This window comes from Bombus huntii, chromosome 6 (assembly GCF_024542735.1).
Source record: "Bombus huntii isolate Logan2020A chromosome 6, iyBomHunt1.1, whole genome shotgun sequence".
NCBI lineage: Eukaryota > Metazoa > Arthropoda > Insecta > Hymenoptera > Apidae > Bombus > Bombus huntii.
The window spans coordinates 5,305,593-5,377,681 of NC_066243.1; the positions used below are offsets into that span (position 1 = coordinate 5,305,593).

At 47.2% G+C, this 72,089-nt stretch overlaps 1 protein-coding gene across 1 annotated transcript; it reads left to right on the plus strand.

Annotated features, from left to right (window-relative positions):
- Window positions 1–30,708: 30,708 nt before the first annotated feature.
- On the plus strand, window positions 30,709–33,994 carry LOC126866750 (uncharacterized). Its single transcript, XM_050620685.1, has 3 exons — window positions 30,709–30,844; window positions 31,814–33,906; window positions 33,989–33,994. The coding sequence occupies exons 1-3, from the start codon at window positions 30,709–30,711 to the stop codon at window positions 33,992–33,994; spliced, it is 2,235 nt and encodes a 744-aa protein (XP_050476642.1).
- Window positions 33,995–72,089: the final 38,095 nt, after the last annotated feature.

Genomic DNA, 72,089 nt, shown 5'->3' on the forward strand with positions numbered 1-72,089 from the left:
CTCGTCAAGCGGGAAAAAACGTGAATGAACGCGAATGAACGCGAATGAACGCGAATGAAACGCGAATGAACGCGAATGAACGCGAAAGAACGCGAAGGAACGTGAAAAACGTTAGAAAGGCGCGCGCGCGCGAGCGCGCACGGCGCGTCGCGCCCCTCAGCGTACCTTAGGAGAGTCATAGTTACTCCCGCCGTTTACCCGCTGAATTTGACGTGCGCGCGCAGCGGCGTATTGCTTTTTACTCGTACGCGACCGACATAAACCATTATTCCCGACGTATTTTATCGAGGTACGTCGATTTATGCAAAGATATTCCTACCTTGTAACGATTTTTAGCGGGTTATTTCGATGGGAACATCCGGTCTCTTCGTAGCGGGGCGACAAAATTCCAAGTTCCAACCTCACGGTCATTTTGGTCCGGCGGACGAAATTTCTCAAAAAAATAAAGTGAAATCGTTACTTTCGACCAGATTACGTCGTAACATAGCGATTTCACGCAAAATTTCGATACGTTATAACGCTTTTCAGCGAGTTATTTCTACTCGAACGTTCGAACAGAGGCGGATATTTCAAAGTCCATGCGATGCAACGATACGCTCTTACGCGTTGCTCGCTCGCTCCGCTCGCTCGAAAAAAAAAATAGCCCAACCCAAAACCAATCCCTTTTGCGTTCGTTCTTCGATTTCATCGAAATCTTCGTTAGAACGCGCGGGATCGGTTTTGGGTTGGGCTAGATTAGTCCGAGCGAGCGCAGCGAGCGAGCATTTATCGCGACCTTTCTCCTCGTTTTCGTCTCTCTCGTCAAGCGGGAAAAAAACGTGAATGAACGCGAATGAACGCGAATGAACGCGAATGAACGCGAATGAACGCGAATGAACGCGAAAGAACGCGAAGGAACGTGAAAAACGTTTAGAAAGGCGCGCGCGCGCGAGCGCGCACGGCGCGTCGCGCCCCTCAGCGTACCTTAGGAGAGTCATAGTTACTCCCGCCGTTTACCCGCTGAATTTGACGTGCGCGCGCAGCGGCGTATTGCTTTTTACTCGTACGCGACCGACATAAACCATTATTCCCGACGTATTTTATCGAGGTACGTCGATTTATGCAAAGATATTCCTACCTTGTAACGATTTTTAGCGGGTTATTTCGATGGGAACATCCGGTCTCTTCGTAGCGGGGCGACAAAATTCCAAGTTCCAACCTCACGGTCATTTTGGTCCGGCGGACGAAATTTCTCAAAAAAATAAAGTGAAATCGTTACTTTCGACCAGATTACGTCGTAACATAGCGATTTCACGCAAAATTTCGATACGTTATAACGCTTTTCAGCGAGTTATTTCTACTCGAACGTTCGAACAGAGGCGGATATTTCAAAGTCCATGCGATGCAACGATACGCTCTTACGCGTTGCTCGCTCGCTCCGCTCGCTCGAAAAAAAAAAATAGCCCAACCCAAAACCAATCCCTTTTGCGTTCGTTCTTCGATTTCATCGAAATCTTCGTTAGAACGCGCGGGATCGGTTTTGGGTTGGGCTAGATTAGTCCGAGCGAGCGCAGCGAGCGAGCATTTATCGCGACCTTTCTCCTCGTTTTCGTCTCTCTCGTCAAGCGGGAAAAAACGTGAATGAACGCGAATGAACGCGAATGAACGCGAATGAACGCGAATGAACGCGAATGAACGCGAAAGAACGCGAAGGAACGTGAAAAACGTTAGAAAGGCGCGCGCGCGCGAGCGCGCACGGCGCGTCGCGCCCCTCAGCGTACCTTAGGAGAGTCATAGTTACTCCCGCCGTTTACCCGCTGAATTTGACGTGCGCGCGCAGCGGCGTATTGCTTTTTACTCGTACGCGACCGACATAAACCATTATTCCCGACGTATTTTATCGAGGTACGTCGATTTATGCAAAGATATTCTACCTTGTAACGATTTTTAGCGGGTTATTTCGATGGGAACATCCGGTCTCTTCGTAGCGGGGCGACAAAATTCCAAGTTCCAACCTCACGGTCATTTTGGTCCGGCGGACGAAATTTCTCAAAAAAATAAAGTGAAATCGTTACTTTCGACCAGATTACGTCGTAACATAGCGATTTCACGCAAAATTTCGATACGTTATAACGCTTTTCAGCGAGTTATTTCTACTCGAACGTTCGAACAGAGGCGGATATTTCAAAGTCCATGCGATGCAACGATACGCTCTTACGCGTTGCTCGCTCGCTCCGCTCGCTCGAAAAAAAAAATAGCCCAACCCAAAACCAATCCCTTTTGCGTTCGTTCTTCGATTTCATCGAAATCTTCGTTAGAACGCGCGGGATCGGTTTTGGGGTTGGGCTAGATTAGTCCGAGCGAGCGCAGCGAGCGAGCATTTATCGCGACCTTTCTCCTCGTTTTCGTCTCTCTCGTCAAGCGGGAAAAAAACGTGAATGAACGCGAAATGAACGCGAATGAACGCGAATGAACGCGAATGAACGCGAATGAACGCGAAAGAACGCGAAGGAACGTGAAAAACGTTAGAAAGGCGCGCGCGCGCGAGCGCGCACGGCGCGTCGCGCCCTCAGCGTACCTTAGGAGAGTCATAGTTACTCCCGCCGTTTTACCCGCTGAATTTGACGTGCGCGCGCAGCGGCGTATTGCTTTTTACTCGTACGCGACCGACATAACCATTATTCCCGACGTATTTTATCGAGGTACGTCGATTTATGCAAAGATATTCCTACCTTGTAACGATTTTTAGCGGGTTATTTCGATGGGAACATCCGGTCTCTTCGTAGCGGGGCGACAAAATTCCAAGTTCCAACCTCACGGTCATTTTGGTCCGGCGGACGAAATTTCTCAAAAAAATAAAGTGAAATCGTTACTTTCGACCAGATTACGTCGTAACATAGCGATTTCACGCAAAATTTCGATACGTTATAACGCTTTTCAGCGAGTTATTTCTACTCGAACGTTCGAACAGAGGCGGATATTTCAAAGTCCATGCGATGCAACGATACGCTCTTACGCGTTGCTCGCTCGCTCCGCTCGCTCGAAAAAAAAAAATAGCCCAACCCAAAACCAATCCCTTTTGCGTTCGTTCTTCGATTTCATCGAAATCTTCGTTAGAACGCGCGGGATCGGTTTTGGGTTGGGCTAGATTAGTCCGAGCGAGCGCAGCGAGCGAGCATTTATCGCGACCTTTCTCCTCGTTTTCGTCTCTCTCGTCAAGCGGGAAAAAACGTGAATGAACGCGAATGAACGCGAATGAACGCGAATGAACGCGAATGAACGCGAATGAACGCGAAAGAACGCGAAGGAACGTGAAAAACGTTAGAAAGGCGCGCGCGCGCGAGCGCGCACGGCGCGTCGCGCCCCCTCAGCGTACCTTAGGAGAGTCATAGTTACTCCCGCCGTTTACCCGCTGAATTTGACGTGCGCGCGCAGCGGCGTATTGCTTTTTACTCGTACGCGACCGACATAAACCATTATTCCCGACGTATTTTATCGAGGTACGTCGATTTATGCAAAGATATTCCTACCTTGTAACGATTTTTAGCGGGTTATTTCGATGGGAACATCCGGTCTCTTCGTAGCGGGGCGACAAATTCCAAGTTCCAACCTCACGGTCATTTTGGTCCGGCGGACGAAATTTCTCAAAAAAATAAAGTGAAATCGTTACTTTCGACCAGATTACGTCGTAACATAGCGATTTCACGCAAAATTTCGATACGTTATAACGCTTTTCAGCGAGTTATTTCTACTCGAACGTTCGAACAGAGGCGGATATTTCAAAGTCCATGCGATGCAACGATACGCTCTTACGCGTTGCTCGCTCGCTCCCGCTCGCTCGAAAAAAAAAATAGCCCAACCCAAAACCAATCCCTTTTGCGTTCGTTCTTCGATTTCATCGAAATCTTCGTTAGAACGCGCGGGATCGGTTTTGGGTTGGGCTAGATTAGTCCGAGCGAGCGCAGCGAGCGAGCATTTATCGCGACCTTTCTCCTCGTTTTCGTCTCTCTCGTCAAGCGGGAAAAAACGTGAATGAACGCGAATGAACGCGAATGAACGCGAATGAACGCGAATGAACGCGAATGAACGCGAAAGAACGCGAAGGAACGTGAAAAACGTTAGAAAGGCGCGCGCGCGCGAGCGCGCACGGCGCGTCGCGCCCCTCAGCGTACCTTAGGAGAGTCATAGTTACTCCCGCCGTTTACCCGCTGAATTTGACGTGCGCGCGCAGCGGCGTATTGCTTTTTACTCGTACGCGACCGACATAAACCATTATTCCCGACGTATTTTATCGAGGGTACGTCGATTTATGCCAAAGATATTCCTACCTTGTAACGATTTTTAGCGGGTTATTTCGATGGGAACATCCGGTCTCTTCGTAGCGGGGCGACAAAATTCCAAGTGGTCATTTTGGTCCGGCGGACGAAATTTCTCAAAAAAATAAAGTGAAATCGTTACTTTCGACCAGATTACGTCGTAACATAGCGATTTCACGCAAAATTTCGATACGTTATAACGCTTTTCAGCGAGTTATTTCTACTCGAACGTTCGAACAGAGGCGGATATTTCAAAGTCCATGCGATGCAACGATACGCTCTTACGCGTTGCTCGCTCGCTCCGCTCGCTCGAAAAAAAAAATAGCCCAACCCAAAACCAATCCCTTTTGCGTTCGTTCTTCGATTTCATCGAAATCGTCGTTAGAACGCGCGGGATCGGTTTTGGGTTGGGCTAGATTAGTCCGAGCGAGCGCAGCGAGCGAGCATTTATCGCGACCTTTCTCCTCGTTTTCGTCTCTCTCGTCAAGCGGGAAAAAACGTGAATGAACGCGAATGAACGCGAATGAACGCGAATGAACGCGAATGAACGCGAATGAACGCGAAAGAACGCGAAGGAACGTGAAAAACGTTAGAAAGGCGCGCGCGCGCGAGCGCGCACGGCGCGTCGCGCCCCTCAGCGTACCTTAGGAGAGTCATAGTTACTCCCGCCGTTTACCCGCTGAATTTGACGTGCGCGCGCAGCGGCGTATTGCTTTTTACTCGTACGCGACCGACATAAACCATTATTCCCGACGTATTTTATCGAGGTACGTCGATTTATGCAAAGATATTCCTACCTTGTAACGATTTTTAGCGGGTTATTTCGATGGGAACATCCGGTCTCTTCGTAGCGGGGCGACAAAATTCCAAGTTCCAACCTCACGGTCATTTTGGTCCGGCGGACGAAATTTCTCAAAAAAATAAAGTGAAATCGTTACTTTCGACCAGATTACGTCGTAACATAGCGATTTCACGCAAAATTTCGATACGTTATAACGCTTTTCAGCGAGTTATTTCTACTCGAACGTTCGAACAGAGGCGGATATTTCAAAGTCCATGCGATGCAACGATACGCTCTTACGCGTTGCTCGCTCGCTCCGCTCGCTCGAAAAAAAAAATAGCCCAACCCAAAACCAATCCCTTTTGCGTTCGTTCTTCGATTTCATCGAAATCTTCGTTAGAACGCGCGGGATCGGTTTTGGGTTGGGCTAGATTAGTCCGAGCGAGCGCAGCGAGCGAGCATTTATCGCGACCTTTCTCCTCGTTTTCGTCTCTCTCGTCAAGCGGGAAAAAACGTGAATGAACGCGAATGAACGCGAATGAACGCGAATGAACGCGAATGAACGCGAATGAACGCGAAAGAACGCGAAGGAACGTGAAAAACGTTAGAAAGGCGCGCGCGCGCGAGCGCGCACGGCGCGTCGCGCCCCTCAGCGTACCTTAGGAGAGTCATAGTTACTCCCGCCGTTTACCCGCTGAATTTGACGTGCGCGCGCAGCGGCGTATTGCTTTTTACTCGTACGCGACCGACATAAACCATTATTCCCGACGTATTTTATCGAGGTACGTCGATTTATGCAAAGATATTCCTACCTTGTAACGATTTTTAGCGGGTTATTTCGATGGGAACATCCGGTCTCTTCGTAGCGGGGCGACAAAATTCCAAGTTCCAACCTCACGGTCATTTTGGTCCGGCGGACGAAATTTCTCAAAAAAATAAAGTGAAATCGTTACTTTCGACCAGATTACGTCGTAACATAGCGATTTCACGCAAAATTTCGATACGTTATAACGCTTTTCAGCGAGTTATTTCTACTCGAACGTTCGAACAGAGGCGGATATTTCAAAGTCCATGCGATGCAACGATACGCTCTTACGCGTTGCTCGCTCGCTCCGCTCGCTCGAAAAAAAAAATAGCCCAACCCAAAACCAATCCCTTTTGCGTTCGTTCTTCGATTTCATCGAAATCTTCGTTAGAACGCGCGGGATCGGTTTTGGGTTGGGCTAGATTAGTCCGAGCGAGCGCAGCGAGCGAGCATTTATCGCGACCTTTCTCCTCGTTTTCGTCTCTCTCGTCAAGCGGGAAAAAACGTGAATGAACGCGAATGAACGCGAATGAACGCGAATGAACGCGAATGAACGCGAATGAACGCGAAAGAACGCGAAGGAACGTGAAAAACGTTAGAAAGGCGCGCGCGCGCGAGCGCGCACGGCGCGTCGCGCCCCTCAGCGTACCTTAGGAGAGTCATAGTTACTCCCGCCGTTTACCCGCTGAATTTGACGTGCGCGCGCAGCGGCGTATTGCTTTTTACTCGTACGCGACCGACATAAACCATTATTCCCGACGTATTTTATCGAGGTACGTCGATTTATGCAAAGATATTCCTACCTTGTAACGATTTTTAGCGGGTTATTTCGATGGGAACATCCGGTCTCTTCGTAGCGGGGCGACAAAATTCCAAGTTCCAACCTCACGGTCATTTTGGTCCGGCGGACGAAATTTCTCAAAAAAATAAAGTGAAATCGTTACTTTCGACCAGATTACGTCGTAACATAGCGATTTCACGCAAAATTTCGATACGTTATAACGCTTTTCAGCGAGTTATTTCTACTCGAACGTTCGAACAGAGGCGGATATTTCAAAGTCCATGCGATGCAACGATACGCTCTTACGCGTTGCTCGCTCGCTCCGCTCGCTCGAAAAAAAAAATAGCCCAACCCAAAACCAATCCCTTTTGCGTTCGTTCTTCGATTTCATCGAAATCTTCGTTAGAACGCGCGGGATCGGTTTTGGGTTGGGCTAGATTAGTCCGAGCGAGCGCAGCGAGCGAGCATTTATCGCGACCTTTCTCCTCGTTTTCGTCTCTCTCGTCAAGCGGGAAAAAACGTGAATGAACGCGAATGAACGCGAATGAACGCGAATGAACGCGAATGAACGCGAATGAACGCGAAAGAACGCGAAGGAACGTGAAAAACGTTAGAAAGGCGCGCGCGCGCGAGCGCGCACGGCGCGTCGCGCCCCTCAGCGTACCTTAGGAGAGTCATAGTTACTCCCGCCGTTTACCCGCTGAATTTGACGTGCGCGCGCAGCGGCGTATTGCTTTTTACTCGTACGCGACCGACATAAACCATTATTCCCGACGTATTTTATCGAGGTACGTCGATTTATGCAAAGATATTCCTACCTTGTAACGATTTTTAGCGGGTTATTTCGATGGGAACATCCGGTCTCTTCGTAGCGGGGCGACAAAATTCCAAGTTCCAACCTCACGGTCATTTTGGTCCGGCGGACGAAATTTCTCAAAAAAATAAAGTGAAATCGTTACTTTCGACCAGATTACGTCGTAACATAGCGATTTCACGCAAAATTTCGATACGTTATAACGCTTTTCAGCGAGTTATTTCTACTCGAACGTTCGAACAGAGGCGGATATTTCAAAGTCCATGCGATGCAACGATACGCTCTTACGCGTTGCTCGCTCGCTCCGCTCGCTCGAAAAAAAAAATAGCCCAACCCAAAACCAATCCCTTTTGCGTTCGTTCTTCGATTTCATCGAAATCTTCGTTAGAACGCGCGGGATCGGTTTTGGGTTGGGCTAGATTAGTCCGAGCGAGCGCAGCGAGCGAGCATTTATCGCGACCTTTCTCCTCGTTTTCGTCTCTCTCGTCAAGCGGGAAAAAACGTGAATGAACGCGAATGAACGCGAATGAACGCGAATGAACGCGAATGAACGCGAATGAACGCGAAAGAACGCGAAGGAACGTGAAAAACGTTAGAAAGGCGCGCGCGCGCGAGCGCGCACGGCGCGTCGCGCCCCTCAGCGTACCTTAGGAGAGTCATAGTTACTCCCGCCGTTTACCCGCTGAATTTGACGTGCGCGCGCAGCGGCGTATTGCTTTTTACTCGTACGCGACCGACATAAACCATTATTCCCGACGTATTTTATCGAGGTACGTCGATTTATGCAAAGATATTCCTACCTTGTAACGATTTTTAGCGGGTTATTTCGATGGGAACATCCGGTCTCTTCGTAGCGGGGCGACAAAATTCCAAGTTCCAACCTCACGGTCATTTTGGTCCGGCGGACGAAATTTCTCAAAAAAATAAAGTGAAATCGTTACTTTCGACCAGATTACGTCGTAACATAGCGATTTCACGCAAAATTTCGATACGTTATAACGCTTTTCAGCGAGTTATTTCTACTCGAACGTTCGAACAGAGGCGGATATTTCAAAGTCCATGCGATGCAACGATACGCTCTTACGCGTTGCTCGCTCGCTCCGCTCGCTCGAAAAAAAAAATAGCCCAACCCAAAACCAATCCCTTTTGCGTTCGTTCTTCGATTTCATCGAAATCTTCGTTAGAACGCGCGGGATCGGTTTTGGGTTGGGCTAGATTAGTCCGAGCGAGCGCAGCGAGCGAGCATTTATCGCGACCTTTCTCCTCGTTTTCGTCTCTCTCGTCAAGCGGGAAAAAACGTGAATGAACGCGAATGAACGCGAATGAACGCGAATGAACGCGAATGAACGCGAATGAACGCGAAAGAACGCGAAGGAACGTGAAAAACGTTAGAAAGGCGCGCGCGCGCGAGCGCGCACGGCGCGTCGCGCCCCTCAGCGTACCTTAGGAGAGTCATAGTTACTCCCGCCGTTTACCCGCTGAATTTGACGTGCGCGCGCAGCGGCGTATTGCTTTTTACTCGTACGCGACCGACATAAACCATTATTCCCGACGTATTTTATCGAGGTACGTCGATTTATGCAAAGATATTCCTACCTTGTAACGATTTTTAGCGGGTTATTTCGATGGGAACATCCGGTCTCTTCGTAGCGGGGCGACAAAATTCCAAGTTCCAACCTCACGGTCATTTTGGTCCGGCGGACGAAATTTCTCAAAAAAATAAAGTGAAATCGTTACTTTCGACCAGATTACGTCGTAACATAGCGATTTCACGCAAAATTTCGATACGTTATAACGCTTTTCAGCGAGTTATTTCTACTCGAACGTTCGAACAGAGGCGGATATTTCAAAGTCCATGCGATGCAACGATACGCTCTTACGCGTTGCTCGCTCGCTCCGCTCGCTCGAAAAAAAAAATAGCCCAACCCAAAACCAATCCCTTTTGCGTTCGTTCTTCGATTTCATCGAAATCGTCGTTAGAACGCGCGGGATCGGTTTTGGGTTGGGCTAGATTAGTCCGAGCGAGCGCAGCGAGCGAGCATTTATCGCGACCTTTCTCCTCGTTTTCGTCTCTCTCGTCAAGCGGGAAAAAACGTGAATGAACGCGAATGAACGCGAATGAACGCGAATGAACGCGAATGAACGCGAAAGAACGCGAAGGAACGTGAAAAACGTTAGAAAGGCGCGCGCGCGCGAGCGCGCACGGCGCGTCGCGCACCTCAGCGTACCTTAGGAGAGTCATAGTTACTCCCGCCGTTTACCCGCTGAATTTGACGTGCGCGCGCAGCGGCGTATTGCTTTTTACTCGTACGCGACCGACATAAACCATTATTCCCGACGTATTTTATCGAGGTACGTCGATTTATGCAAAGATATTCCTACCTTGTAACGATTTTTAGCGGGTTATTTCGATGGGAACATCCGGTCTCTTCGTAGCGGGGCGACAAAATTCCAAGTTCCAACCTCACGGTCATTTTGGTCCGGCGGACGAAATTTCTCAAAAAAATAAAGTGAAATCGTTACTTTCGACCAGATTACGTCGTAACATAGCGATTTCACGCAAAATTTCGATACGTTATAACGCTTTTCAGCGAGTTATTTCTACTCGAACGTTCGAACAGAGGCGGATATTTCAAAGTCCATGCGATGCAACGATACGCTCTTACGCGTTGCTCGCTCGCTCCGCTCGCTCGAAAAAAAAAATAGCCCAACCCAAAACCAATCCCTTTTGCGTTCGTTCTTCGATTTCATCGAAATCTTCGTTAGAACGCGCGGGATCGGTTTTGGGTTGGGCTAGATTAGTCCGAGCGAGCGCAGCGAGCGAGCATTTATCGCGACCTTTCTCCTCGTTTTCGTCTCTCTCGTCAAGCGGGAAAAAACGTGAATGAACGCGAATGAACGCGAATGAACGCGAATGAACGCGAATGAACGCGAATGAACGCGAAAGAACGCGAAGGAACGTGAAAAACGTTAGAAAGGCGCGCGCGCGCGAGCGCGCACGGCGCGTCGCGCCCCTCAGCGTACCTTAGGAGAGTCATAGTTACTCCCGCCGTTTACCCGCTGAATTTGACGTGCGCGCGCAGCGGCGTATTGCTTTTTACTCGTACGCGACCGACATAAACCATTATTCCCGACGTATTTTATCGAGGTACGTCGATTTATGCAAAGATATTCCTACCTTGTAACGATTTTTAGCGGGTTATTTCGATGGGAACATCCGGTCTCTTCGTAGCGGGGCGACAAAATTCCAAGTTCCAACCTCACGGTCATTTTGGTCCGGCGGACGAAATTTCTCAAAAAAATAAAGTGAAATCGTTACTTTCGACCAGATTACGTCGTAACATAGCGATTTCACGCAAAATTTCGATACGTTATAACGCTTTTCAGCGAGTTATTTCTACTCGAACGTTCGAACAGAGGCGGATATTTCAAAGTCCATGCGATGCAACGATACGCTCTTACGCGTTGCTCGCTCGCTCCGCTCGCTCGAAAAAAAAAATAGCCCAACCCAAAACCAATCCCTTTTGCGTTCGTTCTTCGATTTCATCGAAATCTTCGTTAGAACGCGCGGGATCGGTTTTGGGTTGGGCTAGATTAGTCCGAGCGAGCGCAGCGAGCGAGCATTTATCGCGACCTTTCTCCTCGTTTTCGTCTCTCTCGTCAAGCGGGAAAAAACGTGAATGAACGCGAATGAACGCGAATGAACGCGAATGAACGCGAATGAACGCGAATGAACGCGAAAGAACGCGAAGGAACGTGAAAAACGTTAGAAAGGCGCGCGCGCGCGAGCGCGCACGGCGCGTCGCGCCCCTCAGCGTACCTTAGGAGAGTCATAGTTACTCCCGCCGTTTACCCGCTGAATTTGACGTGCGCGCGCAGCGGCGTATTGCTTTTTACTCGTACGCGACCGACATAAACCATTATTCCCGACGTATTTTATCGAGGTACGTCGATTTATGCAAAGATATTCCTACCTTGTAACGATTTTTAGCGGGTTATTTCGATGGGAACATCCGGTCTCTTCGTAGCGGGGCGACAAAATTCCAAGTTCCAACCTCACGGTCATTTTGGTCCGGCGGACGAAATTTCTCAAAAAAATAAAGTGAAATCGTTACTTTCGACCAGATTACGTCGTAACATAGCGATTTCACGCAAAATTTCGATACGTTATAACGCTTTTCAGCGAGTTATTTCTACTCGAACGTTCGAACAGAGGCGGATATTTCAAAGTCCATGCGATGCAACGATACGCTCTTACGCGTTGCTCGCTCGCTCCGCTCGCTCGAAAAAAAAAATAGCCCAACCCAAAACCAATCCCTTTTGCGTTCGTTCTTCGATTTCATCGAAATCTTCGTTAGAACGCGCGGGATCGGTTTTGGGTTGGGCTAGATTAGTCCGAGCGAGCGCAGCGAGCGAGCATTTATCGCGACCTTTCTCCTCGTTTTCGTCTCTCTCGTCAAGCGGGAAAAAACGTGAATGAACGCGAATGAACGCGAATGAACGCGAATGAACGCGAATGAACGCGAATGAACGCGAAAGAACGCGAAGGAACGTGAAAAACGTTAGAAAGGCGCGCGCGCGCGAGCGCGCACGGCGCGTCGCGCCCCTCAGCGTACCTTAGGAGAGTCATAGTTACTCCCGCCGTTTACCCGCTGAATTTGACGTGCGCGCGCAGCGGCGTATTGCTTTTTACTCGTACGCGACCGACATAAACCATTATTCCCGACGTATTTTATCGAGGTACGTCGATTTATGCAAAGATATTCCTACCTTGTAACGATTTTTAGCGGGTTATTTCGATGGGAACATCCGGTCTCTTCGTAGCGGGGCGACAAAATTCCAAGTTCCAACCTCACGGTCATTTTGGTCCGGCGGACGAAATTTCTCAAAAAAATAAAGTGAAATCGTTACTTTCGACCAGATTACGTCGTAACATAGCGATTTCACGCAAAATTTCGATACGTTATAACGCTTTTCAGCGAGTTATTTCTACTCGAACGTTCGAACAGAGGCGGATATTTCAAAGTCCATGCGATGCAACGATACGCTCTTACGCGTTGCTCGCTCGCTCCGCTCGCTCGAAAAAAAAAATAGCCCAACCCAAAACCAATCCCTTTTGCGTTCGTTCTTCGATTTCATCGAAATCTTCGTTAGAACGCGCGGGATCGGTTTTGGGTTGGGCTAGATTAGTCCGAGCGAGCGCAGCGAGCGAGCATTTATCGCGACCTTTCTCCTCGTTTTCGTCTCTCTCGTCAAGCGGGAAAAAACGTGAATGAACGCGAATGAACGCGAATGAACGCGAATGAACGCGAATGAACGCGAATGAACGCGAAAGAACGCGAAGGAACGTGAAAAACGTTAGAAAGGCGCGCGCGCGCGAGCGCGCACGGCGCGTCGCGCCCCTCAGCGTACCTTAGGAGAGTCATAGTTACTCCCGCCGTTTACCCGCTGAATTTGACGTGCGCGCGCAGCGGCGTATTGCTTTTTACTCGTACGCGACCGACATAAACCATTATTCCCGACGTATTTTATCGAGGTACGTCGATTTATGCAAAGATATTCCTACCTTGTAACGATTTTTAGCGGGTTATTTCGATGGGAACATCCGGTCTCTTCGTAGCGGGGCGACAAAATTCCAAGTTCCAACCTCACGGTCATTTTGGTCCGGCGGACGAAATTTCTCAAAAAAATAAAGTGAAATCGTTACTTTCGACCAGATTACGTCGTAACATAGCGATTTCACGCAAAATTTCGATACGTTATAACGCTTTTCAGCGAGTTATTTCTACTCGAACGTTCGAACAGAGGCGGATATTTCAAAGTCCATGCGATGCAACGATACGCTCTTACGCGTTGCTCGCTCGCTCCGCTCGCTCGAAAAAAAAAATAGCCCAACCCAAAACCAATCCCTTTTGCGTTCGTTCTTCGATTTCATCGAAATCTTCGTTAGAACGCGCGGGATCGGTTTTGGGTTGGGCTAGATTAGTCCGAGCGAGCGCAGCGAGCGAGCATTTATCGCGACCTTTCTCCTCGTTTTCGTCTCTCTCGTCAAGCGGGAAAAAACGTGAATGAACGCGAATGAACGCGAATGAACGCGAATGAACGCGAATGAACGCGAATGAACGCGAAAGAACGCGAAGGAACGTGAAAAACGTTAGAAAGGCGCGCGCGCGCGAGCGCGCACGGCGCGTCGCGCCCCTCAGCGTACCTTAGGAGAGTCATAGTTACTCCCGCCGTTTACCCGCTGAATTTGACGTGCGCGCGCAGCGGCGTATTGCTTTTTACTCGTACGCGACCGACATAAACCATTATTCCCGACGTATTTTATCGAGGTACGTCGATTTATGCAAAGATATTCCTACCTTGTAACGATTTTTAGCGGGTTATTTCGATGGGAACATCCGGTCTCTTCGTAGCGGGGCGACAAAATTCCAAGTTCCAACCTCACGGTCATTTTGGTCCGGCGGACGAAATTTCTCAAAAAAATAAAGTGAAATCGTTACTTTCGACCAGATTACGTCGTAACATAGCGATTTCACGCAAAATTTCGATACGTTATAACGCTTTTCAGCGAGTTATTTCTACTCGAACGTTCGAACAGAGGCGGATATTTCAAAGTCCATGCGATGCAACGATACGCTCTTACGCGTTGCTCGCTCGCTCCGCTCGCTCGAAAAAAAAAATAGCCCAACCCAAAACCAATCCCTTTTGCGTTCGTTCTTCGATTTCATCGAAATCTTCGTTAGAACGCGCGGGATCGGTTTTGGGTTGGGCTAGATTAGTCCGAGCGAGCGCAGCGAGCGAGCATTTATCGCGACCTTTCTCCTCGTTTTCGTCTCTCTCGTCAAGCGGGAAAAAACGTGAATGAACGCGAATGAACGCGAATGAACGCGAATGAACGCGAATGAACGCGAATGAACGCGAAAGAACGCGAAGGAACGTGAAAAACGTTAGAAAGGCGCGCGCGCGCGAGCGCGCACGGCGCGTCGCGCCCCTCAGCGTACCTTAGGAGAGTCATAGTTACTCCCGCCGTTTACCCGCTGAATTTGACGTGCGCGCGCAGCGGCGTATTGCTTTTTACTCGTACGCGACCGACATAAACCATTATTCCCGACGTATTTTATCGAGGTACGTCGATTTATGCAAAGATATTCCTACCTTGTAACGATTTTTAGCGGGTTATTTCGATGGGAACATCCGGTCTCTTCGTAGCGGGGCGACAAAATTCCAAGTTCCAACCTCACGGTCATTTTGGTCCGGCGGACGAAATTTCTCAAAAAAATAAAGTGAAATCGTTACTTTCGACCAGATTACGTCGTAACATAGCGATTTCACGCAAAATTTCGATACGTTATAACGCTTTTCAGCGAGTTATTTCTACTCGAACGTTCGAACAGAGGCGGATATTTCAAAGTCCATGCGATGCAACGATACGCTCTTACGCGTTGCTCGCTCGCTCCGCTCGCTCGAAAAAAAAAATAGCCCAACCCAAAACCAATCCCTTTTGCGTTCGTTCTTCGATTTCATCGAAATCTTCGTTAGAACGCGCGGGATCGGTTTTGGGTTGGGCTAGATTAGTCCGAGCGAGCGCAGCGAGCGAGCATTTATCGCGACCTTTCTCCTCGTTTTCGTCTCTCTCGTCAAGCGGGAAAAAACGTGAATGAACGCGAATGAACGCGAATGAACGCGAATGAACGCGAATGAACGCGAATGAACGCGAAAGAACGCGAAGGAACGTGAAAAACGTTAGAAAGGCGCGCGCGCGCGAGCGCGCACGGCGCGTCGCGCCCCTCAGCGTACCTTAGGAGAGTCATAGTTACTCCCGCCGTTTACCCGCTGAATTTGACGTGCGCGCGCAGCGGCGTATTGCTTTTTACTCGTACGCGACCGACATAAACCATTATTCCCGACGTATTTTATCGAGGTACGTCGATTTATGCAAAGATATTCCTACCTTGTAACGATTTTTAGCGGGTTATTTCGATGGGAACATCCGGTCTCTTCGTAGCGGGGCGACAAAATTCCAAGTTCCAACCTCACGGTCATTTTGGTCCGGCGGACGAAATTTCTCAAAAAAATAAAGTGAAATCGTTACTTTCGACCAGATTACGTCGTAACATAGCGATTTCACGCAAAATTTCGATACGTTATAACGCTTTTCAGCGAGTTATTTCTACTCGAACGTTCGAACAGAGGCGGATATTTCAAAGTCCATGCGATGCAACGATACGCTCTTACGCGTTGCTCGCTCGCTCCGCTCGCTCGAAAAAAAAAATAGCCCAACCCAAAACCAATCCCTTTTGCGTTCGTTCTTCGATTTCATCGAAATCTTCGTTAGAACGCGCGGGATCGGTTTTGGGTTGGGCTAGATTAGTACGAGCGAGCGCAGCGAGCGAGCATTTATCGCGACCTTTCTCCTCGTTTTCGTCTCTCTCGTCAAGCGGGAAAAAACGTGAATGAACGCGAATGAACGCGAATGAACGCGAATGAACGCGAATGAACGCGAATGAACGCGAAAGAACGCGAAGGAACGTGAAAAACGTTAGAAAGGCGCGCGCGCGCGAGCGCGCACGGCGCGTCGCGCCCCTCAGCGTACCTTAGGAGAGTCATAGTTACTCCCGCCGTTTACCCGCTGAATTTGACGTGCGCGCGCAGCGGCGTATTGCTTTTTACTCGTACGCGACCGACATAAACCATTATTCCCGACGTATTTTATCGAGGTACGTCGATTTATGCAAAGATATTCCTACCTTGTAACGATTTTTAGCGGGTTATTTCGATGGGAACATCCGGTCTCTTCGTAGCGGGGCGACAAAATTCCAAGTTCCAACCTCACGGTCATTTTGGTCCGGCGGACGAAATTTCTCAAAAAAATAAAGTGAAATCGTTACTTTCGACCAGATTACGTCGTAACATAGCGATTTCACGCAAAATTTCGATACGTTATAACGCTTTTCAGCGAGTTATTTCTACTCGAACGTTCGAACAGAGGCGGATATTTCAAAGTCCATGCGATGCAACGATACGCTCTTACGCGTTGCTCGCTCGCTCCGCTCGCTCGAAAAAAAAAATAGCCCAACCCAAAACCAATCCCTTTTGCGTTCGTTCTTCGATTTCATCGAAATCTTCGTTAGAACGCGCGGGATCGGTTTTGGGTTGGGCTAGATTAGTCCGAGCGAGCGCAGCGAGCGAGCATTTATCGCGACCTTTCTCCTCGTTTTCGTCTCTCTCGTCAAGCGGGAAAAAACGTGAATGAACGCGAATGAACGCGAATGAACGCGAATGAACGCGAATGAACGCGAATGAACGCGAAAGAACGCGAAGGAACGTGAAAAACGTTAGAAAGGCGCGCGCGCGCGAGCGCGCACGGCGCGTCGCGCCCCTCAGCGTACCTTAGGAGAGTCATAGTTACTCCCGCCGTTTACCCGCTGAATTTGACGTGCGCGCGCAGCGGCGTATTGCTTTTTACTCGTACGCGACCGACATAAACCATTATTCCCGACGTATTTTATCGAGGTACGTCGATTTATGCAAAGATATTCCTACCTTGTAACGATTTTTAGCGGGTTATTTCGATGGGAACATCCGGTCTCTTCGTAGCGGGGCGACAAAATTCCAAGTTCCAACCTCACGGTCATTTTGGTCCGGCGGACGAAATTTCTCAAAAAAATAAAGTGAAATCGTTACTTTCGACCAGATTACGTCGTAACATAGCGATTTCACGCAAAATTTCGATACGTTATAACGCTTTTCAGCGAGTTATTTCTACTCGAACGTTCGAACAGAGGCGGATATTTCAAAGTCCATGCGATGCAACGATACGCTCTTACGCGTTGCTCGCTCGCTCCGCTCGCTCGAAAAAAAAAATAGCCCAACCCAAAACCAATCCCTTTTGCGTTCGTTCTTCGATTTCATCGAAATCTTCGTTAGAACGCGCGGGATCGGTTTTGGGTTGGGCTAGATTAGTCCGAGCGAGCGCAGCGAGCGAGCATTTATCGCGACCTTTCTCCTCGTTTTCGTCTCTCTCGTCAAGCGGGAAAAAACGTGAATGAACGCGAATGAACGCGAATGAACGCGAATGAACGCGAATGAACGCGAATGAACGCGAAAGAACGCGAAGGAACGTGAAAAACGTTAGAAAGGCGCGCGCGCGCGAGCGCGCACGGCGCGTCGCGCCCCTCAGCGTACCTTAGGAGAGTCATAGTTACTCCCGCCGTTTACCCGCTGAATTTGACGTGCGCGCGCAGCGGCGTATTGCTTTTTACTCGTACGCGACCGACATAAACCATTATTCCCGACGTATTTTATCGAGGTACGTCGATTTATGCAAAGATATTCCTACCTTGTAACGATTTTTAGCGGGTTATTTCGATGGGAACATCCGGTCTCTTCGTAGCGGGGCGACAAAATTCCAAGTTCCAACCTCACGGTCATTTTGGTCCGGCGGACGAAATTTCTCAAAAAAATAAAGTGAAATCGTTACTTTCGACCAGATTACGTCGTAACATAGCGATTTCACGCAAAATTTCGATACGTTATAACGCTTTTCAGCGAGTTATTTCTACTCGAACGTTCGAACAGAGGCGGATATTTCAAAGTCCATGCGATGCAACGATACGCTCTTACGCGTTGCTCGCTCGCTCCGCTCGCTCGAAAAAAAAAATAGCCCAACCCAAAACCAATCCCTTTTGCGTTCGTTCTTCGATTTCATCGAAATCTTCGTTAGAACGCGCGGGATCGGTTTTGGGTTGGGCTAGATTAGTCCGAGCGAGCGCAGCGAGCGAGCATTTATCGCGACCTTTCTCCTCGTTTTCGTCTCTCTCGTCAAGCGGGAAAAAACGTGAATGAACGCGAATGAACGCGAATGAACGCGAATGAACGCGAATGAACGCGAATGAACGCGAAAGAACGCGAAGGAACGTGAAAAACGTTAGAAAGGCGCGCGCGCGCGAGCGCGCACGGCGCGTCGCGCCCCTCAGCGTACCTTAGGAGAGTCATAGTTACTCCCGCCGTTTACCCGCTGAATTTGACGTGCGCGCGCAGCGGCGTATTGCTTTTTACTCGTACGCGACCGACATAAACCATTATTCCCGACGTATTTTATCGAGGTACGTCGATTTATGCAAAGATATTCCTACCTTGTAACGATTTTTAGCGGGTTATTTCGATGGGAACATCCGGTCTCTTCGTAGCGGGGCGACAAAATTCCAAGTTCCAACCTCACGGTCATTTTGGTCCGGCGGACGAAATTTCTCAAAAAAATAAAGTGAAATCGTTACTTTCGACCAGATTACGTCGTAACATAGCGATTTCACGCAAAATTTCGATACGTTATAACGCTTTTCAGCGAGTTATTTCTACTCGAACGTTCGAACAGAGGCGGATATTTCAAAGTCCATGCGATGCAACGATACGCTCTTACGCGTTGCTCGCTCGCTCCGCTCGCTCGAAAAAAAAAATAGCCCAACCCAAAACCAATCCCTTTTGCGTTCGTTCTTCGATTTCATCGAAATCTTCGTTAGAACGCGCGGGATCGGTTTTGGGTTGGGCTAGATTAGTACGAGCGAGCGCAGCGAGCGAGCATTTATCGCGACCTTTCTCCTCGTTTTCGTCTCTCTCGTCAAGCGGGAAAAAACGTGAATGAACGCGAATGAACGCGAATGAACGCGAATGAACGCGAATGAACGCGAATGAACGCGAAAGAACGCGAAGGAACGTGAAAAACGTTAGAAAGGCGCGCGCGCGCGAGCGCGCACGGCGCGTCGCGCCCCTCAGCGTACCTTAGGAGAGTCATAGTTACTCCCGCCGTTTACCCGCTGAATTTGACGTGCGCGCGCAGCGGCGTATTGCTTTTTACTCGTACGCGACCGACATAAACCATTATTCCCGACGTATTTTATCGAGGTACGTCGATTTATGCAAAGATATTCCTACCTTGTAACGATTTTTAGCGGGTTATTTCGATGGGAACATCCGGTCTCTTCGTAGCGGGGCGACAAAATTCCAAGTTCCAACCTCACGGTCATTTTGGTCCGGCGGACGAAATTTCTCAAAAAAATAAAGTGAAATCGTTACTTTCGACCAGATTACGTCGTAACATAGCGATTTCACGCAAAATTTCGATACGTTATAACGCTTTTCAGCGAGTTATTTCTACTCGAACGTTCGAACAGAGGCGGATATTTCAAAGTCCATGCGATGCAACGATACGCTCTTACGCGTTGCTCGCTCGCTCCGCTCGCTCGAAAAAAAAAATAGCCCAACCCAAAACCAATCCCTTTTGCGTTCGTTCTTCGATTTCATCGAAATCTTCGTTAGAACGCGCGGGATCGGTTTTGGGTTGGGCTAGATTAGTACGAGCGAGCGCAGCGAGCGAGCATTTATCGCGACCTTTCTCCTCGTTTTCGTCTCTCTCGTCAAGCGGGAAAAAACGTGAATGAACGCGAATGAACGCGAATGAACGCGAATGAACGCGAATGAACGCGAATGAACGCGAAAGAACGCGAAGGAACGTGAAAAACGTTAGAAAGGCGCGCGCGCGCGAGCGCGCACGGCGCGTCGCGCCCCTCAGCGTACCTTAGGAGAGTCATAGTTACTCCCGCCGTTTACCCGCTGAATTTGACGTGCGCGCGCAGCGGCGTATTGCTTTTTACTCGTACGCGACCGACATAAACCATTATTCCCGACGTATTTTATCGAGGTACGTCGATTTATGCAAAGATATTCCTACCTTGTAACGATTTTTAGCGGGTTATTTCGATGGGAACATCCGGTCTCTTCGTAGCGGGGCGACAAAATTCCAAGTTCCAACCTCACGGTCATTTTGGTCCGGCGGACGAAATTTCTCAAAAAAATAAAGTGAAATCGTTACTTTCGACCAGATTACGTCGTAACATAGCGATTTCACGCAAAATTTCGATACGTTATAACGCTTTTCAGCGAGTTATTTCTACTCGAACGTTCGAACAGAGGCGGATATTTCAAAGTCCATGCGATGCAACGATACGCTCTTACGCGTTGCTCGCTCGCTCCGCTCGCTCGAAAAAAAAAATAGCCCAACCCAAAACCAATCCCTTTTGCGTTCGTTCTTCGATTTCATCGAAATCTTCGTTAGAACGCGCGGGATCGGTTTTGGGTTGGGCTAGATTAGTCCGAGCGAGCGCAGCGAGCGAGCATTTATCGCGACCTTTCTCCTCGTTTTCGTCTCTCTCGTCAAGCGGGAAAAAACGTGAATGAACGCGAATGAACGCGAATGAACGCGAAGGAACGTGAAAAACGTTAGAAAGGCGCGCGCGCGCGAGCGCGCACGGCGCGTCGCGCCCCTCAGCGTACCTTAGGAGAGTCATAGTTACTCCCGCCGTTTACCCGCTGAATTTGACGTGCGCGCGCAGCGGCGTATTGCTTTTTACTCGTACGCGACCGACATAAACCATTATTCCCGACGTATTTTATCGAGGTACGTCGATTTATGCAAAGATATTCCTACCTTGTAACGATTTTTAGCGGGTTATTTCGATGGGAACATCCGGTCTCTTCGTAGCGGGGCGACAAAATTCCAAGTTCCAACCTCACGGTCATTTTGGTCCGGCGGACGAAATTTCTCAAAAAAATAAAGTGAAATCGTTACTTTCGACCAGATTACGTCGTAACATAGCGATTTCACGCAAAATTTCGATACGTTATAACGCTTTTCAGCGAGTTATTTCTACTCGAACGTTCGAACAGAGGCGGATATTTCAAAGTCCATGCGATGCAACGATACGCTCTTACGCGTTGCTCGCTCGCTCCGCTCGCTCGAAAAAAAAAATAGCCCAACCCAAAACCAATCCCTTTTGCGTTCGTTCTTCGATTTCATCGAAATCTTCGTTAGAACGCGCGGGATCGGTTTTGGGTTGGGCTAGATTAGTCCGAGCGAGCGCAGCGAGCGAGCATTTATCGCGACCTTTCTCCTCGTTTTCGTCTCTCTCGTCAAGCGGGAAAAAACGTGAATGAACGCGAATGAACGCGAATGAACGCGAATGAACGCGAATGAACGCGAATGAACGCGAAAGAACGCGAAGGAACCTAAAAAACGTTAGAAAGGCGCGACCGACATAAACCATTATTCCCGACGTATTTTATCGAGGTACGTCGATTTATGCAAAGATATTCCTACCTTGTAACGATTTTTAGCGGGTTATTTCGATGGGAACATCCGGTCTCTTCGTAGCGGGGCGACAAAATTCCAAGTTCCAACCTCACGGTCATTTTGGTCCGGCGGACGAAATTTCTCAAAAAAATAAAGTGAAATCGTTACTTTCGACCAGATTACGTCGTAACATAGCGATTTCACGCAAAATTTCGATACGTTATAACGCTTTTCAGCGAGTTATTTCTACTCGAACGTTCGAACAGAGGCGGATATTTCAAAGTCCATGCGATGCAACGATACGCTCTTACGCGTTGCTCGCTCGCTCCGCTCGCTCGAAAAAAAAAATAGCCCAACCCAAAACCAATCCCTTTTGCGTTCGTTCTTCGATTTCATCGAAATCTTCGTTAGAACGCGCGGGATCGGTTTTGGGTTGGGCTAGATTAGTACGAGCGAGCGCAGCGAGCGAGCATTTATCGCGACCTTTCTCCTCGTTTTCGTCTCTCTCGTCAAGCGGGAAAAAACGTGAATGAACGCGAATGAACGCGAATGAACGCGAATGAACGCGAATGAACGCGAATGAACGCGAAAGAACGCGAAGGAACGTGAAAAACGTTAGAAAGGCGCGCGCGCGCGAGCGCGCACGGCGCGTCGCGCCCCTCAGCGTACCTTAGGAGAGTCATAGTTACTCCCGCCGTTTACCCGCTGAATTTGACGTGCGCGCGCAGCGGCGTATTGCTTTTTACTCGTACGCGACCGACATAAACCATTATTCCCGACGTATTTTATCGAGGTACGTCGATTTATGCAAAGATATTCCTACCTTGTAACGATTTTTAGCGGGTTATTTCGATGGGAACATCCGGTCTCTTCGTAGCGGGGCGACAAAATTCCAAGTTCCAACCTCACGGTCATTTTGGTCCGGCGGACGAAATTTCTCAAAAAAATAAAGTGAAATCGTTACTTTCGACCAGATTACGTCGTAACATAGCGATTTCACGCAAAATTTCGATACGTTATAACGCTTTTCAGCGAGTTATTTCTACTCGAACGTTCGAACAGAGGCGGATATTTCAAAGTCCATGCGATGCAACGATACGCTCTTACGCGTTGCTCGCTCGCTCCGCTCGCTCGAAAAAAAAAATAGCCCAACCCAAAACCAATCCCTTTTGCGTTCGTTCTTCGATTTCATCGAAATCTTCGTTAGAACGCGCGGGATCGGTTTTGGGTTGGGCTAGATTAGTACGAGCGAGCGCAGCGAGCGAGCATTTATCGCGACCTTTCTCCTCGTTTTCGTCTCTCTCGTCAAGCGGGAAAAAACGTGAATGAACGCGAATGAACGCGAATGAACGCGAATGAACGCGAATGAACGCGAATGAACGCGAAAGAACGCGAAGGAACGTGAAAAACGTTAGAAAGGCGCGCGCGCGCGAGCGCGCACGGCGCGTCGCGCCCCTCAGCGTACCTTAGGAGAGTCATAGTTACTCCCGCCGTTTACCCGCTGAATTTGACGTGCGCGCGCAGCGGCGTATTGCTTTTTACTCGTACGCGACCGACATAAACCATTATTCCCGACGTATTTTATCGAGGTACGTCGATTTATGCAAAGATATTCCTACCTTGTAACGATTTTTAGCGGGTTATTTCGATGGGAACATCCGGTCTCTTCGTAGCGGGGCGACAAAATTCCAAGTTCCAACCTCACGGTCATTTTGGTCCGGCGGACGAAATTTCTCAAAAAAATAAAGTGAAATCGTTACTTTCGACCAGATTACGTCGTAACATAGCGATTTCACGCAAAATTTCGATACGTTATAACGCTTTTCAGCGAGTTATTTCTACTCGAACGTTCGAACAGAGGCGGATATTTCAAAGTCCATGCGATGCAACGATACGCTCTTACGCGTTGCTCGCTCGCTCCGCTCGCTCGAAAAAAAAAATAGCCCAACCCAAAACCAATCCCTTTTGCGTTCGTTCTTCGATTTCATCGAAATCTTCGTTAGAACGCGCGGGATCGGTTTTGGGTTGGGCTAGATTAGTACGAGCGAGCGCAGCGAGCGAGCATTTATCGCGACCTTTCTCCTCGTTTTCGTCTCTCTCGTCAAGCGGGAAAAAACGTGAATGAACGCGAATGAACGCGAATGAACGCGAATGAACGCGAATGAACGCGAATGAACGCGAAAGAACGCGAAGGAACGTGAAAAACGTTAGAAAGGCGCGCGCGCGCGAGCGCGCACGGCGCGTCGCGCCCCTCAGCGTACCTTAGGAGAGTCATAGTTACTCCCGCCGTTTACCCGCTGAATTTGACGTGCGCGCGCAGCGGCGTATTGCTTTTTACTCGTACGCGACCGACATAAACCATTATTCCCGACGTATTTTATCGAGGTACGTCGATTTATGCAAAGATATTCCTACCTTGTAACGATTTTTAGCGGGTTATTTCGATGGGAACATCCGGTCTCTTCGTAGCGGGGCGACAAAATTCCAAGTTCCAACCTCACGGTCATTTTGGTCCGGCGGACGAAATTTCTCAAAAAAATAAAGTGAAATCGTTACTTTCGACCAGATTACGTCGTAACATAGCGATTTCACGCAAAATTTCGATACGTTATAACGCTTTTCAGCGAGTTATTTCTACTCGAACGTTCGAACAGAGGCGGATATTTCAAAGTCCATGCGATGCAACGATACGCTCTTACGCGTTGCTCGCTCGCTCCGCTCGCTCGAAAAAAAAAATAGCCCAACCCAAAACCAATCCCTTTTGCGTTCGTTCTTCGATTTCATCGAAATCTTCGTTAGAACGCGCGGGATCGGTTTTGGGTTGGGCTAGATTAGTCCGAGCGAGCGCAGCGAGCGAGCATTTATCGCGACCTTTCTCCTCGTTTTCGTCTCTCTCGTCAAGCGGGAAAAAACGTGAATGAACGCGAATGAACGCGAATGAACGCGAATGAACGCGAATGAACGCGAATGAACGCGAAAGAACGCGAAGGAACGTGAAAAACGTTAGAAAGGCGCGCGCGCGCGAGCGCGCACGGCGCGTCGCGCCCCTCAGCGTACCTTAGGAGAGTCATAGTTACTCCCGCCGTTTACCCGCTGAATTTGACGTGCGCGCGCAGCGGCGTATTGCTTTTTACTCGTACGCGACCGACATAAACCATTATTCCCGACGTATTTTATCGAGGTACGTCGATTTATGCAAAGATATTCCTACCTTGTAACGATTTTTAGCGGGTTATTTCGATGGGAACATCCGGTCTCTTCGTAGCGGGGCGACAAAATTCCAAGTTCCAACCTCACGGTCATTTTGGTCCGGCGGACGAAATTTCTCAAAAAAATAAAGTGAAATCGTTACTTTCGACCAGATTACGTCGTAACATAGCGATTTCACGCAAAATTTCGATACGTTATAACGCTTTTCAGCGAGTTATTTCTACTCGAACGTTCGAACAGAGGCGGATATTTCAAAGTCCATGCGATGCAACGATACGCTCTTACGCGTTGCTCGCTCGCTCCGCTCGCTCGAAAAAAAAAATAGCCCAACCCAAAACCAATCCCTTTTGCGTTCGTTCTTCGATTTCATCGAAATCTTCGTTAGAACGCGCGGGATCGGTTTTGGGTTGGGCTAGATTAGTCCGAGCGAGCGCAGCGAGCGAGCATTTATCGCGACCTTTCTCCTCGTTTTCGTCTCTCTCGTCAAGCGGGAAAAAACGTGAATGAACGCGAATGAACGCGAATGAACGCGAATGAACGCGAATGAACGCGAATGAACGCGAAAGAACGCGAAGGAACCTAAAAAACGTTAGAAAGGCGCGACCGACATAAACCATTATTCCCGACGTATTTTATCGAGGTACGTCGATTTATGCAAAGATATTCCTACCTTGTAACGATTTTTAGCGGGTTATTTCGATGGGAACATCCGGTCTCTTCGTAGCGGGGCGACAAAATTCCAAGTTCCAACCTCACGGTCATTTTGGTCCGGCGGACGAAATTTCTCAAAAAAATAAAGTGAAATCGTTACTTTCGACCAGATTACGTCGTAACATAGCGATTTCACGCAAAATTTCGATACGTTATAACGCTTTTCAGCGAGTTATTTCTACTCGAACGTTCGAACAGAGGCGGATATTTCAAAGTCCATGCGATGCAACGATACGCTCTTACGCGTTGCTCGCTCGCTCCGCTCGCTCGAAAAAAAAAATAGCCCAACCCAAAACCAATCCCTTTTGCGTTCGTTCTTCGATTTCATCGAAATCTTCGTTAGAACGCGCGGGATCGGTTTTGGGTTGGGCTAGATTAGTACGAGCGAGCGCAGCGAGCGAGCATTTATCGCGACCTTTCTCCTCGTTTTCGTCTCTCTCGTCAAGCGGGAAAAAACGTGAATGAACGCGAATGAACGCGAATGAACGCGAATGAACGCGAATGAACGCGAATGAACGCGAAAGAACGCGAAGGAACGTGAAAAACGTTAGAAAGGCGCGCGCGCGCGAGCGCGCACGGCGCGTCGCGCCCCTCAGCGTACCTTAGGAGAGTCATAGTTACTCCCGCCGTTTACCCGCTGAATTTGACGTGCGCGCGCAGCGGCGTATTGCTTTTTACTCGTACGCGACCGACATAAACCATTATTCCCGACGTATTTTATCGAGGTACGTCGATTTATGCAAAGATATTCCTACCTTGTAACGATTTTTAGCGGGTTATTTCGATGGGAACATCCGGTCTCTTCGTAGCGGGGCGACAAAATTCCAAGTTCCAACCTCACGGTCATTTTGGTCCGGCGGACGAAATTTCTCAAAAAAATAAAGTGAAATCGTTACTTTCGACCAGATTACGTCGTAACATAGCGATTTCACGCAAAATTTCGATACGTTATAACGCTTTTCAGCGAGTTATTTCTACTCGAACGTTCGAACAGAGGCGGATATTTCAAAGTCCATGCGATGCAACGATACGCTCTTACGCGTTGCTCGCTCGCTCCGCTCGCTCGAAAAAAAAAATAGCCCAACCCAAAACCAATCCCTTTTGCGTTCGTTCTTCGATTTCATCGAAATCTTCGTTAGAACGCGCGGGATCGGTTTTGGGTTGGGCTAGATTAGTCCGAGCGAGCGCAGCGAGCGAGCATTTATCGCGACCTTTCTCCTCGTTTTCGTCTCTCTCGTCAAGCGGGAAAAAACGTGAATGAACGCGAATGAACGCGAATGAACGCGAATGAACGCGAATGAACGCGAATGAACGCGAAAGAACGCGAAGGAACGTGAAAAACGTTAGAAAGGCGCGCGCGCGCGAGCGCGCACGGCGCGTCGCGCCCCTCAGCGTACCTTAGGAGAGTCATAGTTACTCCCGCCGTTTACCCGCTGAATTTGACGTGCGCGCGCAGCGGCGTATTGCTTTTTACTCGTACGCGACCGACATAAACCATTATTCCCGACGTATTTTATCGAGGTACGTCGATTTATGCAAAGATATTCCTACCTTGTAACGATTTTTAGCGGGTTATTTCGATGGGAACATCCGGTCTCTTCGTAGCGGGGCGACAAAATTCCAAGTTCCAACCTCACGGTCATTTTGGTCCGGCGGACGAAATTTCTCAAAAAAATAAAGTGAAATCGTTACTTTCGACCAGATTACGTCGTAACATAGCGATTTCACGCAAAATTTCGATACGTTATAACGCTTTTCAGCGAGTTATTTCTACTCGAACGTTCGAACAGAGGCGGATATTTCAAAGTCCATGCGATGCAACGATACGCTCTTACGCGTTGCTCGCTCGCTCCGCTCGCTCGAAAAAAAAAATAGCCCAACCCAAAACCAATCCCTTTTGCGTTCGTTCTTCGATTTCATCGAAATCTTCGTTAGAACGCGCGGGATCGGTTTTGGGTTGGGCTAGATTAGTCCGAGCGAGCGCAGCGAGCGAGCATTTATCGCGACCTTTCTCCTCGTTTTCGTCTCTCTCGTCAAGCGGGAAAAAACGTGAATGAACGCGAATGAACGCGAATGAACGCGAATGAACGCGAATGAACGCGAATGAACGCGAAAGAACGCGAAGGAACCTAAAAAACGTTAGAAAGGCGCGACCGACATAAACCATTATTCCCGACGTATTTTATCGAGGTACGTCGATTTATGCAAAGATATTCCTACCTTGTAACGATTTTTAGCGGGTTATTTCGATGGGAACATCCGGTCTTTTCGTAGCGGGGCGACTAAATTCCAAGTTCCAACCTCACGGTCATTTTGGTCCGGCGGACGAAATTTCTCAAAAAAATAAAGTGAAATCGTTACTTTCGACCAGATTACGTCGTAACATAGCGATTTCACGCAAAATTTCGATACATTATAACGCTTTTCAGCGAGTTATTTCTACTCGAACGTTCGAACAGAGGCGGATATTTCAAAGTCCATGCGATGCAACGATACGCTCTTACGCGTTGCTCGCTCGCTCCGCTCGCTCGAAAAAAAAAATAGCCCAACCCAAAACCAATCCCTTTTGCGTTCGTTCTTCGATTTCATCGAAATCTTCGTTAGAACGCGCGGGATCGGTTTTGGGTTGGGCTAGATTAGTCCGAGCGAGCGCAGCGAGCGAGCATTTATCGCGACCTTTCTCCTCGTTTTCGTCTCTCTCGTCAAGCGGGAAAAAACGTGAATGAAGGCGAATGAACGCGAATGAACGCGAATGAACGCGAATGAACGCGAAAGAACGCGAAGGAACCTAAAAAACGTTAGTGTTACGCCATGCGGCTTGCCATAGATTATATTCTTAACTGTCGGTCGCGGCACTATAATGTCGCAGACGGATCGTCGCGGCTGCCCGGCAAAACAAACATTGTAGTGGCAAGCGCATGGTTCATTAAGCAGGGCGACCTCCAGAAACGTCGATTCGTGGCCGTTATTTTATCTGGCGTAAAAGAATGTGGCGTGATCCGAAGGTAGTGGGGGTCGCCTTCCAGAAAAAATCAGAACATTTCGAGAAGCCAAACAGTCAACACACATCTTATATCGCGCATTACGTAGTCACATTTTCTTTTTGTTGTTCCATTTATATCTTTCTAGTTAATAAGTTGTTGCAATAAACATTAATTTAGTTGTGTTAATTTTGTGAAATTTCATTAAACTACCCTTATTATCATAATCGAAATAAGGGAATCGATCAGTTCGTGGCGTCGATTGTTTAATCGTAACGAGAACTTACAACTCTCGTTGACGTGATATCTCGCGATCGCGTCTCTCCGCGAATGATCGAAACATTTTGGTCCTTCGAGCCGGATTACGTGCCAGTGAAGAGTGCACTTACCAGTGACCACACAGTGCCACGTGACTTTATCAAAACCAGCAGCGGAAGCAGGAGCATCCACTACAGCGAAACCAGTGACGTCAGGCGCGTCATCTTCGAAGAAGCACATCCCATTGGCAAGGGAACGCAACCACGCAGCCTTCCGTCGCAGCTGGACAATCATCAACGCAACGAATTTCACAACTTAACATACACGCGACCTCACGCCGCACGACAGTAAGGTAAGCTCGTTCCTTATTTCGACTATCTCCTATCCTCGGCAACGATGACGAGCGAAGACCAACTCATCTCCCTGCGTCGAAGACGAGGCTACTGTAGCGGCCGATTCACGTATCTATCGAATCGACTGGACGAGTACGAGCAATCTGAGAGTCAGCAAAATTCCTTATTAAAGAATTACGAGAAACAACTGACCGAAGTTGCGAGTCAATTCGAAGCGATTCAACTCGAATTAGAAGTATTGGACGAGGGGGAACAAGCGCGCGGCTTCGAAATAAGGGATCAGTACGTCGCGGTAGACACAAGGCTACAAAATCTTCTGAGGAACGCGCAAACAGCTTCGCCGTCGACATCCATAAACCCTCCAACCTGTGCATCATCCGCAAGTTCAAATCCGATATCCATTAAATTACCAGATCTTCGGCTCCCCACCTTTGACGGAAGCTTAGAAAAATGGAACACGTTTTATGATACTTTTTCCTCCACTATCGATAAAAATCCTAGTCTCACTGACATACAGAAATTCCATTACCTGCAGTCCGCCCTGCAAGGAGAAGCAGCCGATTGTTTAAACGCGTTACCCCTTAGTAATGTAAACTACAGTCAGGCTATAGCCGTTCTCAAGGAAAGTTTCGAATGTCCACGATACACAGCTTTCAGTCACTGCATGGCAATAATTGATTATCCAAGGATAACCAAGGAGTCTCCAACGGAATTAAGGCGCTTAGTCCACACATTTAAACAACATATATATGCATTGAACAAATTAGGAGAGTCCTACCCCGATACGAGTGCTATGCTCAACAGCCTCATCCTCTCGAAAATACCACTAAGTATCCAAAAGCAATGGGAAATGACGCTGCCCAATAACGAGGTACCTCCGTACATTCATTTATTAAACTTCCTAGAGAGATTAGCACGAAGCTCCAGACCGATCACCACGGTCAGACAAACAAGAGAATCACCGGAACAAACTACTCCGGTCCGTCAACGCGCATCACGAGGGCATGCACTTACGGCGACACAGGTTACTCCAACATGCCCCACCTGTCAAGGACCACACCCCATTTGGAGATGTGACACCTTCAAAACCAAATCCCTTCGCGAACGCATTCGGGAGGTCAAAAGAGCATCACTATGCCTCAACTGCCTCGGGAAAGGGCACACAACGAAGCATTGTTTCGCAGGATCATGTCGCATATGCGGAGAACGACATCATACAATGCTGCATAGGACAAAACGCCATTCAGGGTCTCGTTCCAGCACGTCCAGCCCGAAATCTTCCTCATCAAATAGCCGATCCACAACACCTTCTTTGCCACCCTACGTATCACCCACTCGCCGCAAAAAGCACACAACAGACCACAGATCGGAAACACCACGAACAGCCGCGTCTCCAAGTCCACCGCCCAGTGACAGACGAACACACAACCAATGACGCCGACGATCGACGACTCCGTTGACGACCGAACATACCAGACCAATAGCATCCGAATTACTGTCCAATGATCTAGTCATCACAGCGCAGATTAATATTTTGAATGATAAACAGCAACCAATCCGTTGTCGAGCGTTGCTCGACACCGGATCCAGCATGAACTTCATTACCGAGGAATTAGCAAAATCGTTAAAGATAAGGCAAAAAAAATGTTCGGTCCCGATCGGAGCTCTAGACACCTTGACAACGACCTCTAAGCGACACATCACGGCCACGATCACTTCCACTGACGGTACATACACGCGGACATTAACGTTCCTTATCATTCCAACCATATCAACCTTAATTCCCAGCGAACCCATCGATCGTTCGACACTTGAGATACCAAAAAATCTCAAATTGGCCGATCCACGATTTCATTTACCAGCTCCGATAGATGTACTACTAAGCTCAGGTTCAACACTCGCGTCGATGTGTGTGGGACAAGTCAACCTCACGCAGCCAGACGAGCCTGGACTGCGTCTGCAAAAGACGCGATTCGGATGGGTAATCGGGGGGAGTCCAACTTCCCAAACCGCTACAAACATATTTCACACATCCACGACGACTTTACAAGCAGACCTCGCGCGGTTTTGGGAAATCGATGAAGGACCCTCAATTAAACATATCTCAGAGGCAGATCGACGATGCGAAGAACACTTCCAAGCCCACACCCGACGCACCAGCGAAGGACGATACATCGTCGCTCTACCTTTCAACGATCAGCTTCAGTCACTCGGATCCTCTAAAGCGCTGGCGAGTAAACGACTCGCCTCACTCAATCGCCGATTCCAGCACGACAAACGCTTCGAATCAGAATATCGAACGGTAATACAGGAATACCTGGCGTTGGGACACATGACGAAGGTCAATGACAACCACTCCGACGACAACGGATACTATTTACCCCATCATGGCGTGACCAAAGCATCGAGTCAAACCACCAAACTCCGTGTAGTTTTCGACGGATCGGCACCAAGCACTACCGGAACCTCCTTAAACGATACACTTCACACAGGACCCAAGTTACAGGAAGATTTATTTTATATATTAATTAGATTCCGCGCTCATCAATACGTACTCACCGGCGACATCGAGAAAATGTATCGGCAATTCCTCGTACGACCAGAGGATCGGAAATATCAAAGGATATTATGGCGCAGCGCGAGTGGAGAAACAGAAACATATGAGCTTAACACTGTAACGTTCGGTTTATCCGCAGCCCCGTATCTAGCTATTCGGTGCCTCAAGCAACTGGCAGAGGACGAAGGACATCGATTTCCACGTGCAGCACAGGTACTGCAGCGGGATTTCTACGTCGACGACGCTCTCACCGGAGCTGAAACGAAGGACGAAGCCCTCACGCTCAGAACAGAACTCACCAATTTACTTCAACTGGCCGGCTTAAACATACGAAAATGGGCGTCAAACGATAAGGACTTATTACACGGACTTTCCTTAGAAGAAACAAATCACCAACATTTTTTGGGCGACTCGCAAACCTTGAAGACGCTGGGAGTGTTTTGGAATTCATCCGACGACTCTATTCTTTACTCGGTCGAAGTCAAACCCACGCCCTCTCGAGTCACGAAACGAATCATCAGCTCGGAGATTGCAAAAATTTACGATCCGCTCGGTCTGCTCGCACCGGTGATTGTTCGGGCCAAGATGCTACTTCAACGAATATGGTCGTCGAAAATCGATTGGGATGAATCACTTCCGATCGAGTTACATACAGAGTGGGAAAGGTACTATGCCCAATTACCCTTATTAAACAACGTCAGGTTCCCACGCAAGGCAATAATCGAGTCCGCAATGGAAATTGAACTGCATGGTTTCTGCGATGCCAGCGAAAAGGCTTACGGAGCCTGTGTTTATCTTCGAACCCTTAACACCAACGGCCGTGTTTGGACCCAGCTTTTAACCGCAAAATCGAAAGTCGCCCCACTCAAGTGCCAGACCATTCCTCGGCTCGAGCTGAGCGGAGCACTCCTTCTTACGTCCCTGATGTCAACCGTACAACAAGCCCTATCACACAAAATTACTCGAACTATCTATTGGACCGATTCCACTATCGTCCTCCATTGGCTCAATACATCACCTCACACCCTTAAAACATTCGTCGCTAACAGAGTCTCCGAAATTCAAACAAAAACCAGCATCCGCGATTGGCGCCACGTTCCTACCGACGACAACCCCGCGGACTTGATATCACGCGGCCAAACACCCGAAGAGTTTCTGCGCCCAACCATCTGGCAGCACGGTCCTGCATGGCTCTACCAGTCGGAAGGCTATTGGCCGACATGGGCGCTAACACCGCAAATTGAAGTACCGGAGCAGAAGGGGGCGATTTGTCTGTCCGCAAACCCCGCCGATTACAGTTTGTTGCAAAGATATTCATCCTGGCCCAAGTTGATACGAATCATAGCTCGTTGCCTCCGTTGGAAACAGAAAAGGAACCGAGCGGCACCCCTAACCGTTACTGAATTACGCATAACGCACAATAAACTGATAAAATTGTTGCAAAACATCCATTTCTCCGAGGAAATTCGTACACTCCAAAAAGATCGGAACGCGGCGATAAAGGGTAAGCTCACGCGACTCAATCCGTTCATAGACAAGGAAGGAATATTGCGAGTCGGGGGTCGACTCAGTCATTCGTCGATGACCTTCGCCCAGAAACATCCCATAGTATTACCTAAGTCATCCGTTACAACACGCATCATAGACCACGAGCACAAGATCCACATGCATTCCGGAACGCAGGCTACGTTATACGCAGTAAGACAAAGATACTGGCCCGTTGACGGTCGAAGTCAAGTATGGCGGGCGATCAAAGGCTGCGTCCGCTGCTGCCGCGCTCAACCACCGCCGGTAGAATACGTGATGGGTAATCTGCCGGAGGCGCGAGTAACGGAATCTCGCCCATTTACAAACGTCGGCGTCGATTACTGCGGGCCGTTCCACATCAAGGAAAAACGAGATCGTAACCGTCGTCAGATAAAAGTATACGTAGCCATTTTCGTATGCCTAGCAATTAAAGCGGTACACATCGAGCTCGTTGACGATCTCACTAGCGAAGCCTTCATCGCCGCTCTTCGCCGATTTATCGCTCGACGAGGGTATTGCTCCACCATCCATTCTGATAACGGCACCAACTTCAGAGGAGCAAGCAACGAATTACGAGAGCTTCACGATTTATTACAATCGGACGATCACAAGGAAAAAGTGACCGCATTTTTAGCCGACAAACAAATCGAATGGCACTTCATTCCCCCTCATTCGCCGCATTTCGGTGGGCTATGGGAAGCAGCGGTGAAGTCATTTAAACGCCACCTCAGGCGTGTAGCCGGCAACGAGATACTCACCTCTGAACAATTGAATACTCTTATCATAGAAATAGAAGCAGTCCTCAATTCCCGCCCGCTAACTCCTATCTCCACCGATCCAAATGATCTCCTAGTCCTCACTCCCGGACATTTTCTCATTGGCGATTCACTAATGTGCTTACGTGATCGAGATTTCAGAGACATTCCATCGAACCGACTCTCCAGATGGCAGCATATCCAACAGCTTAAACAGCATTTTTGGAACCGCTGGCATAAGGAGTATTTGAACGAGCTAACCAACCGCAATAAGTGGAGCAAGGGTGGACACGGCATCCAAAAAGGCACAATCGTCATCCTCAGAGAGGACAACGTTCCCTCCATGCATTGGCCTCTGGGCCGAGTTATCAAGGTTCATCCAGGCGCCGATGGTGTCATCCGGACAGCTACAGTTCAGACGGCAAAGAGCGTTTTGGATCGGGCCGTCAAAAGGCTTGTCCCACTGCCAATTCAACCCGATCTCGAGAAACCCGAACAACTAGCCACCGAGACGAACTAAGATGGGAACTTCAACCACATCTCGCTAATTTGATCGGTACCCTCTCAACGGGGGGAGGATGTTACGCCATGCGGCTTGCCATAGATTATATTCTTAACTGTCGGTCGCGGCACTATAATGTCGCAGACGGATCGTCGCGGCTGCCCGGCAAAACAAACATTGTAGTGGCAAGCGCATGGTTCATTAAGCAGGGCGACCTCCAGAAACGTCGATTCGTGGCCGTTATTTTATCTGGCGTAAAAGAATGTGGCGTGATCCGAAGGTAGTGGGGGTCGCCTTCCAGAAAAAATCAGAACATTTCGAGAAGCCAAACAGTCAACACACATCTTATATCGCGCATTACGTAGTCACATTTTCTTTTTGTTGTTCCATTTATATCTTTCTAGTTAATAAGTTGTTGCAATAAACATTAATTTAGTTGTGTTAATTTTGTGAAATTTCATTAAACTACCCTTATTATCATAATCGAAATAAGGGAATCGATCAGTTCGTGGCGTCGATTGTTTAATCGTAACGAGAACTTACAACTCTCGTTGACGTGATATCTCGCGATCGCGTCTCTCCGCGAATGATCGAAACAGTTAGAAAGGCGCGACCGACATAAACGATTATTCCCGACGTATTTTATCGAGGTACGTCGATTTATGCAAAGATATTCCTACCTTGTAACGATTTTTAGCGGGTTATTTCGATGGGAACATCCGGTCTCTTCGTAGCGGGGCGACTAAATTCCAAGTTCCAACCTCACGGTCATTTTGGTCCGGCGGACGAAATTTCTCAAAAAAATAAAGTGAAATCGTTACTTTCGACCAGATTACGTCGTAACATAGCGATTTCACGCAAAATTTCGATACATTATAACGCTTTTCAGCGAGTTATTTCTACTCGAACGTTCGAACAGAGGCGGATATTTCAAAGTCCATGCGATGCAACGATACGCTCTTACGCGTTGCTCGCTCGCTCCGCTCGCTCGAAAAAAAATAGCCCAACCCAAAACCAATCCCTTTTGCGTTCGTTCTTCGATTTCATCGAAATCTTCGTTAGAACGCGCGGGATCGGTTTTGGGTTGGGCTAGAATAGTCCGAGCGAGCGCAGCGAGCGAGCATTTATCGCGACCTTTCTCCTCGTTTTCGTCTCTCTCGTCAAGCGGGAAAAAACGTGAATGAACGCGAATGAACGCGAATGAACGCGAATGAACGCGAATGAACGCGAATGAACGCGAAAGAACGCGAAGGAACCTAAAAAACGTTAGAAAGGCGCGACCGACATAAACCATTATTCCCGACGTATTTTATCGAGGTACGTCGATTTATGCAAAGATATTCCTACCTTGTAACGATTTTTAGCGGGTTATTTCGATGGGAACATCCGGTCTTTTCGTAGCGGGGCGACTAAATTCCAAGTTCCAACCTCACGGTCATTTTGGTCCGGCGGACGAAATTTCTCAAAAAAATAAAGTGAAATCGTTACTTTCGACCAGATTACGTCGTAACATAGCGATTTCACGCAAAATTTCGATACATTATAACGCTTTTCAGCGAGTTATTTCTACTCGAACGTTCGAACAGAGGCGGATATTTCAAAGTCCATGCGATGCAACGATACGCTCTTACGCGTTGCTCGCTTGCTCCGCTCGCTCGAAAAAAAATAGCCCAACCCAAAGCCAATCCCTTTTGCGTTCGTTCTTCGATTTCATCGAAATCTTCGATAGAACGCGCGGGATCGGTTTTGGGTTGGGCTAGATTAGTCCGAGCGAGCGCAGCGAGCGAGCATTTATCGCGACCTTTCTCCTCGTTTTCGTCTCTCTCGTCAAGCGGGAAAAAACGTGAATGAAGGCGAATGAACGCGAATGAACGCGAATGAACGCGAATGAACGCGAAAGAACGCGAAGGAACCTAAAAAACGTTAGAAAGGCGCGACCGACATAAACGATTATTCCCGACGTATTTTATCGAGGTACGTCGATTTATGCAAAGATATTCCTACCTTGTAACGATTTTTAGCGGGTTATTTCGATGGGAACATCCGGTCTCTTCGTAGCGGGGCGACTAAATTCCAAGTTCCAACCTCACGGTCATTTTGGTCCGGCGGACGAAATTTCTCAAAAAAATAAAGTGAAATCGTTACTTTCGACCAGATTACGTCGTAACATAGCGATTTCACGCAAAATTTCGATACATTATAACGCTTTTCAGCGAGTTATTTCTACTCGAACGTTCGAACAGAGGCGGATATTTCAAAGTCCATGCGATGCAACGATACGCTCTTACGCGTTGCTCGCTCGCTCCGCTCGCTCGAAAAAAAATAGCCCAACCCAAAACCAATCCCTTTTGCGTTCGTTCTTCGATTTCATCGAAATCTTCGTTAGAACGCGCGGGATCGGTTTTGGGTTGGGCTAGATTAGTCCGAGCGAGCGCAGCGAGCGAGCATTTATCGCGACCTTTCTCCTCGTTTTCGTCTCTCTCGTCAAGCGGGAAAAAACGTGAATGAAGGCGAATGAACGCGAATGAACGCGAATGAACGCGAATGAACGCGAAAGAACGCGAAGGAACCTAAAAAACGTTAGAAAGGCGCGACCGACATAAACGATTATTCCCGACGTATTTTATCGAGGTACGTCGATTTATGCAAAGATATTCCTACCTTGTAACGATTTTTAGCGGGTTATTTCGATGGGAACATCCGGTCTCTTCGTAGCGGGGCGACTAAATTCCAAGTTCCAACCTCACGGTCATTTTGGTCCGGCGGACGAAATTTCTCAAAAAAATAAAGTGAAATCGTTACTTTCGACCAGATTACGTCGTAACATAGCGATTTCACGCAAAATTTCGATACATTATAACGCTTTTCAGCGAGTTATTTCTACTCGAACGTTCGAACAGAGGCGGATATTTCAAAGTCCATGCGATGCAACGATACGCTCTTACGCGTTGCTCGCTCGCTCCGCTCGCTCGAAAAAAAATAGCCCAACCCAAAACCAATCCCTTTTGCGTTCGTTCTTCGATTTCATCGAAATCTTCGTTAGAACGCGCGGGATCGGTTTTGGGTTGGGCTGGATTAGTCCGAGCGAGCGCAGCGAGCGAGCATTTATCGCGACCTTTCTCCTCGTTTTCGTCTCTGTCGTCAAGCGGGAAAAAACGTGAATGAAGGCGAATGAACGCGAATGAACGCGAATGAACGCGAATGAACGCGAAAGAACGCGAAGGAACCTAAAAAACGTTAGAAAGGCGCGACCGACATAAACCATTATTCCCGACGTATTTTATCGAGGTACGTCGATTTATGCAAAGATATTCCTACCTTGTAACGATTTTTAGCGGGTTATTTCGATGGGAACATCCGGTCTCTTCGTAGCGGGGCGACTAAATTCCAAGTTCCAACCTCACGGTCATTTTGGTCCGGCGGACGAAATTTCTCAAAAAAATAAAGTGAAATCGTTACTTTCGACCAGATTACGTCGTAACATAGCGATTTCACGCAAAATTTCGATACATTATAACGCTTTTCAGCGAGTTATTTCTACTCGAACGTTCGAACAGAGGCGGATATTTCAAAGTCCATACGATACAACGATACGCTCTTACGCGTTGCTCGCTCGCTCCGCTCGCTCGAAAAAAAATAGCCCAACCCAAAACCAATCCCTTTTGCGTTCGTTCTTCGATTTCATCGAAATCTTCGTTAGAACGCGCGGGATCGGTTTTGGGTTGGGCTAGATTAGTCCGAGCGAGCGCAGCGAGCGAGCATTTATCGCGACCTTTCTCCTCGTTTTCGTCTCTCTCGTCAAGCGGGAAAAAACGTGAATGAAGGCGAATGAACGCGAATGAACGCGAATGAACGCGAATGAACGCGAAAGAACGCGAAGGAACCTAAAAAACGTTAGAAAGGCGCGACCGACATAAACGATTATTCCCGACGTATTTTATCGAGGTACGTCGATTTATGCAAAGATATTCCTACCTTGTAACGATTTTCAGCGGGTTATTTCGATGGGAACATCCGGTCTCTTCGTAGCGGGGCGACAAAATTCCAAGTTCCAACCTCACGGTCATTTTGGTCCGGCGGACGAAATTTCTCAAAAAAATAAAGTGAAATCGTTACTTTCGACCAGATTACGTCGTAACATAGCGATTTCACGCAAAATTTCGATACATTATAACGCTTTTCAGCGAGTTATTTCTACTCGAACGTTCGAACAGAGGCGGATATTTCAAAGTCCATACGATACAACGATACGCTCTTACGCGTTGCTCGCTCGCTCCGCTCGCTCGAAAAAAAATAGCCCAACCCAAAACCAATCCCTTTTGCGTTCGTTCTTCGATTTCATCGAAATCTTCGTTAGAACGCGCGGGATCGGTTTTGGGTTGGGCTAGATTAGTCCGAGCGAGCGCAGCGAGCGAGCATTTATCGCGACCTTTCTCCTCGTTTTCGTCTCTCTCGTCAAGCGGGAAAAAACGTGAATGAAGGCGAATGAACGCGAATGAACGCGAAAGACCGCGAAGGAACCTAAAAAACGTTAGAAAGGCGCGACCGACATAAACCATTATTCCCGACGTATTTTATCGAGGTACGTCGATTTATGCAAAGATATTCCTACCTTGTAACGATTTTTAGCGGGTTATTTCGATGGGAACATCCGGTCTCTTCGTAGCGGGGCGACTAAATTCCAAGTTCCAACCTCACGGTCATTTTGGTCCGGCGGACGAAATTTCTCAAAAAAATAAAGTGAAATCGTTACTTTCGACCAGATTACGTCGTAACATAGCGATTTCACGCAAAATTTCGATACATTATAACGCTTTTCAGCGAGTTATTTCTACTCGAACGTTCGAACAGAGGCGGATATTTCAAAGTCCATACGATACAACGATACGCTCTTACGCGTTGCTCGCTCGCTCCGCTCGCTCGAAAAAAAATAGCCCAACCCAAAACCAATCCCTTTTGCGTTCGTTCTTCGATTTCATCGAAATCTTCGTTAGAACGCGCGGGATCGGTTTTGGGTTGGGCTAGATTAGTCCGAGCGAGCGCAGCGAGCGAGCATTTATCGCGACCTTTCTCCTCGTTTTCGTCTCTCTCGTCAAGCGGGAAAAAACGTGAATGAACGCGAATGAACGCGAATGAACGCGAATGAACGCGAATGAACGCGAAAGAACGCGAAGGAACCTAAAAAACGTTAGAAAGGCGCGACCGACATAAACCATTATTCCCGACGTATTTTATCGAGGTACGTCGATTTATGCAAAGATATTCCTACCTTGTAACGATTTTTAGCGGGTTATTTCGATGGGAACATCCGGTCTCTTCGTAGCGGGGCGACTAAATTCCAAGTTCCAACCTCACGGTCATTTTGGTCCGGCGGACGAAATTTCTCAAAAAAATAAAGTGAAATCGTTACTTTCGACCAGATTACGTCGTAACATAGCGATTTCACGCAAAATTTCGATACATTATAACGCTTTTCAGCGAGTTATTTCTACTCGAACGTTCGAACAGAGGCGGATATTTCAAAGTCCATGCGATGCAACGATACGCTCTTACGCGTTGCTCGCTCGCTCCGCTCGCTCGAAAAAAAATAGCCCAACCCAAAACCAATCCCTTTTGCGTTCGTTCTTCGATTTCATCGAAATCTTCGTTAGAACGCGCGGGATCGGTTTTGGGTTGGGCTAGATTAGTCCGAGCGAGCGCAGCGAGCGAGCATTTATCGCGACCTTTCTCCTCGTTTTCGTCTCTCTCGTCAAGCGGGAAAAAACGTGAATGAAGGCGAATGAACGCGAATGAACGCGAATGAACGCGAATGAACGCGAAAGAACGCGAAGGAACCTAAAAAACGTTAGAAAGGCGCGACCGACATAAACCATTATTCCCGACGTATTTTATCGAGGTACGTCGATTTATGCAAAGATATTCCTACCTTGTAACGATTTTTAGCGGGTTATTTCGATGGGAACATCCGGTCTCTTCGTAGCGGGGCGACTAAATTCCAAGTTCCAACCTCACGGTCATTTTGGTCCGGCGGACGAAATTTCTCAAAAAAATAAAGTGAAATCGTTACTTTCGACCAGATTACGTCGTAACATAGCGATTTCACGCAAAATTTCGATACATTATAACGCTTTTCAGCGAGTTATTTCTACTCGAACGTTCGAACAGAGGCGGATATTTCAAAGTCCATACGATACAACGATACGCTCTTACGCGTTGCTCGCTCGCTCCGCTCGCTCGAAAAAAAATAGCCCAACCCAAAACCAATCCCTTTTGCGTTCGTTCTTCGATTTCATCGAAATCTTCGTTAGAACGCGCGGGATCGGTTTTGGGTTGGGCTAGATTAGTCCGAGCGAGCGCAGCGAGCGAGCATTTATCGCGACCTTTCTCCTCGTTTTCGTCTCTCTCGTCAAGCGGGAAAAAACGTGAATGAACGCGAATGAACGCGAATGAACGCGAATGAACGCGAATGAACGCGAAAGAACGCGAAGGAACCTAAAAAACGTTAGAAAGGCGCGACCGACATAAACCATTATTCCCGACGTATTTTATCGAGGTACGTCGATTTATGCAAAGATATTCCTACCTTGTAACGATTTTTAGCGGGTTATTTCGATGGGAACATCCGGTCTCTTCGTAGCGGGGCGACTAAATTCCAAGTTCCAACCTCACGGTCATTTTGGTCCGGCGGACGAAATTTCTCAAAAAAATAAAGTGAAATCGTTACTTTCGACCAGATTACGTCGTAACATAGCGATTTCACGCAAAATTTCGATACATTATAACGCTTTTCAGCGAGTTATTTCTACTCGAACGTTCGAACAGAGGCGGATATTTCAAAGTCCATGCGATGCAACGATACGCTCTTACGCGTTGCTCGCTCGCTCCGCTCGCTCGAAAAAAAATAGCCCAACCCAAAACCAATCCCTTTTGCGTTCGTTCTTCGATTTCATCGAAATCTTCGTTAGAACGCGCGGGATCGGTTTTGGGTTGGGCTAGATTAGTCCGAGCGAGCGCAGCGAGCGAGCATTTATCGCGACCTTTCTCCTCGTTTTCGTCTCTCTCGTCAAGCGGGAAAAAACGTGAATGAACGCGAATGAACGCGAATGAACGCGAATGAACGCGAATGAACGCGAAAGAACGCGAAGGAACCTAAAAAACGTTAGAAAGGCGCGACCGACATAAACCATTATTCCCGACGTATTTTATCGAGGTACGTCGATTTATGCAAAGATATTCCTACCTTGTAACGATTTTTAGCGGGTTATTTCGATGGGAACATCCGGTCTCTTCGTAGCGGGGCGACTAAATTCCAAGTTCCAACCTCACGGTCATTTTGGTCCGGCGGACGAAATTTCTCAAAAAAATAAAGTGAAATCGTTACTTTCGACCAGATTACGTCGTAACATAGCGATTTCACGCAAAATTTCGATACATTATAACGCTTTTCAGCGAGTTATTTCTACTCGAACGTTCGAACAGAGGCGGATATTTCAAAGTCCATGCGATGCAACGATACGCTCTTACGCGTTGCTCGCTCGCTCCGCTCGCTCGAAAAAAAATAGCCCAACCCAAAACCAATCCCTTTTGCGTTCGTTCTTCGATTTCATCGAAATCTTCGTTAGAACGCGCGGGATCGGTTTTGGGTTGGGCTAGATTAGTCCGAGCGAGCGCAGCGAGCGAGCATTTATCGCGACCTTTCTCCTCGTTTTCGTCTCTCTCGTCAAGCGGGAAAAAACGTGAATGAAGGCGAATGAACGCGAATGAACGCGAATGAACGCGAATGAACGCGAAAGAACGCGAAGGAACCTAAAAAACGTTAGAAAGGCGCGACCGACATAAACCATTATTCCCGACGTATTTTATCGAGGTACGTCGATTTATGCAAAGATATTCCTACCTTGTAACGATTTTTAGCGGGTTATTTCGATGGGAACATCCGGTCTCTTCGTAGCGGGGCGACTAAATTCCAAGTTCCAACCTCACGGTCATTTTGGTCCGGCGGACGAAATTTCTCAAAAAAATAAAGTGAAATCGTTACTTTCGACCAGATTACGTCGTAACATAGCGATTTCACGCAAAATTTCGATACATTATAACGCTTTTCAGCGAGTTATTTCTACTCGAACGTTCGAACAGAGGCGGATATTTCAAAGTCCATACGATACAACGATACGCTCTTACGCGTTGCTCGCTCGCTCCGCTCGCTCGAAAAAAAATAGCCCAACCCAGAACCAATCCCTTTTGCGTTCGTTCTTCGATTTCATCGAAATCTTCGTTAGAACGCGCGGGATCGGTTTTGGGTTGGGCTAGATTAGTCCGAGCGAGCGCAGCGAGCGAGCATTTATCGCGACCTTTCTCCTCGTTTTCGTCTCTCTCGTCAAGCGGGAAAAAACGTGAATGAAGGCGAATGAACGCGAATGAACGCGAATGAACGCGAATGAACGCGAAAGAACGCGAAGGAACCTAAAAAACGTTAGAAAGGCGCGACCGACATAAACGATTATTCCCGACGTATTTTATCGAGGTACGTCGATTTATGCAAAGATATTCCTACCTTGTAACGATTTTTAGCGGGTTATTTCGATGGGAACATCCGGTCTCTTCGTAGCGGGGCGACTAAATTCCAAGTTCCAACCTCACGGTCATTTTGGTCCGGCGGACGAAATTTCTCAAAAAAATAAAGTGAAATCGTTACTTTCGACCAGATTACGTCGTAACATAGCGATTTCACGCAAAATTTCGATACATTATAACGCTTTTCAGCGAGTTATTTCTACTCGAACGTTCGAACAGAGGCGGATATTTCAAAGTCCATGCGATGCAACGATACGCTCTTACGCGTTGCTCGCTCGCTCCGCTCGCTCGAAAAAAAATAGCCCAACCCAAAACCAATCCCTTTTGCGTTCGTTCTTCGATTTCATCGAAATCTTCGTTAGAACGCGCGGGATCGGTTTTGGGTTGGGCTAGATTAGTCCGAGCGAGCGCAGCGAGCGAGCATTTATCGCGACCTTTCTCCTCGTTTTCGTCTCTCTCGTCAAGCGGGAAAAAACGTGAATGAAGGCGAATGAACGCGAATGAACGCGAATGAACGCGAATGAACGCGAAAGAACGCGAAGGAACCTAAAAAACGTTAGAAAGGCGCGACCGACATAAACGATTATTCCCGACGTATTTTATCGAGGTACGTCGATTTATGCAAAGATATTCCTACCTTGTAACGATTTTTAGCGGGTTATTTCGATGGGAACATCCGGTCTCTTCGTAGCGGGGCGACAAAATTCCAAGTTCCAACCTCACGGTCATTTTGGTCCGGCGGACGAAATTTCTCAAAAAAATAAAGTGAAATCGTTACTTTCGACCAGATTACGTCGTAACATAGCGATTTCACGCAAAATTTCGATACATTATAACGCTTTTCAGCGAGTTATTTCTACTCGAACGTTCGAACAGAGGCGGATATTTCAAAGTCCATACGATACAACGATACGCTCTTACGCGTTGCTCGCTCGCTCCGCTCGCTCGAAAAAAAATAGCCCAACCCAAAACCAATCCCTTTTGCGTTCGTTCTTCGATTTCATCGAAATCTTCGTTAGAACGCGCGGGATCGGTTTTGGGTTGGGCTAGATTAGTCCGAGCGAGCGCAGCGAGCGAGCATTTATCGCGACCTTTCTCCTCGTTTTCGTCTCTCTCGTCAAGCGGGAAAAAACGTGAATGAAGGCGAATGAACGCGAATGAACGCGAAAGACCGCGAAGGAACCTAAAAAACGTTAGAAAGGCGCGACCGACATAAACCATTATTCCCGACGTATTTTATCGAGGTACGTCGATTTATGCAAAGATATTCCTACCTTGTAACGATTTTTAGCGGGTTATTTCGATGGGAACATCCGGTCTCTTCGTAGCGGGGCGACTAAATTCCAAGTTCCAACCTCACGGTCATTTTGGTCCGGCGGACGAAATTTCTCAAAAAAATAAAGTGAAATCGTTACTTTCGACCAGATTACGTCGTAACATAGCGATTTCACGCAAAATTTCGATACATTATAACGCTTTTCAGCGAGTTATTTCTACTCGAACGTTCGAACAGAGGCGGATATTTCAAAGTCCATACGATACAACGATACGCTCTTACGCGTTGCTCGCTCGCTCCGCTCGCTCGAAAAAAAATAGCCCAACCCAAAACCAATCCCTTTTGCGTTCGTTCTTCGATTTCATCGAAATCTTCGTTAGAACGCGCGGGATCGGTTTTGGGTTGGGCTAGATTAGTCCGAGCGAGCGCAGCGAGCGAGCATTTATCGCGACCTTTCTCCTCGTTTTCGTCTCTCTCGTCAAGCGGGAAAAAACGTGAATGAACGCGAATGAACGCGAATGAACGCGAATGAACGCGAATGAACGCGAAAGAACGCGAAGGAACCTAAAAAACGTTAGAAAGGCGCGACCGACATAAACCATTATTCCCGACGTATTTTATCGAGGTACGTCGATTTATGCAAAGATATTCCTACCTTGTAACGATTTTTAGCGGGTTATTTCGATGGGAACATCCGGTCTCTTCGTAGCGGGGCGACTAAATTCCAAGTTCCAACCTCACGGTCATTTTGGTCCGGCGGACGAAATTTCTCAAAAAAATAAAGTGAAATCGTTACTTTCGACCAGATTACGTCGTAACATAGCGATTTCACGCAAAATTTCGATACATTATAACGCTTTTCAGCGAGTTATTTCTACTCGAACGTTCGAACAGAGGCGGATATTTCAAAGTCCATGCGATGCAACGATACGCTCTTACGCGTTGCTCGCTCGCTCCGCTCGCTCGAAAAAAAATAGCCCAACCCAAAACCAATCCCTTTTGCGTTCGTTCTTCGATTTCATCGAAATCTTCGTTAGAACGCGCGGGATCGGTTTTGGGTTGGGCTAGATTAGTCCGAGCGAGCGCAGCGAGCGAGCATTTATCGCGACCTTTCTCCTCGTTTTCGTCTCTCTCGTCAAGCGGGAAAAAACGTGAATGAAGGCGAATGAACGCGAATGAACGCGAATGAACGCGAATGAACGCGAAAGAACGCGAAGGAACCTAAAAAACGTTAGAAAGGCGCGACCGACATAAACCATTATTCCCGACGTATTTTATCGAGGTACGTCGATTTATGCAAAGATATTCCTACCTTGTAACGATTTTTAGCGGGTTATTTCGATGGGAACATCCGGTCTCTTCGTAGCGGGGCGACTAAATTCCAAGTTCCAACCTCACGGTCATTTTGGTCCGGCGGACGAAATTTCTCAAAAAAATAAAGTGAAATCGTTACTTTCGACCAGATTACGTCGTAACATAGCGATTTCACGCAAAATTTCGATACATTATAACGCTTTTCAGCGAGTTATTTCTACTCGAACGTTCGAACAGAGGCGGATATTTCAAAGTCCATACGATACAACGATACGCTCTTACGCGTTGCTCGCTCGCTCCGCTCGCTCGAAAAAAAATAGCCCAACCCAAAACCAATCCCTTTTGCGTTCGTTCTTCGATTTCATCGAAATCTTCGTTAGAACGCGCGGGATCGGTTTTGGGTTGGGCTAGATTAGTCCGAGCGAGCGCAGCGAGCGAGCATTTATCGCGACCTTTCTCCTCGTTTTCGTCTCTCTCGTCAAGCGGGAAAAAACGTGAATGAAGGCGAATGAACGCGAATGAACGCGAATGAACGCGAATGAACGCGAAAGAACGCGAAGGAACCTAAAAAACGTTAGAAAGGCGCGACCGACATAAACGATTATTCCCGACGTATTTTATCGAGGTACGTCGATTTATGCAAAGATATTCCTACCTTGTAACGATTTTTAGCGGGTTATTTCGATGGGAACATCCGGTCTCTTCGTAGCGGGGCGACTAAATTCCAAGTTCCAACCTCACGGTCATTTTGGTCCGGCGGACGAAATTTCTCAAAAAAATAAAGTGAAATCGTTACTTTCGACCAGATTACGTCGTAACATAGCGATTTCACGCAAAATTTCGATACATTATAACGCTTTTCAGCGAGTTATTTCTACTCGAACGTTCGAACAGAGGCGGATATTTCAAAGTCCATGCGATGCAACGATACGCTCTTACGCGTTGCTCGCTCGCTCCGCTCGCTCGAAAAAAAATAGCCCAACCCAAAACCAATCCCTTTTGCGTTCGTTCTTCGATTTCATCGAAATCTTCGTTAGAACGCGCGGGATCGGTTTTGGGTTGGGCTAGATTAGTCCGAGCGAGCGCAGCGAGCGAGCATTTATCGCGACCTTTCTCCTCGTTTTCGTCTCTCTCGTCAAGCGGGAAAAAACGTGAATGAAGGCGAATGAACGCGAATGAACGCGAATGAACGCGAATGAACGCGAAAGAACGCGAAGGAACCTAAAAAACGTTAGAAAGGCGCGACCGACATAAACCATTATTCCCGACGTATTTTATCGAGGTACGTCGATTTATGCAAAGATATTCCTACCTTGTAACGATTTTTAGCGGGTTATTTCGATGGGAACATCCGGTCTCTTCGTAGCGGGGCGACTAAATTCCAAGTTCCAACCTCACGGTCATTTTGGTCCGGCGGACGAAATTTCTCAAAAAAATAAAGTGAAATCGTTACTTTCGACCAGATTACGTCGTAACATAGCGATTTCACGCAAAATTTCGATACATTATAACGCTTTTCAGCGAGTTATTTCTACTCGAACGTTCGAACAGAGGCGGATATTTCAAAGTCCATACGATACAACGATACGCTCTTACGCGTTGCTCGCTCGCTCCGCTCGCTCGAAAAAAAATAGCCCAACCCAAAACCAATCCCTTTTGCGTTCGTTCTTCGATTTCATCGAAATCTTCGTTAGAACGCGCGGGATCGGTTTTGGGTTGGGCTAGATTAGTCCGAGCGAGCGCAGCGAGCGAGCATTTATCGCGACCTTTCTCCTCGTTTTCGTCTCTCTCGTCAAGCGGGAAAAAACGTGAATGAAGGCGAATGAACGCGAATGAACGCGAATGAACGCGAATGAACGCGAAAGAACGCGAAGGAACCTAAAAAACGTTAGAAAGGCGCGACCGACATAAACCATTATTCCCGACGTATTTTATCGAGGTACGTCGATTTATGCAAAGATATTCCTACCTTGTAACGATTTTTAGCGGGTTATTTCGATGGGAACATCCGGTCTCTTCGTAGCGGGGCGACTAAATTCCAAGTTCCAACCTCACGGTCATTTTGGTCCGGCGGACGAAATTTCTCAAAAAAATAAAGTGAAATCGTTACTTTCGACCAGATTACGTCGTAACATAGCGATTTCACGCAAAATTTCGATACATTATAACGCTTTTCAGCGCGTTATTTCTACTCGAACGTTCGAACAGAGGCGGATATTTCAAAGTCCATACGATACAACGATACGCTCTTACGCGTTGCTCGCTCGCTCCGCTCGCTCGAAAAAAAATAGCCCAACCCAAAACCAATCCCTTTTGCGTTCGTTCTTCGATTTCATCGAAATCTTCGTTAGAACGCGCGGGATCGGTTTTGGGTTGGGCTAGATTAGTCCGAGCGAGCGCAGCGAGCGAGCATTTATCGCGACCTTTCTCCTCGTTTTCGTCTCTCTCGTCAAGCGGGAAAAAACGTGAATGAAGGCGAATGAACGCGAATGAACGCGAATGAACGCGAATGAACGCGAAAGAACGCGAAGGAACCTAAAAAACGTTAGAAAGGCGCGACCGACATAAACGATTATTCCCGACGTATTTTATCGAGGTACGTCGATTTATGCAAAGATATTCCTACCTTGTAACGATTTTTAGCGGGTTATTTCGATGGGAACATCCGGTCTCTTCGTAGCGGGGCGACAAAATTCCAAGTTCCAACCTCACGGTCATTTTGGTCCGGCGGACGAAATTTCTCAAAAAAATAAAGTGAAATCGTTACTTTCGACCAGATTACGTCGTAACATAGCGATTTCACGCAAAATATCGATACGTTATAACGCTTTTCAGCGAGTTATTTCTACTCGAACGTTCGAACAGAGGCGGATATTTCAAAGTCCATGCGATGCAACGATACGCTCTTACGCGTTGCTCGCTCGCTCCGCTCGCTCGAAAAAAAAAATAGCCCAACCCAAAACCAATCCCTTTTGCGTTCGTTCTTCGATTTCATCGAAATCTTCGTTAGAACGCGCGGGATCGGTTTTGGGTTGGGCTAGATTAGTCCGAGCGAGCGCAGCGAGCGAGCATTTATCGCGACCTTTCTCCTCGTTTTCGTCTCTCTCGTCAAGCGGGAAAAAACGTGAATGAAGGCGAATGAACGCGAATGAACGCGAATGAACGAGAATGAACGCGAAAGAACGCGAAGGAACCTAAAAAACGTTAGAAAGGCGCGACCGACATAAACGATTATTCCCGACGTATTTTATCGAGGTACTTCGATTTATGCAAAGATATTCCTACCTTGTAACGATTTTTAGCGGGTTATTTCGATGGGAACATCCGGTCTCTTCGTAGCGGGGCGACTAAATTCCAAGTTCCAACCTCACGGTCATTTTGGTCCGGCGGACGAAATTTCTCAAAAAAATAAAGTGAAATCGTTACTTTCGACCAGATTACGTCGTAACATAGCGATTTCACGCAAAATTTCGATACGTTATAACGCTTTTCAGCGAGTTATTTCTACTCGAACGTTCGAACAGAGGCGGATATTTCAAAGTCCATGCGATGCAACGATACGCTCTTACGCGTTGCTCGCTCGCTCCGCTCGCTCGAAAAAAAAAATAGCCCAACCCAAAACCAATCCCTTTTGCGTTCGTTCTTCGATTTCATCGAAATCTTCGTTAGAACGCGCGGGATCGGTTTTGGGTTGGGCTAGATTAGTCCGAGCGAGCGCAGCGAGCGAGCATTTATCGCGACCTTTCTCCTCGTTTTCGTCTCTCTCGTCAAGCGGGAAAAAACGTGAATGAAGGCGAATGAACGCGAATGAACGCGAATGAACGAGAATGAACGCGAAAGAACGCGAAGGAACCTAAAAAACGTTAGAAAGGCGCGACCGACATAAACGATTATTCCCGACGTATTTTATCGAGGTACGTCGATTTATGCAAAGATATTCCTACCTTGTAACGATTTTTAGCGGGTTATTTCGATGGGAACATCCGGTCTCTTCGTAGCGGGGCGACAAAATTCCAAGTTCCAACCTCACGGTCATTTTGGTCCGGCGGACGAAATTTCTCAAAAAAATAAAGTGAAATCGTTACTTTCGACCAGATTACGTCGTAACATAGCGATTTCACGCAAAATTTCGATACATTATAACGCTTTTCAGCGAGTTATTTCTACTCGAACGTTCGAACAGAGGCGGATATTTCAAAGTCCATACGATACAACGATACGCTCTTACGCGTTGCTCGCTCGCTCCGCTCGCTCGAAAAAAAATAGCCCAACCCAAAACCAATCCCTTTTGCGTTCGTTCTTCGATTTCATCGAAATCTTCGTTAGAACGCGCGGGATCGGTTTTGGGTTGGGCTAGATTAGTCCGAGCGAGCGCAGCGAGCGAGCATTTATCGCGACCTTTCTCCTCGTTTTCGTCTCTCTCGTCAAGCGGGAAAAAACGTGAATGAACGCGAATGAACGCGAATGAACGCGAATGAACGCGAATGAACGCGAAAGAACGCGAAGGAACCTAAAAAACGTTAGAAAGGCGCGACCGACATAAACCACTATTCCCGACGTATTTTATCGAGGTACGTCGATTTATGCAAAGATATTCCTACCTTGTAACGATTTTTAGCGGGTTATTTCGATGGGAACATCCGGTCTCTTCGTAGCGGGGCGACTAAATTCCAAGTTCCAACCTCACGGTCATTTTGGTCCGGCGGACGAAATTTCTCAAAAAAATAAAGTGAAATCGTTACTTTCGACCAGATTACGTCGTAACATAGCGATTTCACGCAAAATTTCGATACATTATAACGCTTTTCAGCGAGTTATTTCTACTCGAACGTTCGAACAGAGGCGGATATTTCAAAGTCCATGCGATGCAACGATACGCTCTTACGCGTTGCTCGCTCGCTCCGCTCGCTCGAAAAAAATAGCCCAACCCAAAACCAATCCCTTTTGCGTTCGTTCTTCGATTTCATCGAAATCTTCGTTAGAACGCGCGGGATCGGTTTTGGGTTGGGCTAGATTAGTCCGAGCGAGCGCAGCGAGCGAGCATTTATCGCGACCTTTCTCCTCGTTTTCGTCTCTCTCGTCAAGCGGGAAAAAACGTGAATGAACGCGAATGAACGCGAATGAACGCGAATGAACGCGAATGAACGCGAAAGAACGCGAAGGAACGTGAAAAACGTTAGAAAGGCGCGACCGACATAAACCATTATTCCCGACGTATTTTATCGAGGTACGTCGATTTATGCAAAGATATTCCTACCTTGTAACGATTTTTAGCGGGTTATTTCGATGGGAACATCCGGTCTCTTCGTAGCGGGGCGACTAAATTCCAAGTTCCAACCTCACGGTCATTTTGGTCCGGCGGACGAAATTTCTCAAAAAAATAAAGTGAAATCGTTACTTTCGACCAGATTACGTCGTAACATAGCGATTTCACGCAAAATTTCGATACATTATAACGCTTTTCAGCGAGTTATTTCTACTCGAACGTTCGAACAGAGGCGGATATTTCAAAGTCCATGCGATGCAACGATACGCTCTTACGCGTTGCTCGCTCGCTCCGCTCGCTCGAAAAAAATAGCCCAACCCAAAACCAATCCCTTTTGCGTTCGTTCTTCGATTTCATCGAAATCTTCGTTAGAACGCGCGGGATCGGTTTTGGGTTGGGCTAGATTAGTCCGAGCGAGCGCAGCGAGCGAGCATTTATCGCGACCTTTCTCCTCGTTTTCGTCTCTCTCGTCAAGCGGGAAAAAACGTGAATGAACGCGAATGAACGCGAATGAACGCGAATGAACGCGAATGAACGCGAAAGAACGCGAAGGAACCTAAAAAACGTTAGAAAGGCGCGACCGACATAAACCATTATTCCCGACGTATTTTATCGAGGTACGTCGATTTATGCAAAGATATTCCTACCTTGTAACGATTTTTAGCGGGTTATTTCGATGGGAACATCCGGTCTTTTCGTAGCGGGGCGACTAAATTCCAAGTTCCAACCTCACGGTCATTTTGGTCCGGCGGACGAAATTTCTCAAAAAAATAAAGTGAAATCGTTACTTTCGACCAGATTACGTCGTAGCATAGCGATTTCACGCAAAATTTCGATACATTATAACGCTTTTCAGCGAGTTATTTCTACTCGAACGTTCGAACAGAGGCGGATATTTCAAAGTCCATGCGATGCAACGATACGCTCTTACGCGTTGCTCGCTCGCTCCGCTCGCTCGAAAAAAATAGCCCAACCCAAAACCAATCCCTTTTGCGTTCGTTCTTCGATTTCATCGAAATCTTCGTTAGAACGCGCGGGATCGGTTTTGGGTTGGGCTAGATTAGTCCGAGCGAGCGCAGCGAGCGAGCATTTATCGCGACCTTTCTCCTCGTTTTCGTCTCTCTCGTCAAGCGGGAAAAAACGTGAATGAACGCGAATGAACGCGAATGAACGCGAATGAACGCGAATGAACGCGAAAGAACGCGAAGGAACCTAAAAAACGTTAGAAAGGCGCGACCGACATAAACCATTATTCCCGACGTATTTTATCGAGGTACGTCGATTTATGCAAAGATATTCCTACCTTGTAACGATTTTTAGCGGGTTATTTCGATGGGAACATCCGGTCTCTTCGTAGCGGGGCGACAAAATTCCAAGTTCCAACCTCACGGTCATTTTGGTCCGGCGGACGAAATTTCTCAAAAAAATAAAGTGAAATCGTTACTTTCGACAAGATTACGTCGTAACATAGCGATTTCACGCAAAATTTCGATACATTATAACGCTTTTCAGCGAGTTATTTCTACTCGAACGTTCGAACAGAGGCGGATATTTCAAAGTCCATACGATACAACGATACGCTCTTACGCGTTGCTCGCTCGCTCCGCTCGCTCGAAAAAAAATAGCCCAACCCAAAACCAATCCCTTTTGCGTTCGTTCTTCGATTTCATCGAAATCTTCGTTAGAACGCGCGGGATCGGTTTTGGGTTGGGCTAGATTAGTCCGAGCGAGCGCAGCGAGCGAGCATTTATCGCGACCTTTCTCCTCGTTTTCGTCTCTCTCGTCAAGCGGGAAAAAACGTGAATGAAGGCGAATGAACGCGAATGAACGCGAATGAACGCGAATGAACGCGAAAGAACGCGAAGGAACCTAAAAAACGTTAGAAAGCCGCGACCGACATAAACGATTATTCCCGACGTATTTTATCGAGGTACGTCGATTTATGCAAAGATATTCCTACCTTGTAACGATTTTTAGCGGGTTATTTCGATGGGAACATCCGGTCTTTTCGTAGCGGGGCGACAAAATTCCAAGTTCCAACCTCACGGTCATTTTGGTCCGGCGGACGAAATTTCTCAAAAAAATAAAGTGAAATCGTTACTTTCGACCAGATTACGTCGTAACATAGCGATTTCACGCAAAATTTCGATACGTTATAACGCTTTTCAGCGAGTTATTTCTACTCGAACGTTCGAACAGAGGCGGATATTTCAAAGTCCATGCGATGCAACGATACGCTCTTACGCGTTGCTCGCTCGCTCCGCTCGCTCGAAAAAAAAAATAGCCCAACCCAAAACCAATCCCTTTTGCGTTCGTTCTTCGATTTCATCGAAATCTTCGTTAGAACGCGCGGGATCGGTTTTGGGTTGGGCTAGATTAGTCCGAGCGAGCGCAGCGAGCGAGCATTTATCGCGACCTTTCTCCTCGTTTTCGTCTCTCTCGTCAAGCGGGAAAAAACGTGAATGAAGGCGAATGAACGCGAATGAACGCGAATGAACGAGAATGAACGCGAAAGAACGCGAAGGAACCTAAAAAACGTTAGAAAGGCGCGACCGACATAAACGATTATTCCCGACGTATTTTATCGAGGTACGTCGATTTATGCAAAGATATTCCTACCTTGTAACGATTTTTAGCGGGTTATTTCGATGGGAACATCCGGTCTCTTCGTAGCGGGGCGACAAAATTCCAAGTTCCAACCTCACGGTCATTTTGGTCCGGCGGACGAAATTTCTCAAAAAAATAAAGTGAAATCGTTACTTTCGACCAGATTACGTCGTAACATAGCGATTTCACGCAAAATTTCGATACATTATAACGCTTTTCAGCGAGTTATTTCTACTCGAACGTTCGAACAGAGGCGGATATTTCAAAGTCCATACGATACAACGATACGCTCTTACGCGTTGCTCGCTCGCTCCGCTCGCTCGAAAAAAAATAGCCCAACCCAAAACCAATCCCTTTTGCGTTCGTTCTTCGATTTCATCGAAATCTTCGTTAGAACGCGCGGGATCGGTTTTGGGTTGGGCTAGATTAGTCCGAGCGAGCGCAGCGAGCGAGCATTTATCGCGACCTTTCTCCTCGTTTTCGTCTCTCTCGTCAAGCGGGAAAAAACGTGAATGAACGCGAATGAACGCGAATGAACGCGAATGAACGCGAATGAACGCGAAAGAACGCGAAGGAACCTAAAAAACGTTAGAAAGGCGCGACCGACATAAACCACTATTCCCGACGTATTTTATCGAGGTACGTCGATTTATGCAAAGATATTCCTACCTTGTAACGATTTTTAGCGGGTTATTTCGATGGGAACATCCGGTCTCTTCGTAGCGGGGCGACTAAATTCCAAGTTCCAACCTCACGGTCATTTTGGTCCGGCGGACGAAATTTCTCAAAAAAATAAAGTGAAATCGTTACTTTCGACCAGATTACGTCGTAACATAGCGATTTCACGCAAAATTTCGATACATTATAACGCTTTTCAGCGAGTTATTTCTACTCGAACGTTCGAACAGAGGCGGATATTTCAAAGTCCATGCGATGCAACGATACGCTCTTACGCGTTGCTCGCTCGCTCCGCTCGCTCGAAAAAAATAGCCCAACCCAAAACCAATCCCTTTTGCGTTCGTTCTTCGATTTCATCGAAATCTTCGTTAGAACGCGCGGGATCGGTTTTGGGTTGGGCTAGATTAGTCCGAGCGAGCGCAGCGAGCGAGCATTTATCGCGACCTTTCTCCTCGTTTTCGTCTCTCTCGTCAAGCGGGAAAAAACGTGAATGAACGCGAATGAACGCGAATGAACGCGAATGAACGCGAATGAACGCGAAAGAACGCGAAGGAACCTAAAAAACGTTAGAAAGGCGCGACCGACATAAACCATTATTCCCGACGTATTTTATCGAGGTACGTCGATTTATGCAAAGATATTCCTACCTTGTAACGATTTTTAGCGGGTTATTTCGATGGGAACATCCGGTCTCTTCGTAGCGGGGCGACTAAATTCCAAGTTCCAACCTCACGGTCATTTTGGTCCGGCGGACGAAATTTCTCAAAAAAATAAAGTGAAATCGTTACTTTCGACCAGATTACGTCGTAACATAGCGATTTCACGCAAAATTTCGATACATTATAACGCTTTTCAGCGAGTTATTTCTACTCGAACGTTCGAACAGAGGCGGATATTTCAAAGTCCATGCGATGCAACGATACGCTCTTACGCGTTGCTCGCTCGCTCCGCTCGCTCGAAAAAAATAGCCCAACCCAAAACCAATCCCTTTTGCGTTCGTTCTTCGATTTCATCGAAATCTTCGTTAGAACGCGCGGGATCGGTTTTGGGTTGGGCTAGATTAGTCCGAGCGAGCGCAGCGAGCGAGCATTTATCGCGACCTTTCTCCTCGTTTTCGTCTCTCTCGTCAAGCGGGAAAAAACGTGAATGAACGCGAATGAACGCGAATGAACGCGAATGAACGCGAATGAACGCGAAAGAACGCGAAGGAACCTAAAAAACGTTAGAAAGGCGCGACCGACATAAACCATTATTCCCGACGTATTTTATCGAGGTACGTCGATTTATGCAAAGATATTCCTACCTTGTAACGATTTTTAGCGGGTTATTTCGATGGGAACATCCGGTCTCTTCGTAGCGGGGCGACTAAATTCCAAGTTCCAACCTCACGGTCATTTTGGTCCGGCGGACGAAATTTCTCAAAAAAATAAAGTGAAATCGTTACTTTCGACCAGATTACGTCGTAACATAGCGATTTCACGCAAAATTTCGATACATTATAACGCTTTTCAGCGAGTTATTTCTACTCGAACGTTCGAACAGAGGCGGATATTTCAAAGTCCATGCGATGCAACGATACGCTCTTACGCGTTGCTCGCTCGCTCCGCTCGCTCGAAAAAAATAGCCCAACCCAAAACCAATCCCTTTTGCGTTCGTTCTTCGATTTCATCGAAATCTTCGTTAGAACGCGCGGGATCGGTTTTGGGTTGGGCTAGATTAGTCCGAGCGAGCGCAGCGAGCGAGCATTTATCGCGACCTTTCTCCTCGTTTTCGTCTCTCTCGTCAAGCGGGAAAAAACGTGAATGAACGCGAATGAACGCGAATGAACGCGAATGAACGCGAATGAACGCGAAAGAACGCGAAGGAACCTAAAAAACGTTAGAAAGGCGCGACCGACATAAACCATTATTCCCGACGTATTTTATCGAGGTACGTCGATTTATGCAAAGATATTCCTACCTTGTAACGATTTTTAGCGGGTTATTTCGATGGGCACATCCGGTCTCTTCGTAGCGGGGCGACTAAATTCCAAGTTCCAACCTCACGGTCATTTTGGTCCGGCGGACGAAATTTCTCAAAAAAATAAAGTGAAATCGTTACTTTCGACCAGATTACGTCGTAACATAGCGATTTCACGCAAAATTTCGATACATTATAACGCTTTTCAGCGAGTTATTTCTACTCGAACGTTCGAACAGAGGCGGATATTTCAAAGTCCATGCGATGAACGATACGCTCTTACGCGTTGCTCGCTCGCTCCGCTCGCTCGAAAAAAATAGCCCAACCCAAAACCAATCCCTTTTGCGTTCGTTCTTCGATTTCATCGAAATCTTCGTTAGAACGCGCGGGATCGGTTTTGGGTTGGGCTAGATTAGTCCGAGCGAGCGCAGCGAGCGAGCATTTATCGCGACCTTTCTCCTCGTTTTCGTCTCTCTCGTCAAGCGGGAAAAAACGTGAATGAACGCGAATGAACGCGAATGAACGCGAATGAACGCGAATGAACGCGAAAGAACGCGAAGGAACCTAAAAAACGTTAGAAAGGCGCGACCGACATAAACCATTATTCCCGACGTATTTTATCGAGGTACGTCGATTTATGCAAAGATATTCCTACCTTGTAACGATTTTTAGCGGGTTATTTCGATGGGAACATCCGGTCTCTTCGTAGCGGGGCGACTAAATTCCAAGTTCCAACCTCACGGTCATTTTGGTCCGGCGGACGAAATTTCTCAAAAAAATAAAGTGAAATCGTTACTTTCGACCAGATTACGTCGTAACATAGCGATTTCACGCAAAATTTCGATACATTATAACGCTTTTCAGCGAGTTATTTCTACTCGAACGTTCGAACAGAGGCGGATATTTCAAAGTCCATGCGATGCAACGATACGCTCTTACGCGTTGCTCGCTCGCTCCGCTCGCTCGAAAAAAATAGCCCAACCCAAAACCAATCCCTTTTGCGTTCGTTCTTCGATTTCATCGAAATCTTCGTTAGAACGCGCGGGATCGGTTTTGGGTTGGGCTAGATTAGTCCGAGCGAGCGCAGCGAGCGAGCATTTATCGCGACCTTTCTCCTCGTTTTCGTCTCTCTCGTCAAGCGGGAAAAAACGTGAATGAACGCGAATGAACGCGAATGAACGCGAAAGAACGCGAAGGAACCTAAAAAACGTTAGAAAGGCGCGACCGACATAAACCATTATTCCCGACGTATTTTATCGAGGTACGTCGATTTATGCAAAGATATTCCTACCTTGTAACGATTTTTAGCGTGTTATTTCGATGGGAACATCCGGTCTCTTCGTAGCGGGGCGACTAAATTCCAAGTTCCAACCTCACGGTCATTTTGGTCCGGCGGACGAAATTTCTCAAAAAAATAAAGTGAAATCGTTACTTTCGACCAGATTACGTCGTAACATAGCGATTTCACGCAAAATTTCGATACATTATAACGCTTTTCAGCGAGTTATTTCTACTCGAACGTTCGAACAGAGGCGGATATTTCAAAGTCCATGCGATGCAACGATACGCTCTTACGCGTTGCTCGCTCGCTCCGCTCGCTCGAAAAAAATAGCCCAACCCAAAACCAATCCCTTTTGCGTTCGTTCTTCGATTTCATCGAAATCTTCGTTAGAACGCGCGGGATCGGTTTTGGGTTGGGCTAGATTAGTCCGAGCGAGCGCAGCGAGCGAGCATTTATCGCGACCTTTCTCCTCGTTTTCGTCTCTCTCGTCAAGCGGGAAAAAACGTGAATGAACGCGAATGAACGCGAATGAACGCGAATGAACGCGAATGAACGCGAAAGAACGCGAAGGAACCTAAAAAACGTTAGAAAGGCGCGACCGACATAAACCATTATTCCCGACGTATTTTATCGAGGTACGTCGATTTATGCAAAGATATTCCTACCTTGTAACGATTTTTAGCGGGTTATTTCGATGGGAACATCCGGTCTCTTCGTAGCGGGGCGACTAAATTCCAAGTTCCAACCTCACGGTCATTTTGGTCCGGCGGACGAAATTTCTCAAAAAAATAAAGTGAAATCGTTACTTTCGACCAGATTACGTCGTAACATAGCGATTTCACGCAAAATTTCGATACATTATAACGCTTTTCAGCGAGTTATTTCTACTCGAACGTTCGAACAGAGGCGGATATTTCAAAGTCCATGCGATGCAACGATACGCTCTTACGCGTTGCTCGCTCGCTCCGCTCGCTCGAAAAAAATAGCCCAACCCAAAACCAATCCCTTTTGCGTTCGTTCTTCGATTTCATCGAAATCTTCGTTAGAACGCGCGGGATCGGTTTTGGGTTGGGCTAGATTAGTCCGAGCGAGCGCAGCGAGCGAGCATTTATCGCGACCTTTCTCCTCGTTTTCGTCTCTCTCGTCAAGCGGGAAAAAACGTGAATGAACGCGAATGAACGCGAATGAACGCGAATGAACGCGAATGAACGCGAAAGAACGCGAAGGAACCTAAAAAACGTTAGAAAGGCGCGACCGACATAAACCATTATTCCCGACGTATTTTATCGAGGTACGTCGATTTATGCAAAGATATTCCTACCTTGTAACGATTTTTAGCGGGTTATTTCGATGGGAACATCCGGTCTCTTCGTAGCGGGGCGACTAAATTCCAAGTTCCAACCTCACGGTCATTTTGGTCCGGCGGACGAAATTTCTCAAAAAAATAAAGTGAAATCGTTACTTTCGACCAGATTACGTCGTAACATAGCGATTTCACGCAAAATTTCGATACATTATAACGCTTTTCAGCGAGTTATTTCTACTCGAACGTTCGAACAGAGGCGGATATTTCAAAGTCCATGCGATGCAACGATACGCTCTTACGCGTTGCTCGCTCGCTCCGCTCGCTCGAAAAAAATAGCCCAACCCAAAACCAATCCCTTTTGCGTTCGTTCTTCGATTTCATCGAAATCTTCGTTAGAACGCGCGGGATCGGTTTTGGGTTGGGCTAGATTAGTCCGAGCGAGCGCAGCGAGCGAGCATTTATCGCGACCTTTCTCCTCGTTTTCGTCTCTCTCGTCAAGCGGGAAAAAACGTGAATGAACGCGAATGAACGCGAATGAACGCGAAAGAACGCGAAGGAACCTAAAAAACGTTAGAAAGGCGCGACCGACATAAACCATTATTCCCGACGTATTTTATCGAGGTACGTCGATTTATGCAAAGATATTCCTACCTTGTAACGATTTTTAGCGGGTTATTTCGATGGGAACATCCGGTCTCTTCGTAGCGGGGCGACTAAATTCCAAGTTCCAACCTCACGGTCATTTTGGTCCGGCGGACGAAATTTCTCAAAAAAATAAAGTGAAATCGTTACTTTCGACCAGATTACGTCGTAACATAGCGATTTCACGCAAAATTTCGATACATTATAACGCTTTTCAGCGAGTTATTTCTACTCGAACGTTCGAACAGAGGCGGATATTTCAAAGTCCATGCGATGCAACGATACGCTCTTACGCGTTGCTCGCTCGCTCCGCTCGCTCGAAAAAAATAGCCCAACCCAAAACCAATCCCTTTTGCGTTCGTTCTTCGATTTCATCGAAATCTTCGTTAGAACGCGCGGGATCGGTTTTGGGTTGGGCTAGATTAGTCCGAGCGAGCGCAGCGAGCGAGCATTTATCGCGACCTTTCTCCTCGTTTTCGTCTCTCTCGTCAAGCGGGAAAAAACGTGAATGAACGCGAATGAACGCGAATGAACGCGAATGAACGCGAATGAACGCGAAAGAACGCGAAGGAACCTAAAAAACGTTAGAAAGGCGCGACCGACATAAACCATTATTCCCGACGTATTTTATCGAGGTACGTCGATTTATGCAAAGATATTCCTACCTTGTAACGATTTTTAGCGGGTTATTTCGATGGGAACATCCGGTCTCTTCGTAGCGGGGCGACTAAATTCCAAGTTCCAACCTCACGGTCATTTTGGTCCGGCGGACGAAATTTCTCAAAAAAATAAAGTGAAATCGTTACTTTCGACCAGATTACGTCGTAACATAGCGATTTCACGCAAAATTTCGATACATTATAACGCTTTTCAGCGAGTTATTTCTACTCGAACGTTCGAACAGAGGCGGATATTTCAAAGTCCATGCGATGCAACGATACGCTCTTACGCGTTGCTCGCTCGCTCCGCTCGCTCGAAAAAAATAGCCCAACCCAAAACCAATCCCTTTTGCGTTCGTTCTTCGATTTCATCGAAATCTTCGTTAGAACGCGCGGGATCGGTTTTGGGTTGGGCTAGATTAGTCCGAGCGAGCGCAGCGAGCGAGCATTTATCGCGACCTTTCTCCTCGTTTTCGTCTCTCTCGTCAAGCGGGAAAAAACGTGAATGAACGCGAATGAACGCGAATGAACGCGAATGAACGCGAATGAACGCGAAAGAACGCGAAGGAACCTAAAAAACGTTAGAAAGGCGCGACCGACATAAACCATTATTCCCGACGTATTTTATCGAGGTACGTCGATTTATGCAAAGATATTCCTACCTTGTAACGATTTTTAGCGGGTTATTTCGATGGGAACATCCGGTCTCTTCGTAGCGGGGCGACTAAATTCCAAGTTCCAACCTCACGGTCATTTTGGTCCGGCGGACGAAATTTCTCAAAAAAATAAAGTGAAATCGTTACTTTCGACCAGATTACGTCGTAACATAGCGATTTCACGCAAAATTTCGATACATTATAACGCTTTTCAGCGAGTTATTTCTACTCGAACGTTCGAACAGAGGCGGATATTTCAAAGTCCATGCGATGCAACGATACGCTCTTACGCGTTGCTCGCTCGCTCCGCTCGCTCGAAAAAAATAGCCCAACCCAAAACCAATCCCTTTTGCGTTCGTTCTTCGATTTCATCGAAATCTTCGTTAGAACGCGCGGGATCGGTTTTGGGTTGGGCTAGATTAGTCCGAGCGAGCGCAGCGAGCGAGCATTTATCGCGACCTTTCTCCTCGTTTTCGTCTCTCTCGTCAAGCGGGAAAAAACGTGAATGAACGCGAATGAACGCGAATGAACGCGAATGAACGCGAATGAACGCGAAAGAACGCGAAGGAACCTAAAAAACGTTAGAAAGGCGCGACCGACATAAACCATTATTCCCGACGTATTTTATCGAGGTACGTCGATTTATGCAAAGATATTCCTACCTTGTAACGATTTTTAGCGGGTTATTTCGATGGGAACATCCGGTCTCTTCGTAGCGGGGCGACTAAATTCCAAGTTCCAACCTCACGGTCATTTTGGTCCGGCGGACGAAATTTCTCAAAAAAATAAAGTGAAATCGTTACTTTCGACCAGATTACGTCGTAACATAGCGATTTCACGCAAAATTTCGATACATTATAACGCTTTTCAGCGAGTTATTTCTACTCGAACGTTCGAACAGAGGCGGATATTTCAAAGTCCATGCGATGCAACGATACGCTCTTACGCGTTGCTCGCTCGCTCCGCTCGCTCGAAAAAAATAGCCCAACCCAAAACCAATCCCTTTTGCGTTCGTTCTTCGATTTCATCGAAATCTTCGTTAGAACGCGCGGGATCGGTTTTGGGTTGGGCTAGATTAGTCCGAGCGAGCGCAGCGAGCGAGCATTTATCGCGACCTTTCTCCTCGTTTTCGTCTCTCTCGTCAAGCGGGAAAAAACGTGAATGAACGCGAATGAACGCGAATGAACGCGAATGAACGCGAATGAACGCGAAAGAACGCGAAGGAACCTAAAAAACGTTAGAAAGGCGCGACCGACATAAACCATTATTCCCGACGTATTTTATCGAGGTACGTCGATTTATGCAAAGATATTCCTACCTTGTAACGATTTTTAGCGGGTTATTTCGATGGGAACATCCGGTCTCTTCGTAGCGGGGCGACTAAATTCCAAGTTCCAACCTCACGGTCATTTTGGTCCGGCGGACGAAATTTCTCAAAAAAATAAAGTGAAATCGTTACTTTCGACCAGATTACGTCGTAACATAGCGATTTCACGCAAAATTTCGATACATTATAACGCTTTTCAGCGAGTTATTTCTACTCGAACGTTCGAACAGAGGCGGATATTTCAAAGTCCATGCGATGCAACGATACGCTCTTACGCGTTGCTCGCTCGCTCCGCTCGCTCGAAAAAAATAGCCCAACCCAAAACCAATCCCTTTTGCGTTCGTTCTTCGATTTCATCGAAATCTTCGTTAGAACGCGCGGGATCGGTTTTGGGTTGGGCTAGATTAGTCCGAGCGAGCGCAGCGAGCGAGCATTTATCGCGACCTTTCTCCTCGTTTTCGTCTCTCTCGTCAAGCGGGAAAAAACGTGAATGAACGCGAATGAACGCGAATGAACGCGAATGAACGCGAATGAACGCGAAAGAACGCGAAGGAACCTAAAAAACGTTAGAAAGGCGCGACCGACATAAACCATTATTCCCGACGTATTTTATCGAGGTACGTCGATTTATGCAAAGATATTCCTACCTTGTAACGATTTTTAGCGGGTTATTTCGATGGGAACATCCGGTCTCTTCGTAGCGGGGCGACTAAATTCCAAGTTCCAACCTCACGGTCATTTTGGTCCGGCGGACGAAATTTCTCAAAAAAATAAAGTGAAATCGTTACTTTCGACCAGATTACGTCGTAACATAGCGATTTCACGCAAAATTTCGATACATTATAACGCTTTTCAGCGAGTTATTTCTACTCGAACGTTCGAACAGAGGCGGATATTTCAAAGTCCATGCGATGCAACGATACGCTCTTACGCGTTGCTCGCTCGCTCCGCTCGCTCGAAAAAAATAGCCCAACCCAAAACCAATCCCTTTTGCGTTCGTTCTTCGATTTCATCGAAATCTTCGTTAGAACGCGCGGGATCGGTTTTGGGTTGGGCTAGATTAGTCCGAGCGAGCGCAGCGAGCGAGCATTTATCGCGACCTTTCTCCTCGTTTTCGTCTCTCTCGTCAAGCGGGAAAAAACGTGAATGAACGCGAATGAACGCGAATGAACGCGAATGAACGCGAATGAACGCGAAAGAACGCGAAGGAACCTAAAAAACGTTAGAAAGGCGCGACCGACATAAACCATTATTCCCGACGTATTTTATCGAGGTACGTCGATTTATGCAAAGATATTGCTACCTTGTAACGATTTTTAGCGGGTTATTTCGATGGGAACATCCGGTCTCTTCGTAGCGGGGCGACTAAATTCCAAGTTCCAACCTCACGGTCATTTTGGTCCGGCGGACGAAATTTCTCAAAAAAATAAAGTGAAATCGTTACTTTCGACCAGATTACGTCGTAACATAGCGATTTCACGCAAAATTTCGATACATTATAACGCTTTTCAGCGAGTTATTTCTACTCGAACGTTCGAACAGAGGCGGATATTTCAAAGTCCATGCGATGCAACGATACGCTCTTACGCGTTGCTCGCTCGCTCCGCTCGCTCGAAAAAAATAGCCCAACCCAAAACCAATCCCTTTTGCGTTCGTTCTTCGATTTCATCGAAATCTTCGTTAGAACGCGCGGGATCGGTTTTGGGTTGGGCTAGATTAGTCCGAGCGAGCGCAGCGAGCGAGCATTTATCGCGACCTTTCTCCTCGTTTTCGTCTCTCCCGTCAAGCGGGAAAAAACGTGAATGAACGCGAATGAACGCGAATGAACGCGAATGAACGCGAATGAACGCGAAAGAACGCGAAGGAACCTAAAAAACGTTAGAAAGGCGCGACCGACATAAACCATTATTCCCGACGTATTTTATCGAGGTACGTCGATTTATGCAAAGATATTCCTACCTTGTAACGATTTTTAGCGGGTTATTTCGATGGGAACATCCGGTCTCTTCGTAGCGGGGCGACTAAATTCCAAGTTCCAACATCACGGTCATTTTGGTCCGGCGGACGAAATTTCTCAAAAAAATAAAGTGAAATCGTTACTTTCGACCAGATTACGTCGTAACATAGCGATTTCACGCAAAATTTCGATACATTATAACGCTTTTCAGCGAGTTATTTCTACTCGAACGTTCGAACAGAGGCGGATATTTCAAAGTCCATGCGATGCAACGATACGCTCTTACGCGTTGCTCGCTCGCTCCGCTCGCTCGAAAAAAATAGCCCAACCCAAAACCAATCCCTTTTGCGTTCGTTCTTCGATTTCATCGAAATCTTCGTTAGAACGCGCGGGATCGGTTTTGGGTTGGGCTAGATTAGTCCGAGCGAGCGCAGCGAGCGAGCATTTATCGCGACCTTTCTCCTCGTTTTCGTCTCTCTCGTCAAGCGGGAAAAAACGTGAATGAACGCGAATGAACGCGAATGAACGCGAATGAACGCGAATGAACGCGAAAGAACGCGAAGGAACCTAAAAAACGTTAGAAAGGCGCGACCGACATAAACCATTATTCCCGACGTATTTTATCGAGGTACGTCGATTTATGCAAAGATATTCCTACCTTGTAACGATTTTTAGCGGGTTATTTCGATGGGAACATCCGGTCTCTTCGTAGCGGGGCGACTAAATTCCAAGTTCCAACCTCACGGTCATTTTGGTCCGGCGGACGAAATTTCTCAAAAAAATAAAGTGAAATCGTTACTTTCGACCAGATTACGTCGTAACATAGCGATTTCACGCAAAATTTCGATACATTATAACGCTTTTCAGCGAGTTATTTCTACTCGAACGTTCGAACAGAGGCGGATATTTCAAAGTCCATGCGATGCAACGATACGCTCTTACGCGTTGCTCGCTCGCTCCGCTCGCTCGAAAAAAATAGCCCAACCCAAAACCAATCCCTTTTGCGTTCGTTCTTCGATTTCATCGAAATCTTCGTTAGAACGCGCGGGATCGGTTTTGGGTTGGGCTAGATTAGTCCGAGCGAGCGCAGCGAGCGAGCATTTATCGCGACCTTTCTCCTCGTTTTCGTCTCTCTCGTCAAGCGGGAAAAAACGTGAATGAACGCGAATGAACGCGAATGAACGCGAATGAACGCGAATGAACGCGAAAGAACGCGAAGGAACCTAAAAAACGTTAGAAAGGCGCGACCGACATAAACCATTATTCCCGACGTATTTTATCGAGGTACGTCGATTTATGCAAAGATATTCCTACCTTGTAACGATTTTTAGCGGGTTATTTCGATGGGAACATCCGGTCTCTTCGTAGCGGGGCGACTAAATTCCAAGTTCCAACCTCACGGTCATTTTGGTCCGGCGGACGAAATTTCTCAAAAAAATAAAGTGAAATCGTTACTTTCGACCAGATTACGTCGTAACATAGCGATTTCACGCAAAATTTCGATACATTATAACGCTTTTCAGCGAGTTATTTCTACTCGAACGTTCGAACAGAGGCGGATATTTCAAAGTCCATGCGATGCAACGATACGCTCTTACGCGTTGCTCGCTCGCTCCGCTCGCTCGAAAAAAATAGCCCAACCCAAAACCAATCCCTTTTGCGTTCGTTCTTCGATTTCATCGAAATCTTCGTTAGAACGCGCGGGATCGGTTTTGGGTTGGGCTAGATTAGTCCGAGCGAGCGCAGCGAGCGAGCATTTATCGCGACCTTTCTCCTCGTTTTCGTCTCTCCCGTCAAGCGGGAAAAAACGTGAATGAACGCGAATGAACGCGAATGAACGCGAATGAACGCGAATGAACGCGAAAGAACGCGAAGGAACCTAAAAAACGTTAGAAAGGCGCGACCGACATAAACCATTATTCCCGACGTATTTTATCGAGGTACGTCGATTTATGCAAAGATATTCCTACCTTGTAACGATTTTTAGCGGGTTATTTCGATGGGAACATCCGGTCTCTTCGTAGCGGGGCGACTAAATTCCAAGTTCCAACCTCACGGTCATTTTGGTCCGGCGGACGAAATTTCTCAAAAAAATAAAGTGAAATCGTTACTTTCGACCAGATTACGTCGTAACATAGCGATTTCACGCAAAATTTCGATACATTATAACGCTTTTCAGCGAGTTATTTCTACTCGAACGTTCGAACAGAGGCGGATATTTCAAAGTCCATGCGATGCAACGATACGCTCTTACGCGTTGCTCGCTCGCTCCGCTCGCTCGAAAAAAATAGCCCAACCCAAAACCAATCCCTTTTGCGTTCGTTCTTCGATTTCATCGAAATCTTCGTTAGAACGCGCGGGATCGGTTTTGGGTTGGGCTAGATTAGTCCGAGCGAGCGCAGCGAGCGAGCATTTATCGCGACCTTTCTCCTCGTTTTCGTCTCTCTCGTCAAGCGGGAAAAAACGTGAATGAACGCGAATGAACGCGAATGAACGCGAATGAACGCGAATGAACGCGAAAGAACGCGAAGGAACCTAAAAAACGTTAGAAAGGCGCGACCGACATAAACCATTATTCCCGACGTATTTTATCGAGGTACGTCGATTTATGCAAAGATATTCCTACCTTGTAACGATTTTTAGCGGGTTATTTCGATGGGAACATCCGGTCTCTTCGTAGCGGGGCGACTAAATTCCAAGTTCCAACCTCACGGTCATTTTGGTCCGGCGGACGAAATTTCTCAAAAAAATAAAGTGAAATCGTTACTTTCGACCAGATTACGTCGTAACATAGCGATTTCACGCAAAATTTCGATACATTATAACGCTTTTCAGCGAGTTATTTCTACTCGAACGTTCGAACAGAGGCGGATATTTCAAAGTCCATGCGATGCAACGATACGCTCTTACGCGTTGCTCGCTCGCTCCGCTCGCTCGAAAAAAATAGCCCAACCCAAAACCAATCCCTTTTGCGTTCGTTCTTCGATTTCATCGAAATCTTCGTTAGAACGCGCGGGATCGGTTTTGGGTTGGGCTAGATTAGTCCGAGCGAGCGCAGCGAGCGAGCATTTATCGCGACCTTTCTCCTCGTTTTCGTCTCTCTCGTCAAGCGGGAAAAAACGTGAATGAACGCGAATGAACGCGAATGAACGCGAATGAACGCGAATGAACGCGAAAGAACGCGAAGGAACCTAAAAAACGTTAGAAAGGCGCGACCGACATAAACCATTATTCCCGACGTATTTTATCGAGGTACGTCGATTTATGCAAAGATATTCCTACCTTGTAACGATTTTTAGCGGGTTATTTCGATGGGAACATCCGGTCTCTTCGTAGCGGGGCGACTAAATTCCAAGTTCCAACCTCACGGTCATTTTGGTCCGGCGGACGAAATTTCTCAAAAAAATAAAGTGAAATCGTTACTTTCGACCAGATTACGTCGTAACATAGCGATTTCACGCAAAATTTCGATACATTATAACGCTTTTCAGCGAGTTATTTCTACTCGAACGTTCGAACAGAGGCGGATATTTCAAAGTCCATGCGATGCAACGATACGCTCTTACGCGTTGCTCGCTCGCTCCGCTCGCTCGAAAAAAATAGCCCAACCCAAAACCAATCCCTTTTGCGTTCGTTCTTCGATTTCATCGAAATCTTCGTTAGAACGCGCGGGATCGGTTTTGGGTTGGGCTAGATTAGTCCGAGCGAGCGCAGCGAGCGAGCATTTATCGCGACCTTTCTCCTCGTTTTCGTCTCTCTCGTCAAGCGGGAAAAAACGTGAATGAACGCGAATGAACGCGAATGAACGCGAATGAACGCGAATGAACGCGAAAGAACGCGAAGGAACCTAAAAAACGTTAGAAAGGCGCGACCGACATAAACCATTATTCCCGACGTATTTTATCGAGGTACGTCGATTTATGCAAAGATATTCCTACCTTGTAACGATTTTTAGCGGGTTATTTCGATGGGAACATCCGGTCTCTTCGTAGCGGGGCGACTAAATTCCAAGTTCCAACCTCACGGTCATTTTGGTCCGGCGGACGAAATTTCTCAAAAAAATAAAGTGAAATCGTTACTTTCGACCAGATTACGTCGTAACATAGCGATTTCACGCAAAATTTCGATACATTATAACGCTTTTCAGCGAGTTATTTCTACTCGAACGTTCGAACAGAGGCGGATATTTCAAAGTCCATGCGATGCAACGATACGCTCTTACGCGTTGCTCGCTCGCTCCGCTCGCTCGAAAAAAATAGCCCAACCCAAAACCAATCCCTTTTGCGTTCGTTCTTCGATTTCATCGAAATCTTCGTTAGAACGCGCGGGATCGGTTTTGGGTTGGGCTAGATTAGTCCGAGCGAGCGCAGCGAGCGAGCATTTATCGCGACCTTTCTCCTCGTTTTCGTCTCTCCCGTCAAGCGGGAAAAAACGTGAATGAACGCGAATGAACGCGAATGAACGCGAATGAACGCGAATGAACGCGAAAGAACGCGAAGGAACCTAAAAAACGTTAGAAAGGCGCGACCGACATAAACCATTATTCCCGACGTATTTTATCGAGGTACGTCGATTTATGCAAAGATATTCCTACCTTGTAACGATTTTTAGCGGGTTATTTCGATGGGAACATCCGGTCTCTTCGTAGCGGGGCGACTAAATTCCAAGTTCCAACCTCACGGTCATTTTGGTCCGGCGGACGAAATTTCTCAAAAAAATAAAGTGAAATCGTTACTTTCGACCAGATTACGTCGTAACATAGCGATTTCACGCAAAATTTCGATACATTATAACGCTTTTCAGCGAGTTATTTCTACTCGAACGTTCGAACAGAGGCGGATATTTCAAAGTCCATGCGATGCAACGATACGCTCTTACGCGTTGCTCGCTCGCTCCGCTCGCTCGAAAAAAATAGCCCAACCCAAAACCAATCCCTTTTGCGTTCGTTCTTCGATTTCATCGAAATCTTCGTTAGAACGCGCGGGATCGGTTTTGGGTTGGGCTAGATTAGTCCGAGCGAGCGCAGCGAGCGAGCATTTATCGCGACCTTTCTCCTCGTTTTCGTCTCTCTCGTCAAGCGGGAAAAAACGTGAATGAACGCGAATGAACGCGAATGAATGCGAATGAACGCGAATGAACGCGAAAGAACGCGAAGGAACCTAAAAAACGTTAGAAAGGCGCGACCGACATAAACCATTATTCCCGACGTATTTTATCGAGGTACGTCGATTTATGCAAAGATATTCCTACCTTGTAACGATTTTTAGCGGGTTATTTCGATGGGAACATCCGGTCTCTTCGTAGCGGGGCGACTAAATTCCAAGTTCCAACCTCACGGTCATTTTGGTCCGGCGGGCGAAATTTCTCAAAAAAATAAAGTGAAATCGTTACTTTCGACCAGATTACGTCGTAACATAGCGATTTCACGCAAAATTTCGATACATTATAACGCTTTTCAGCGAGTTATTTCTACTCGAACGTTCGAACAGAGGCGGATATTTCAAAGTCCATGCGATGCAACGATACGCTCTTACGCGTTGCTCGCTCGCTCCGCTCGCTCGAAAAAAATAGCCCAACCCAAAACCAATCCCTTTTGCGTTCGTTCTTCGATTTCATCGAAATCTTCGTTAGAACGCGCGGGATCGGTTTTGGGTTGGGCTAGATTAGTCCGAGCGAGCGCAGCGAGCGAGCATTTATCGCGACCTTTCTCCTCGTTTTCGTCTCTCTCGTCAAGCGGGAAAAAACGTGAATGAACGCGAATGAACGCGAATGAACGCGAATGAACGCGAATGAACGCGAAAGAACGCGAAGGAACCTAAAAAACGTTAGAAAGGCGCGACCGACATAAACCATTATTCCCGACGTATTTTATCGAGGTACGTCGATTTATGCAAAGATATTCCTACCTTGTAACGATTTTTAGCGGGTTATTTCGATGGGAACATCCGGTCTCTTCGTAGCGGGGCGACTAAATTCCAAGTTCCAACCTCACGGTCATTTTGGTCCGGCGGGCGAAATTTCTCAAAAAAATAAAGTGAAATCGTTACTTTCGACCAGATTACGTCGTAACATAGCGATTTCACGCAAAATTTCGATACATTATAACGCTTTTCAGCGAGTTATTTCTACTCGAACGTTCGAACAGAGGCGGATATTTCAAAGTCCATGCGATGCAACGATACGCTCTTACGCGTTGCTCGCTCGCTCCGCTCGCTCGAAAAAAATAGCCCAACCCAAAACCAATCCCTTTTGCGTTCGTTCTTCGATTTCATCGAAATCTTCGTTAGAACGCGCGGGATCGGTTTTGGGTTGGGCTAGATTAGTCCGAGCGAGCGCAGCGAGCGAGCATTTATCGCGACCTTTCTCCTCGTTTTCGTCTCTCTCGTCAAGCGGGAAAAAACGTGAATGAACGCGAATGAACGCGAATGAACGCGAATGAACGCGAATGAACGCGAAAGAACGCGAAGGAACCTAAAAAACGTTAGAAAGGCGCGACCGACATAAACCATTATTCCCGACGTATTTTATCGAGGTACGTCGATTTATGCAAAGATATTCCTACCTTGTAACGATTTTTAGCGGGTTATTTCGATGGGAACATCCGGTCTCTTCGTAGCGGGGCGACTAAATTCCAAGTTCCAACCTCACGGTCATTTTGGTCCGGCGGACGAAATTTCTCAAAAAAATAAAGTGAAATCGTTACTTTCGACCAGATTACGTCGTAACATAGCGATTTCACGCAAAATTTCGATACATTATAACGCTTTTCAGCGAGTTATTTCTACTCGAACGTTCGAACAGAGGCGGATATTTCAAAGTCCATGCGATGCAACGATACGCTCTTACGCGTTGCTCGCTCGCTCCGCTCGCTCGAAAAAAATAGCCCAACCCAAAACCAATCCCTTTTGCGTTCGTTCTTCGATTTCATCGAAATCTTCGTTAGAACGCGCGGGATCGGTTTTGGGTTGGGCTAGATTAGTCCGAGCGAGCGCAGCGAGCGAGCATTTATCGCGACCTTTCTCCTCGTTTTCGTCTCTCTCGTCAAGCGGGAAAAAACGTGAATGAACGCGAATGAACGCGAATGAACGCGAATGAACGCGAATGAACGCGAAAGAACGCGAAGGAACCTAAAAAACGTTAGAAAGGCGCGACCGACATAAACCATTATTCCCGACGTATTTTATCGAGGTACGTCGATTTATGCAAAGATATTCCTACCTTGTAACGATTTTTAGCGGGTTATTTCGATGGGAACATCCGGTCTCTTCGTAGCGGGGCGACTAAATTCCAAGTTCCAACCTCACGGTCATTTTGGTCCGGCGGACGAAATTTCTCAAAAAAATAAAGTGAAATCGTTACTTTCGACCAGATTACGTCGTAACATAGCGATTTCACGCAAAATTTCGATACATTATAACGCTTTTCAGCGAGTTATTTCTACTCGAACGTTCGAACAGAGGCGGATATTTCAAAGTCCATGCGATGCAACGATACGCTCTTACGCGTTGCTCGCTCGCTCCGCTCGCTCGAAAAAAATAGCCCAACCCAAAACCAATCCCTTTTGCGTTCGTTCTTCGATTTCATCGAAATCTTCGTTAGAACGCGCGGGATCGGTTTTGGGTTGGGCTAGATTAGTCCGAGCGAGCGCAGCGAGCGAGCATTTATCGCGACCTTTCTCCTCGTTTTCGTCTCTCTCGTCAAGCGGGAAAAAACGTGAATGAACGCGAATGAACGCGAATGAACGCGAATGAACGCGAATGAACGCGAAAGAACGCGAAGGAACCTAAAAAACGTTAGAAAGGCGCGACCGACATAAACCATTATTCCCGACGTATTTTATCGAGGTACGTCGATTTATGCAAAGATATTCCTACCTTGTAACGATTTTTAGCGGGTTATTTCGATGGGAACATCCGGTCTCTTCGTAGCGGGGCGACTAAATTCCAAGTTCCAACCTCACGGTCATTTTGGTCCGGCGGACGAAATTTCTCAAAAAAATAAAGTGAAATCGTTACTTTCGACCAGATTACGTCGTAACATAGCGATTTCACGCAAAATTTCGATACATTATAACGCTTTTCAGCGAGTTATTTCTACTCGAACGTTCGAACAGAGGCGGATATTTCAA

What these genes read in the sequence shown, in the direction of transcription:
- LOC126866750 (XM_050620685.1), top strand. Translation starts at nt 30,709, where the DNA reads ATGAACTTCATTACCGAGGAATTAGCAAAATCGTTAAAGATAAGGCAA. An exon ending in CACGATCACTTCCACTGACG is followed by an intron (nt 30,845 to 31,813) that starts GTACATACACGC and finishes GTTTATCCGCAG; the next exon opens with CCCCGTATCTAGCTATTCGG.